This window comes from Vigna unguiculata, chromosome 2 (assembly GCF_004118075.2).
Source record: "Vigna unguiculata cultivar IT97K-499-35 chromosome 2, ASM411807v1, whole genome shotgun sequence".
NCBI classification, from domain to species: domain Eukaryota; kingdom Viridiplantae; phylum Streptophyta; class Magnoliopsida; order Fabales; family Fabaceae; genus Vigna; species Vigna unguiculata.
Window position 1 is genome coordinate 6,133,314 of NC_040280.1, and position 72,089 is coordinate 6,205,402.

General features: G+C 35.4%; 6 protein-coding genes across 6 annotated transcripts; 3 read left to right on the plus strand and 3 right to left on the minus strand.

The window, feature by feature from the left end:
• Positions 1–6,757: 6,757 nt before the first annotated feature.
• LOC114174409 lies at positions 6,758–7,429 on the plus strand. Its single transcript, XM_028059250.1, has one exon. It carries the CDS (start codon positions 6,758–6,760, stop codon positions 7,427–7,429), a length of 672 nt encoding a protein of 223 aa, XP_027915051.1.
• A 5,508-nt stretch (positions 7,430–12,937) lies between these two features.
• LOC114173352 (G-type lectin S-receptor-like serine/threonine-protein kinase At1g34300) lies at positions 12,938–15,768 on the plus strand. Its single transcript, XM_028057677.1, has one exon. It carries the CDS (start codon positions 13,151–13,153, stop codon positions 15,527–15,529), a length of 2,379 nt encoding a protein of 792 aa, XP_027913478.1. The 5' UTR covers positions 12,938–13,150; the 3' UTR covers positions 15,530–15,768.
• A 16,161-nt stretch (positions 15,769–31,929) lies between these two features.
• Positions 31,930–32,628, minus strand: LOC114174410. The gene has a single exon (XM_028059251.1). The coding sequence runs from the start codon at positions 32,626–32,628 to the stop codon at positions 31,930–31,932; it is 699 nt and encodes a 232-aa protein (XP_027915052.1).
• An 8,146-nt stretch (positions 32,629–40,774) lies between these two features.
• Positions 40,775–44,240, plus strand: LOC114170250 (binding partner of ACD11 1-like). Its single transcript, XM_028055739.1, has 6 exons — positions 40,775–40,878; positions 41,914–41,997; positions 42,098–42,201; positions 42,305–42,380; positions 42,574–42,657; positions 43,458–44,240. Exons 1-6 carry the CDS (start codon positions 40,873–40,875, stop codon positions 44,031–44,033), a joined length of 930 nt encoding a protein of 309 aa, XP_027911540.1. The 5' UTR covers positions 40,775–40,872; the 3' UTR covers positions 44,034–44,240.
• A 681-nt stretch (positions 44,241–44,921) lies between these two features.
• LOC114174656 (cyclin-SDS) lies at positions 44,922–50,376 on the minus strand. Its single transcript, XM_028059483.1, has 7 exons — positions 49,052–50,376; positions 48,738–48,905; positions 47,512–47,678; positions 46,863–46,991; positions 45,959–46,136; positions 45,520–45,564; positions 44,922–45,238 (listed from the first exon to the last, which is right to left on the minus strand). The coding sequence occupies exons 1-7, from the start codon at positions 50,180–50,182 to the stop codon at positions 45,206–45,208; spliced, it is 1,851 nt and encodes a 616-aa protein (XP_027915284.1). The 5' UTR covers positions 50,183–50,376; the 3' UTR covers positions 44,922–45,205.
• A 17,428-nt stretch (positions 50,377–67,804) lies between these two features.
• On the minus strand, positions 67,805–69,134 carry LOC114174411. Its single transcript, XM_028059252.1, has 2 exons — positions 68,985–69,134; positions 67,805–67,930 (listed from the first exon to the last, which is right to left on the minus strand). The coding sequence occupies exons 1-2, from the start codon at positions 69,132–69,134 to the stop codon at positions 67,805–67,807; spliced, it is 276 nt and encodes a 91-aa protein (XP_027915053.1).
• Between the last annotated feature and the right edge of the window lie 2,955 nt (positions 69,135–72,089).

A 72,089-nucleotide genomic window follows, 5' to 3' on the forward strand; every position in this document is an offset into this window, starting at 1 on the left:
TATAATGCAAATGAGAATGACATGTTATTGTATAATGTGTAACTTGAATTTGAAATCGTGCAATTTGAATCGAAAAATATGAATATTGAGTATTTTTTGAAAAAAAAAAGTCCGGAAATAAATAATTCGTTTTTAGGAACATAAGTTTAAGAAGTTATGTTTTCTTAAAGTAATGCTTTTAAATACAATTTTATTTATTTTTAATTTAAATATCAAAATTGTATTTAGTATTATAACTTTTTTTTAATGTGTAAAAGTTACATACTTTTACTGAAAATTATGAATTTATGTTTTATCAATATATTTTCTTAAAATTTAGGTAAAGTCTTGTAAACACAACTTTTACGTAATTTAATTTGCATTAAATATTAAAGTAATGTTTTCAGGATAACTTCAGCAATATAGAAGAACAGATGCTATACATCCTCTAAAAGATGAGAATGAATTAAAGAATGGTGCACCACTAACAGTTTTTCTAATAAATTAATATTTTGCATGACATAAGCACAAACACAAATTTAGAAGACTCTGTAAGTTTTTTAATAGTTGATAAGATAAAGTGGAATTATATTTTTTATTAAAATATTTTATACGATTTATCTGTTATACTTCCAAAATATATTGAAAATATATTGATGTAAATTGATTTTAGTATTTTAAAAAAATTAAATTTTCTATATATAGTTAGTGTATTTTTAAAGTATTGTAACATCCCAAAATTTTAGCCTCAAATTAATAAGACATTGCACACATAAATATTCAGAGAGTACAAGTTGGTGATATGGAGGTATATAGAACACCAAACATATTCGAAACAAATAAAAAGCTAAAACAAGATACAAAGTTTCGTCCAGAGCGAGAGAAACTTAAACTACTAAGACTCCATCAGCTGTGGGCTCCATAATGAGCCTGATACTCGTCCATAATCATCAAGCTGTGACATCCCTATTATCGTTACCACTACTAGGGGTTCTCACATCTGCTCACATCAATAGGATTGATGATCATCGCAATGGAGGAAACCACACACACAATCATACAAACAAGCGAAAGGGTAAGTTAGTGTAAAAGATTCTTATATCATAACACTCAACATACAAGTTCATAGTCAAGCATAAATAACAAACACCACACAAGAGGTACCAAACCATATGAGACACCAAGACTTGACTATCCGAATACGCATCCTGAGGCACCACCACGAGATCTGTGGAATTATGTTCTAGCAGTGAGGCACCACCACGAGGCCTTTGTGGAATTACGTCCGTTCATGAGGCCCCACCACAAGGCCTTCGTGGAATTACCTCCTAGCCTTGAGGCACCACCACGATACCCTCGTAGAATTACGTCCTTACATTGAGGCACCACCACGAACTCTCACTAGGAGGGTCCATGAAATTACGTCCATGTGATAAGGCACCACCATGAGTTCCCATTATAGGGGTCATGGGATTACGTCCTACCCAAACCTTATTCACGCCTTACCAACAAATCATAAGTTTCCCATGCACACTAATAACATGTCATTTCATATACACAACCAATCATCAAACATATATCATGCCAAGTTCACTACCAACTCATTAATTCCAACCCATAACATACGTAGTACATGCATATCCACCCTCTCTATGTTTAAAACCAAGCAAACCAGCTAATCAAACAATCAACAATGTTCATGTAAGGAAAAGAGCAAGAACCCGAGCTAGGTCTTGCTCAAGCTCGGAGCCTTCGCTCAGGCAAGAGGAGTGCTCTCGCTCAAGCTGCAGACTCTCGCTTAGGCGAGACTGCAACAGTTCCCCTGGAATTTCACGGACTCTCACTTAGGCGAGGCTGTCTCGCTGAGCGAGACAGTTCGTCGCTCAAAAATACAGCCCCTCGCGAGCACTCGAGCAGAAAACTGGGTGAGTTCCTGCTATTCTCGCCTAGGCGAGATGAGCTCGCTTAGGTGAGAATAACAGTTCCCCCCACTGTTCCACGCATGTTCAACCAGGAACTCATTCACAACAACACCCAAAGCATTTTCACACTATCATGAGCAACATACTATCACCAGAAACACGAAACAGAACCAGGGCATGCAAAAAGTGAATTAAAAACATGAATCCTAGATTCCCTACCTCGAGTGGGGTTAAAATGCTAGCACAGAAGTCCACTGAGAAGAGGGGGAGTACGACAACTCAAATCAGTGCAGTAAAACTGGAAAACAGACGCACACTACTAAAGCATAATGTTTTAGATTCGACTCAAAACAGAGACTAAAGCACTGGAGTGGAATGGAAAGGGAAGGGTAAAGTCTACGTCCAACTTACCCGGAGGAGACTTTAGAGTGAAACAATGATTTCTCTGATTGCCATAGCAGAGCTCCACGTTTTCACCTGCAAGTGAGTAGGAACAATTTTCTCTAAAAATTGACAGAAGGAGGGTGTTAGGGTTGGTTTAGGTGGTTTTGGACACCTCATGAACCGGCCTTAGACCCAACAGATTGGAGCAGCCCCTTAATTATTAGGACAGAAAATAAATAGGCTTTACAAATATCAACAACTAAAAAAATCATAAAAAACCTAAACTTAATAAAGTAGCACTTTTTTTTTTTTTTAAGGTCACAAATACAATTTTACTTTAAACAATAAAAAATATAAAATATTAAGAATCGTGTTTTTAATACTACTTTTACACTAAAATTAAAAGAAAACTAATATAACTTTCTTTATAAAGTCATACTACTACATACAACTTATTCATTTACATACACTTTCTTTTAAAATATCTAGATTTGTGATTAAGAATTTATTTTGTATTATTTTAGTATTTTGAAAAACTATTTCCTTATAAGTTTGTGACTCTTTCACAATGAAATTCAACTAGAATGTCGAAGACCAAATAGAAATTTATACATAAAAGACTCGTTTTTTTTTTGACGAAGAAGAAATGGAAATTCATATGTAAAACATTTTTTGACGTTTAAGTTAATGTAAGAGCTTTAGAATAATATAAATAATTTATATAAAGAATCGAGTGAAAATAATGAAATTTTCTTTCAAAATTCTTGAACTCTTTAATGATAAGATTTTACCAGGCAGACATACGTACAAAATACTCTTCCAATTACGTGAGTACACGTTTTAGAATGTTATTAATATATTGATGAATAAAAAATAGTTGTATAAATATTCTCTATTAATAGGAAAATGGAATCTCATAATTTGGTTGTTATATTCATGTTTAAAGTTTTTCAAATAAAAAAAAAATTATTTGTATGCTTATTCGTTTTTCAGTTTATTCAAACAATAAAATTGGTTTACAAAATAAAATATATCCAATATTCAATAATTTCTCATGCTAGTTCGCGGAATCATTTATAACCTTTAAATGCATTCTTTTTATAAAAAATGGGTCCAAGTTATGAATACAATGATCATTTTTATTTTTATTTATAATGACTAATTAGTCAACATTTTTAAAATATTCGATTAATTGATGATAATAAAATCTATCTTAACATTTTTCTTTTCTTTTTCTATCGATAAATACTAATGTTATGTGATAGAAAAGTCAAATTCACCGCCAGCCATTCTCTATCATCACTTCTTCCACAAAATTAATTGGATCTTGTGAGATCCAGGAAATTCATAAAAATTAATAATTAATAAAGTATAAGAAATGAGGGGTTGAGACTACCATAAGAGAGTTCTTTGATAAATCCTAAACAAGAAACAATGTTAACCTAAGTGGTTTAGAGCACTTGATTATGTTGAGGGGACTTGGGTTCAAGTCCTGAGTATGTCATTAGTAGATTTATTTAATTCTGTTTTGTTTTGCAATTATATCGTGAACGTGAAAACATGATTTAGGTTCATACGAACCTGTGAATTAACAGGTTTGCTGGAAATCAAAAAGGTAGCAGTTTAGGTGTAGTAATGGCTATTAAACTTTAAATTTAAATTAATTTCGTTTTTATAATTTTTTTTATTTATTTTGGGCTGAATTGGTGAGAGGGGGAGGAGTGAGTGAGAAAACAAAGAGTCATATTGTGTGGCTAGGGAGTTCTGAGAAATTGCAATCCAGAGAGGGAATTAGAGTGGAAGCAAGAAGGGGAGCTTTGGGAAACAAGGAAGAATTCATTTGGAATTTGTTGAAGCTAAAACACCAGGTAAGGGGAGCTGATTTGCTTGTCTTTGAAATTGCTGTGTGATTATTCATCTCTGTGATTATTTATCTGCGTGACGATGCTTCCATGTTAACGTCACATATGCGTGCTGTGGTTGTTGGATAGAAATCGCATGCCATGATGTGTTGGACTCATCTTCTGTCTCTATCTGTCAAACATGAACCAATTTACCAGAAATATATGTTTTCTTTTAATTTTGGGTATTTGATTGCACATACTATTTTATTCGGCAACAATTGATATGCTTCTGAATATATACGATTTTCCTAAATTCAAATGCTGACTTATTTTTCCTCTCACTCACAAAAGTAATGTTCATTCCTTTTTTTTTCTCTTTCTTTCTTGTTACGTTCCCTCAATCTGGATAAGGATTTTGTTAAACACAAAAATCAATCATGAATTTCATGTGAAGGACGGGAAAAATACTTTTCTATGCTATAAGAATTTGGAGTTTTGGGGGATTGTTCATTTGATCAAAGTTTGCGGCATTATTATATTAAGTATATAAAAGTTAAAACTTCATGAATTCGTATAGGGTTTTGATTGCAATGATTTCTCATGGATTTTAAATTGTATAACCTATTAGTTTCTGGAAATGGTGAAAAGTTGGGGTTGTCAGGTTTGGGAGTGAAAAGAAAATTTAGTTATATTTTTTTAGTATCAGGTGTGGATAATGAAAATTATATATATATTAATTAATTATTGGATGTAAATCTTAGGTGGGATAATAGGTAGTGAATATGCTATCATGCGGCAGGTAAACTTTCTATGTATATGAAAGTGCAAGGCAATGGGTACAATTATATAAATATTATTTTAGTATATTAGTAGTCAGGGTTGCCTAGTTATCAATAATTAATAGGATGTATATATAATTCATAGGCTTTTAGTATACTGAGTGTTGTTAATTCACGTCAATTAAGTAGACTTAATTTTGAAACAATATATAAAGTATATAAAAGTTAAAGTTTATCTTTAATTTATACGTATGGCTTGTTTTGGATTTGTAATAAAAGTGCAGATTTTTATTTCGTGATGCTTGATAGTTTAATTACGTGTAGAGGGCAAAGAAAAATTCGGGTTCAGTAGTTTTATAGATCAAGACAGTGCATAAGAAATATGTCCTTATAGTCTTTTTTATTACTATTTATTTGGAGTGAGGTATAAGATTTTAATAATTATAAAAGTAACCAAGGTATATAATGTATATGCAGTGGTGGAAATTTAAAGTATTTAAATACTATTATGCGGACTGCATCGGGTCAGATGCAGTGAGTATTAAAATGTGTAATCCCTAAAAGTCAAAGATTATGCCTTATTGGACGATGATTGCGACTTTATTTAAACTATCGAGTATGATTAACTCTTGAATAAATTCAAGTGTTAGCATAGTCTCAATTGTGAATGTATACCTCTATGTATGAATAATTGATTTATGAGATATGTGCTATGATTTTTGGAAGTACCTGGCGCCTGACGGCGAGAGGTTTTTGCCAAGCGGTCTACAACGCAACTTTGTATGGCGGTGCCTAGGCAACGCCAGGCAATAGCGTGCGGAATATATATTATTTTGTAGCGTTTTACATCGATGGTCTTGAGGGTTTGGTCAGGGACATGCTGGATTAGTTACGAGCGGGGAGGTTCGTAACGGAGATTTGAGATGCGTGATTGATGCGGGCGGGGAGGTCCGTATCTGTTGTACTCTTGTGTGGGGATACGAGCGGGGAGGTTCGTATGTTCCATGCTCACACTTGAGGCTGCTATGAGTGGGGAGGTTCATAGTAGGTGTTCACGCATGTTGGACTACGAGCGGGCAGGTTCGTAGAGTTGAACTACGGGCGGGGAGGTCCGTAGAGTTGGACCACGAGCGGGTAGGTTCGTGGGAGCATGATAATCCCTAAGGACCAAGGTTGTGAATGGATCTTTCTTATATAGATTATGAGATTGGGGTATAATGTTATAGAAAGGTCAATAATCTAAAATTGATTAAGTTGGACTGGGTGAGGGTCAATTCTTATTATTTTATTGTTTGTATTATTTTTCTTTTCAGCTCACCCTTGCTTGTTTGTGTGTTTGTGTTTGGCGATGATCACGTGACTTGTTACGTGGGAGCAGACGTGAATTCAGGTGATTATGCTGATGCTTAGCAACAGAGCGGGGCTACCGATGGGGGATTTTCTTTATGTTATGTTTACCTACCTTTTGTAATAGACATTATGATGTTTTATCCATTATGAAATTGTAATAAAGATGAGACAGTACGAATGGATTATAGCGAGACAAGTTTGAAATTTCCTGCGCTTGGGAATTTATTGTAATGTCTGATTTTCTTAAAGTATATTTTGTGAAAAATCAGTTTTATCTAGTAATATCCATATGGGGTGTTACATTTGGTATCAGAGCATATGATTTCAAAATGATTTTTGGGCCTTGGGGAAGTGAGCTTATTGCGATTGTGAGATTAGTGTAAATTGACTGAATTGTAAGAGTTGTTGAGATATGTGTTATTGCATGATGTGTATTGCTAATGCATTTTCAGAGATAACTTATAATGGTGTATGATACCTATGTACCAGAAACTAGGAAATGGCTGGTGGAAGAGGTAGAAGAATTGGTGCCAATAACTCAGCTGATGAAATTGCCCATGCTATTCACCGATTGGTTGACGCTATGCAGCCGCAACAGGTGGTGCTACCACAGCCTGCACCACGACCTGTTAGCATGGACGATTTCATGAGGCACAAACCAGCCAAATTCAATGGCAAGGCCACTCCTGATGACGCAGATGCGTGGATCAGGGAGTGCGAGAAGATATTCCGTGTACTAGGCTGCTCAGATGAACAGAAGCTGGCCTGTGCCACCTTTCTCTTGGTGAGTGATGCAGAATACTGGTGGGTTGGCATGCAGCAACAGATGGGAACTAGGGAGGAGGAAGTGAGCTGGGAGAATTTCAAAAAGAGATTCCTGGAAAAGTATTTTCCAGATAGTGCTAAACATGAGAGGGAGGCTGAGTTCTTGACCTTACAGCAGGGCAATATGACTGTACAGGCTTACGTTAACCGATTTGAATATCTGGCGCGGTTTTACACACAAAATATCACAGAGGAATGGCGTTGTCAAAAATTTGAGAGGGGTCTACGACATGAACTGCTTAGGGTTCTGGTGCCACTCAGGATCCGAGAGTTTCCCCTCTTAGTGGAACAAGCGAAAAGTGTGGAACAATTAGAGATGGGGCCTAGTCGAGTAGCCAGACCGTAGAGAAATGTTGTAGAGGCTAGACAACAGAAGAAGCCTTATAATCGACCTCAGATGTCGTCACAAGGGTTGAAGTGTTTCCAGTGTGGGGGAGCACATTTAAAAAGAGACTGCCCCAGACTTGCTCGTAATGCAGGGAGTAGTGGAGGATGGCGGAAATGTTTTGTGTGTGACCAACCTGGCCACTTTGCAGACAGGTGTCCTAATAAGAAGACGGTCGCAGAGTCACGACCACAATTGCCTTCTACAGAGAGGCCAAGAGCAGCAGGGAGAGTGTTTGCGCTGACTAGCGCCGAGGCAAATCGATCAGGTAATCTTATACAAGATACGTGTGTAATGATGGGTCAGAATGTATGGGTGCTTTTTGATTCGGGAGCTTCACATTCTTTTATTTCCAATGCATGTGTGGGGAGGTTGGGATTAGAGGTTCATGACTTGGGGTGCGAGCTAGTAGTCTTGACACCGACGTCTGGGCAAGTTATAACAAGTACTAGTTGTGATGGATGCTCGATCGAAGTGGCGGGCCGTAGGTTCAAGGTGAACCTAATCTACTTGCCGTTGGAGGATTTAGATGTGATATTGGGGATGGACTGGCTGTCCAATCACCATGTGGTAATGGATTGTGGACGGCGCAGATTGATATTCCCAAAAACTGAAGGGGTAAAATTGATTTCATCTCAAGAAGCTATGAAAGAATTGAGAGAGGGAGCTACCTGTTTCATGATGATAGCTCAGTCAGAGAAAAAGAGTAGTGAAGAGCAGATCCGTAACATATCTGTGGTGGCTGATTTTGCGGATGTGTTTCCTGACGAAGTTCCTGGATTACCCCCAAGCAGGGATGTGGATTTCACTATCGACCTCATCCCTTGGGCAGGTCCGGTGTCTGTCGCTCCTTATAGAATGGCACCAGCTGAATTAACAGAACTCAAAAAGCAGATAGAAGATCTGTTAGGGAAGAAATTCATCAGGCCAAGTGCATCACCATGGGGAGCCCCAGTACTACTGGTTAAGAAGAAAGACGGGAGTTCCAGACTATGCGTCGACTATCGTCAGTTAAACAAACTCACAATTAAGAACAAGTACCCGTTACTGCGGATAGATGATCTATTGGATCAGCTGCGAGGGGCTGGGGTGTTCTCAAAGATTGACTTGAGATCTGGGTATCATCAGATTTTGGTCAAGCCTGAGGACGTACAAAAGACGGCATTTCGGTCTCGTTATGGACATTATGAATATGTCGTGATGCCGTTTGGGGTGACAAATGCTCCAGCGGTATTCATGGATTATATGAATCGGATATTCCGACAGTGTCTGGATAAGTTTGTTGTCGTGTTTATCGATGACATCCTCATTTACTCCAGAGATCGGGATGAACACACTGAGCATCTGAGGGTGGTGTTGGAAATACTCAGGGAACATCAATTATATGGGAAATTATCAAAATGTGAGTTCTGGCTGAGCGAGGTCCAATTTCTTGGACATGTAATCTCGGCTCATGGTATCGCAGTCGACCCTGCAAAAATAGAAGCCGTGTTGAAATGGGAATGGCCGCAGACGGTGACAGAGGTAAGAAGTTTTCTGGGATTGGCCGGGTACTACCGGCGATTTATAGAAGGGTTCTCCAGAATGGTAAGTCCTTTAACGCAACTCACGAGAAAGGACAAACCTTTCTTATGGACGGACCAGTGCGAGGCATGTTTTGAAGATATGAAGAAGAGACTGACCACGGCTCCAGTATTGGCTATTCCCGATACAACTCAAGCATTTGAAGTGTATTGCGATGCATCATACCAGGGGTTGGGATGTGTGTTAATGCAAGAGAAAAGGGCGGTAGCGTATGCTTCTCGACAGTTGAAGATCCACGAGAAGAATTATCCCACCCATGATCTGGAACTGGCTGCGGTAGTTTTTGCTCTTAAGACTTGGAGACATTACTTATATGGCTCCCAATTCCGAGTCTTTAGCGATCATAAGAGCTTAAGGTATTTATTTGATCAGAAAGAACTTAATATGAGGCAAAGGAGATGGATGGAGTACCTTAAAGATTACGATTTTGAACTCCTCTACCATCCAGGCAAGGCTAATGTGGTAGCCGATGCCTTGAGCAGGAAACGGGTGCATATGTCTTCACTGATGATGAAAGAATTGGAACTAATAGAGAAATTGCGCGATATGAATTTGGGTTTACAACTGGATTCTGATCATATCTGGTGCAGTATGTTAACAGTTACAAACACCTTCCTTGAGGAGATCCGAGAGGGGCAGGTGCATGATGCTAAATTACAACGGATTGTTGGATGGTTGGGTACAGAGAAAGGAAAGGAATTCAAGATGGGGGCTGATGGCATCTTAAGATTTCGAGATCGGGTTTGTGTGCCAGGGAATTGGAGGATGAGAAGGAGAGTTCTAGATGAGGGACATAAGAGCCGCCTCAGTATCCATCCGGGTATGACGAAAATGTACAAGGATCTTAAGGAGTCATTCTGGTGGCCTGGGATGAAAACCGATGTGGCGGATTTTGTGGCAGCCTGTTTAGTGTGTCAGAAGGCTAAAATTGAGCACCAAAGGCCAGGAGGTACCCTAGAACCACTGGAGATACCCCAGTGGAAGTGGGATGGTATCTCTATGGATTTTGTGACTCACCTGCCTCGATCTGTAAAAGGGCATGATGCCATTTGGGTAATAGTTGATAGACTTACCAAATGTGCGCACTTTTTACCAATCAATCTGAGGATGTCAATGGATAAACTCGCAGAGTTATACATCCGGGAGATTGTAAGATTACATGGGGTTCCAGCAAGTATAGTGTCAGATCGTGACCCGAGATTCACCTCGCGGTTCTGGCAATGTTTACAGGCAGCGCTGGGAACTCAATTGAGAATGAGTTCTGCATATCATCCCCAAACGGATGGTCAATCAGAAAGAACGATTCAGTCGCTAGAAGATCTGCTTCGGGCATGTGTATTGGATCATTTGGGTAGTTGGAATGAAGTACTTCCCTTGGTGGAATTTACTTACAATAACAGTTACCACTCAAGCATTGGAATGGCGCCCTACGAGGCATTATATGGGAGGAGATGTAGAACCCCACTATGTTGGTATAAGGATGGAGAGTCAGTGACCGTTGGGCCGGAGTTGTTGCAACGGACGACAGAAAAGGTCAAATTGATTCAGGACAGGATGCGTGCGACTCAGAGTAGACAGAAGTCGTATGCAGATAAAAGGAGGAGGCCGCTAGAATTCCAAGCGGGGGATCATGTGTTCCTACGAGTCACACCGACTACAGGCATTGGGAGAGCAATCAAATCCAGAAAGTTAACGCCGAAGTTCATAGGGCCATATCAGATTAACAGGAGGATTGGACTGGTAGCCTATGAAATTGCGTTGCCACCACATCTAGCCAACTTACACAATGTGTTTCACGTGTCTCAGTTGCGTAAATACATTGCGGATCCCAGCCATGTGTTAGAGACCGATGATGTCCAGTTCAGGGATGATCTGACCCTGGATGTGAGACCGGTAAGCATAGTGGACTCTCAGGTCAAGAAGCTGAGAGGGAAGGAGATCCGGACAGTAAAGGTTCTTTGGGATGAGGCAACACAAGAAGCAACGTGGGAAATGGAGGACCTCATGAAGGAATCATATCCACAATTATTTCCTGGTAAGTGAAATTTTCGAGGACGAAAATTCTTTTGAGTTGGGAGTAATGTGAGATCCAGGAAATTCATAAAAATTAATAATTAATAAAGTATAAGAAATGAGGGGTTGAGACTACCATAAGAGAGTTCTTTGATAAATCCTAAACAAGAAACAATGTTAACCTAAGTGGTTTAGAGCACTTGATTATGTTGAGGGGACTTGGGTTCAAGTCCTGAGTATGTCATTAGTAGATTTATTTAATTCTGTTTTATTTTGCAATTATATCGTGAACGTGAAAACATGATTTAGGTTCATACGAATGTGTGAATTAACAGGAATCATATGATAGTTTGTTGGTGTGCATGTGTTTGATGGGTAGGAAGGATATGGGTTCGAATCTCGGCTAGAATGAATATTACTCTTATGTTTTACTATTTTGCCAGGTGGTTAAATGATCTAGAAACTGTAGAAATTCTCTGGAAATCAGTTTTATTGAAGTTAATCATTCCATGTGTTCCTAAAAGAGTTGAGACATATCTAGAATTATTGTGGGGATTTCATCTTATTGATCTTTACTTGATGTGTCTTTGACATCATGTGACTTGGGATGTTTTGAACTAGAAAAATTCCTTTATCTTAATGTTAAACCTTGTTAAACTATATCAACAATAATAATTATTTTAACTTTTTAATTAAAAATATTTTTAGTGTACTTCATATATATATATATATATATATTAAAAATACAAAATTAAAAAATTGGAAAAAAAGTTGACAACTAATTTACCGAACTCATCCTTTTAACGAGGTGATTAGGATTTTCAATCCACTTTTCAAAGACAATAGAAGAAGACAATCTTATTAAATAGAAATAGAAGAAGACAAGATGGAATGACAACCTTATTAAATTTCCATTATTAATAGATGCTAATTTATGTATAATTATCCTTCTAACCATTGTACAAAGAATACTAGGTGCTTATATACTTTGTTTAAATCCATATATTTAACAATTTTAATTGAGCTAATTAAATTAGTTAGGTTTTTAGATTAATCTAATTGAATTCAAGTCAAACTAATTATACTCAAGATGATTAATTCATATTTAATTTTTAATTTATAAATTTATGTATAATAATATATAAAGAGAATTTTTTCTTTTATGTCGACATTTTATAATACAAATTATATCCTTTATAATATAACTATTTATTAATTTTTTTTATTCATCAATAATTATTCTCTTTATTCATTTTATTTTATTTTTAATAAAATATAAATTTATTTTATATATTAACCTAATAATATTAGATAACATTAGTGATATAATATTATTCATATTTAAAAGAATCATAGAATTCCACGCACCTGTACGTTAGTCTACTATAAATTAAATTCACGATATAAAGTTTTCTGTTATTGATAGTATTTTGTAAAGAATTACAGATTTTGGTTTTCTTTTGTCATTTTTATTATTATTTATTTCGTATAAGTAAATTGTAACGAAATATATTAGTTTATATTATTTGTTGATTCCATATATGAACGGAGTCTCGTTTTTTGTTATTTTGTGACACATTGTGTTGTTTATTGAAGACGACTTTCCTCTTATAAGCAATAGATTAGACCACATTTTATATAAACTCATTGGATGTGAAAGTGCAGCGTGGACTCAAAGATCAGTCAAATTTACCCGCAGATAATAAAATTATGCAACTGGTGGCAGAAATATGTATAGTTAATGTTTTTCTAAATGGTGGTGGAAGAAGAGATATGCAAGTGGTAGCAGAAATAGGAATAATTGAAGATGTTCAAATCAAGAGGTTGCAGAAAACAAGATAAGCTATTGTAAAACATCACAAGTCAGTCAATTTACCCCACAAACGACGATAAAGCAATGACACAATCACAAAAAGACCTTAGAACAGATCAGAGTCAAGTCAATCTTCCACATCTACACGCTCAAATTTCATAGCCGCCATCTATTAACACTCACCCCTTTTCTCTGATATAACCAAACCAACCACAAGTGTTTGCGTTTCATTCATGGCACCATAGTTGACCAAACCAACTCTCATCGAAACCATGTCTCTCTCCACTCCTTCCTTCTTCTTCCTCACCTTCTTCTTCTTCCTCTTCAATCTTCAACCATCTTTCTCCCAACACCAATTCTCATCCTTCAACATCTCAAATTCTCCATGGCAACCATCTCAGAACAGAACTCTTCTCTCTCCCAACAAAAACTTCACTGCCGGTTTCTCTCCCGTGCCAAACTCCAACAATCTCTTCATCTTTTCCATTTGGTATTCCAAAGTCCCTAAAACTGCCAACAATATTGTGTGGAGTGACACCACCCAAGTGAACAGTTCTGGCTCTCTTGTTATCACCTCAAAATCAGAACTTCTCCTCGATGGTTCACCCTTTCAAGGAACTGCCGACACTAATGCTTCCCGACTTGAACTGAAGGACAATGGAGAGTTGGCTTTTGGGAACTGGAGTAGCTTCAAGAACCCCACCAACACCGTTTTGCCCAACCAGAGCTTCACAGGGATTGAGCTTCTCTCCAACAATGGGAAATTCAGGTTCACCAAGTCTCAGTTTCTGGTCCTCAACTCCACCTCTGATCAGTACTATAGCACCCCAAATCCCTTGCTGAGCATGGACGATGCAGGGAAAATGAGCATGCAAGGTAACTCTTTTCTCACTTCTGATTACGGAGACCCCAGATTCAGGAAAGTGGTCCTTGATGATGATGGGAATCTCAGGATCTATAGCTTCTACCCTGAGCAGAATAACCAGTGGCTTGAGGTTTGGAAAGGGATATGGGAGATGTGCACGATCAAAGGCAAATGTGGGTCTAATGCAATCTGTGTGCCTGGAGAGGATTTGAACTCTTCCACTCATTGTGATTGCCCATCTGGGTTCACCCCAAACCAAGGTGGGTCTGAAGAGGGTTGCACAAGGAAAATCTCTCTCTCCCAAAGCACCCAATTTCTGAGGCTGGACTATGTGAACTTCACCAGTGATGGTAATCTGAACAAGATTAAAGCTGACAACTTCACAATCTGTGAGTCCGGTTGCTCAAGAGATAAAACTTGTCTTGGATTTGGGTTCAAATATGATGGATCTGGCTACTGTGTGTGGGTGACTGGAACAAATCTTCGATTTGGATACTGGTCACCAGGCACTGAGGCTGCCTTTTTTCTCAAAGTTGATAAATCTGAGTCAACACCATCCAACTTCATTGGCCTGACTGAGGTGATGCAAACCACATGCCCAGTGAACTTAAGCCTGCCACTGCCCCCAAAGGACTCAAACACAACAGCCAGAAACATAGCCATAATATGCACACTTTTTGCTGCAGAACTCATAGCTGGGGTGGCCTTCTTCTGGTCCTTCCTCAAGAGGTACATCAAGTATAGGGACATGGCCACCACACTAGGCCTGGAGCTTCTCCCTGCTGGGGGTCCCAAGAGGTTCACCTACTCAGAAATCAAGGCTGCCACCAATGACTTCTCCAATCTCATAGGCAAAGGAGGCTTTGGAGATGTCTACAAAGGTGAGTTGCCAGACCACAGGGTAGTGGCGGTGAAGTGCCTCAAGAATGTCACAGGTGGTGATGCTGAGTTCTGGGCAGAAGTCACAATCATTGCCAGAATGCACCACCTCAACTTGGTGAGGCTGTGGGGGTTCTGTGCTGAGAAGGGTCAAAGAATACTAGTCTATGAACACATTCCCTGTGGCTCATTGGACAAGTACCTCTTCAGGGTCAACAAGTCTCACAGTAATAACAACAACCATCTCAAGGACCAAACAAATCCAAACACACCACAGCAGAAGCCAGTTTTGGATTGGAGCATGAGGTACAGAATAGCCCTTGGTGTGGCAAGGGCTATTGCCTACTTGCACGAGGAGTGTTTGGAGTGGGTTTTGCACTGTGACATCAAGCCTGAGAACATCTTGCTAGGTGATGATTTTTGCCCCAAAATCTCAGATTTTGGGCTGGCCAAGTTGAGGAAAAAGGAGGACATGGTGACCATGTCAAGGAGGAGAGGCACACCAGGGTACATGGCACCTGAATGGATCACAGCCGACCCAATCACTTCAAAAGCTGATGTGTATAGTTTTGGCATGGTGCTTTTGGAGCTTGTGAGTGGAATTAGGAACTTTGAGATTCAAGATTCTGTGCTTAGGAGTGAGGAGTGGTACTTTCCTGGTTGGGCCTTTGATAAAATGTTTAAGGAGATGAGAGTGGAGGAGATTTTGGATGCACAGATTAGGAATGCTTATGATAGCAGAACCCACTTTGACATGGTTAATAGGATGGTGAAGACTGCCATGTGGTGTCTACAAGATAGGCCTGAGTTGAGGCCCACTATGGGTAAGGTGGCCAAGATGTTGGAAGGGACTGTGGAGATCCTTGAGCCCAAGAAGCCCACTGTTTTCTTCCTTGGAGAAGAGTAGCTTCATTTTTTTTTTTCTTATGAAAAAAAATACATACATTTAGTTTTCAAAGAAAGAGAGTACTAACTCTTTTTTGTGTAATGTAGTGTGATGAGATGTCTCTCCTTTTGTTTGATTCTTTCTTCTCAAGGCTTTCTTGTGTATCTCCCTACCCTTTTGCTTCATGGTATCCTTCATAAGAGCTAAAAATGATGGCATTGAAAAAGAATCAAAATGTATTGTATACCTTTAATTTACTATATCAATTGTGTGTTCTACATATCATATTAAGAATCTCAAAGTTTTTGAATTTCAACTTTATAATATATATATATATATATATATATATATATATATATATATATATATATATATATATATATATAACTGAAAATTACTGAGATTTAGGATTTAGGGTTTTAAAAATTATTTTAAAAACTTAGAAAAGAAGATTTCATTAAGGGAATATAGCTGACTTATTTCTTTCGTTTTGATATTATGTTGAAAAGTGTCATCCTTTATAATTTTTTGTACACTACACTTTCTCTTTGTAAAACATGGTTTTCTTAAATTAGATAGCTTGAAAGTTGAGTAAAGAGCAAATCTAACATTAAACTTTGTCGAAGAATATTACTTAATATCTTTTTTATTTAAATTAATTTTTAGAAAATATTTCAGTTTTAGATATATGTTTCAGTTTTAAAAATTAGTTATTATTTTAGATTAGGAGTGAAATATTGTAAGTATTTTATACTTGATAGTTTGTTACATTTTACCCTATATATAGGGTATATCAATAAAATACAACAACATGTTCCTCCATATAACATATCACATATATGTCTCATATATCTCATATCTCTCACATTTTCAAAAGACCTCAAAATTCCAACAAGTGGTATCAAAGCCATTGTTTTTACTACCGATAGAATGGAAGGAAATATGTCACACGTCGTTATTCCACTCTTTGATGGTGAAAGCTATGATTTATGTAAGGATGCAAACATATCTAAAGGGGCTAGATCTATGGGAAGTCATAGAGGAAAATGATGTTCCCTTGTCTGAAAATCCCACCGTGGCTCAAATAAAAGTGCATAAAGACAAGAAAACAGGCAAAATCATGCTTGTTTGCAAGTGTCTCACAAATGATTATGACCAGGATCATGACTCTAAAGTCTCCCAAAGAAATTTGGGAATATTTGAAAGCAGAATATGAAAGGAACGAGAAGATTCGAGGCATGAAAGTTTTGAACTTGATAAGGGAGTTCGAGATGCAAAGGATGAAAGAATCGGAGACAATTAAAGAATACTCAAACAAATTGTTGGGTATTGCTAATAAGATAAAATTGTTGCGAAAGGAGTTTCCAGATTGTAGACTCGTTGAGAAAATTATGGTGACAGTACCAGAAAGATGTGAGGCATTTATTGCTTCCTTAGAAAACACAAAAGATTTGTCTACAATTATCTTTACATAGGTGATACATGCCTTGCAAGTACAAGAACAATGAAGATTGATGAGAGAAGATCATGAGGCAGTTGAAGGTAATTTAAATTACACTGAAGAGAATGCTTTCATAGTTAAGAAAAATAGAAGGAGCAAAGACAACAACACACATGTTTTTCCATCTTGTCCCCTTTGCAAGAGGAAAGGTCATCAACCCAACTGGTGTTGGTGGAGCCAAATGTCAAATGTCACAAACGCAGTCAATTAGGACATGTGGAAAATGTATACAAATCTAAAGATTCTCAAGAAGATATTCAAATTGTGGAGGATAAATCAAAGGAGGTACTACTTCTTACAACATCATGTGTCACAACCAACGAATCTACAAAAGAGTGGATTATAGATAGTAGTTGCACAAACCACATGACTCATGATAGAGAAATTTTCAAGGAGCTCAATAAATCAAATATTTCCAAGGTAAGAATTGAGAATTGAGAACAACTTGCTGTGAAAGGTACATGAAATTTTTCAATTAAAACTCATTCAGGTATCAAATTAATTTTTGATATCTTATATGTTCTTGAGATTACCCAGAATTTGTTAAGTGTTGCTCAAATGTTAGAGAAAGGTTACAAGGTCTCCTTTGAAAATAAAGTTTGTATGATAAAAAATGCTAACAACATAGAAGTATTCAAAGTCTACATGAAAGATAAAAGTTTTGCGTTGGATTTCATGAAGGAGGAATGTGCTACAAATAAAGTGAGTATGAAAGAAGGATCAAAATCATAAGATAAATATCTCTGAAAGAAAGTAGATGTCCAAGTGAAGAAAGTAGATGGAGATTCACATTCTAATATTCACAAAAGGTCCAATGCCACTACAATGAAATCCACACCAAACAAAGAAAAAGATGATGTTGCTATAAGAAGAAATATGAAGGATGATGCCAAATTGAAGAAAGAGAAAAAAAAAATTACAAGCACAAAAATAGGAGAAAATCAAGCATCAAAAGATGAAGAATCAAATATGAAGATATAAAATTTAAATAAACAAATATTAAGCAAGGAGGAATGTTGAAGAATATTACTTAATATCTTTTTTATTTAAATTAGTTTTTAGAAAATATTTCAGTTTTAGATATATGTTTCAGTTTTAAAAATTAGTTATTATGTTAGATTAGGAGTGAGATATTGTAAGTATTTTATACTTGATATTATGTTACATTTTACCCTATATATAAGGTATATTAATAAAATACAACAACATGTTCCTCCTTATAACATATCACATATATCTCTCATATATCTCATATCTCTCATATTTTCAAAAGCCCTCAAAACATATGACAGAATATACAACCCAACAGTGGTATCAGAGATTATGGTTCAAAGTGACTGACCACATAACCATAACACAAAAAAGGGGTCACTGAAGTGACTGACCACATAACCACAACCAAAAAGGGGTCACCATATACCATATGAAAAAATAAAGAAAAAAAGGGACTCACCCTTGAGGGGAGATTGTTGGGAATAGTCCAAGTGTGAGTCAAAAAGTCCCATATTGGATAGAAAAGACAAAGTTAAACACTATATAAGAATAAAGACCCATAACACTATTGTCTTAAGATTTTGGTGTAAAACTGGTGTCAAATGTTTTATATGTGCAAGACTAATGTTATATATACATAACCCCACAATCTCTCAAATAACCATAACCCAAAATATAACCCAACAAACCTGAGTGTGTTGTTACCTTGCATGTAGTGGAACAAAATCTATTATGTTTATCAACCTTAGGACTTTTAACTTGCTTAAACTCTTTAGATGAAGTATGAGGTTTGAGATCCACAATCTTTTCATTTTTTGGCATATAAGTATGTAAAGTCATGTCACTAATGTAAGGACATTTGCATATTATTAGTTATTTTAAGCCTCCTATTTAGGTTGAGGCTAAAGGGTTTCTTATCCTTTGTGTGGTTGCTGTTAGAATTCATGACCCATCATGGTTGAAGCCTGCAAAGAGATGAAACATCACAAAGAGAAGAGAACACGAAACACAAGGCAAGGAGGAGAACTAAATAAGGAAGCTCTTATTGATTGAAACACTAAAGGAAGAATTTGTTACAATTGTGTTATAACGAGAGGGGTAAGCCTCCTTATATACAAGGAAAAGGAAAACATAGAAAAAGAGAAAAAGCCAGACGAAGGAGGGAAACCGTGCGTACATAAGCCTGGACCTGATATGGATTCTAAGAGTTGCTTTCCACAAACATAACAATATTGTATAAAAACGAGATGGTGAGAAGATAGATGGGCATAAGGGTTGCAAAAGGTTTTGATAATAATGTTGTTGATACTAGTTAAGGTAAAACTAACCCAAGTCACCTCCAACCAAAAGCAATTCTTATAAAACCTACACTTAAGGCTTAGGAGTATGAAACAAATAAAATAAAATAAAAAAATATATTGATGCAAACAAGAATAAATAAAATAAACAACCTAAAACAATTAAAAATAAAATGAAACAAGCAATTAAATAAATTTACTGAAGAAAAAAAACTCCTAAATACCTACAGGGTAACACACACGAAATAGAATAAAATAAAAGAAATAACATCAAATGTTTAGATGCTATGCACAAATTAAATGAAAATAAAATAAAAAAACTAAATAATAAACTACCTAAATCTACAATAATGATGATGATAATAATAATAATAAAGAAATAAGCTTTATAGGTATTTTGGTGTTTGAAAGCAAAATAAGTAGCTATTATGCAATTAAATATGAACAATTAAATAAAAAATACGAGATTGATTAAAATATTTTATTCAATGATATAAAATTAGGTTGATTTTCAAATTAGGACTTTTCATTGGTTTTCAAAATATTGTTATTCAACTTAATTTAAAATAATTTAAAAGTTATAGAACTCAAATTAATTAAAGTAATCAATTAATTAATTTGTTTAGAACTTTACTCATTCAACACTATATGATTAAGATTCAATTTGTACGTATTCATTTTATCCTATCTGATTAAAGCACTAATCTTTTTATTAATTAAATAGTATTAAAATTTGCATTAATTGCGCCAGCTTATAATCAACTCAATTTTATCTTCTCACATATTTCAATGTATATGAATGAAAAAAAAAATTAATTAACACCCATTTTGTTTCATCATATACAAATTAAGTGTTTACTATTTACTCATATAGATTAAAAATTAATATAAGTTATATACTGTATGGCCTATCGACATCCTAGTCAGACCATCGATTAGACGGCCTAAAAATAAGCAACTGAAGGCCGCCCGCTACAGGCGGACGATCCCTTGGATTGTTGATGTGGCAATTAATCCGAAATGATTTAAGGGAGCTCGCGACCGAACGGCCCCACCGATCATTCCAATTAAACTTGTTTACCATAACAGAGCCACCTTTACAAGGACGCATGACCCTCTGGTCGGGTGGCTGTACCAAAACTAAATCAGTAAGTTAAAAGTAAATTAAAGTAATACAAGTTAGTAATCAATTTTAAAAAAGCAATTGGGCCATGATTAAGAAAATCCTAATCACAGGCCCATGTCAAAAACTATAAATTGGAGTCCAAGGTAGGTTGGTGATGACTTTTACTTTGCATTTATTATGGCATCAATTGCACTTACCCGAACTGACTTGAACTGACTTAAGCATCAGAGTCTCATAGACAGGTACCCTAATTGTTATTTTTTGGCCCAATTTTTGTGTTTTAAGGATATTTAGACCAGACAGACAATTGGTTATGGTGTTAAACAAGGGAGATTATACTACTTGGACTTGTTGCCATAAGATATTGGGAAGTTAAAAGGTGATTTGACAATGAAGAGTTCTACCAAACAAAAAGAGGAAACTAAAATGTGGCTATGGCATCGTCGTTTGGGATATGATTCATTTAGTTACTTCAAAAAAATATTTCCTTTATTATTATCAAAGGTTGATGTTTCTGTTTTTCTTTGTGATGTGTGTGAACCAAAAAAAAAACCATTGTGTTCCTTTTTCACTCAGTTTGAATAAAAGTCTTGTTCCTTTTATGCTTATACACTCAAACTTATAAGATTTCTACTTTAAAAGGGTCATGTTAGTTTGTTACTTTCTAGATGATTGCATAAGGATGACTTGGTTATGGTTAATGAAGTCTCCATTAGAAGTGAACTTGATATTTCAAAAGTTTCATAAAATGATTAAAACCCAATAAAATGAAAAAAGTTCAAGTTCTTTGTATTGACAATGGTAATTAATACCAAAGTCTAGAACTCAGGAGATACTTGGACGTACATGGGATTATTCATCAATCCACTTCTCCTAATAACCCAACACAAAAATGGTGCTGCCAAGCGAAAAATTGACACTTGTTGGAGGTTGTATGCTCTTTATTGTTAGAGGCTCATATACAATTGTCTTATTGGGGAGAGACTCTTACTATGGCAAAATATGTCATAAATCAGATCCATTCTAGCGCTAATGATTTTCAAACGCCATTGTAGACTCTCACTAAAAAAGTAGTTACCCTTGATACTTGGACGTACATGGGATTATTCATCAATCCACTTCTCCTAATAACCCAACACAAAAATGGTGCTGCCAAGCAAAAAAATTGACACTTGTTGGAGGTTGTATGCTCTTTATTGTTAGAGGCTCATATACAATTGTCTTATTGGGGAGAGACTCTTACTATGGCAAAATATGTCATAAATCAGATCCATTCTAGCGCTAATGATTTTCAAACGCCATTGTAGACTCTCACTAAAAAAGTGGTTACCCTTGAAAGTATGGATTTGCCTCCTTGTGTTTTTAGTTGTGTGCCATTCGTCCATATTCAAAAAGAACCCAAACAAACAAGCACCTCAAACTAAGAAGCAAATTACAGTAGTTGTAATTCTTATTCTTATGTAGATAACTTGCAATCAAGTTATGACGATGAGGTGGGAAATAAAATAAATGGGATTTCACATGATAAAGTGGTTACTGAACTTGGTATGAATTCCCTTATATCATTGAATGAGCCTTTTGATGACACACCAAAACCATCATTTGTAGTCATAGATGCTCGTAATCTTAAGCCAACAAAAAAAATAACTCCTTGAATGTCACACTAAAGGTATTCCTAAACCCATTTATGAACGCACACTTTCTAGTATGGTTAAATATTCCATAAATAATTTAGTTTCCTATCACCGTTTGCCAGAATCAAATAAGTCATTTGTAAATCAATTATCTATTGTAGTTATTCTTAACAATGTATTGGAAACCTTAACTGATCCATGATGGAAAAATGCGATGAATGAGGAAATGAAATCCTTGCAATAAAATGAGACATAGGAACTTGTTGACTACACATTGAAAAAAAATAGTTGGATGTCGATAGATTTACACCGTAAATTACAAAGCGGATGGCACAATTGAAAGATTTAAATTGAGACTAGTGGCAAAGGGCTATACTCATACTTATGCGGTAAACTACACAGAGACATTTGTTGTAACATCCCTAAGGAATATTACTAATATTTAATATATAAAATAAGAAATAAAAATAAATGCCTCATTTATTGAATACCATTTCCCAAAAACATAGGAAATTTAAAACTTTAATACAATGTAATAAAACGAGAGTCCATAATTACAAAACTGAAGTAATATTCAAATGGCTCCCAAAAAGGTTAAAAAACTATCTCAAAACCAAAATAATAAATATATACAAAATCCCATGCTATCCCTCGTGTAAGACCCGTAGAATTTAATTAATTAAATAAATAAATAATTAATAAATACGGGAGGGGAAATCCTTGCAATAAAATAAGAGTTGCATTAATTATGGTTGGTATGACGTGGAAAAGTACTAGCTCAAATGGTCGAGAGTACTTGGTTGTGTGAAAGGACTTGGGTTTGAGTCCTATGCATGATACTTTTTATGTTATTATTATTATTTCAATCTATGAAAGCATGTTCTGTTATGATATGATGCTTGAATTGTGATGGTTAGCATGAAACATGATTGGTTGAAGTGGTTATGCACTTGAGTGGTAACAAAGGGGTCATGGGTTCAAACCTTGGAAATTCTAAATGGAACTTATGCTTATTTTTATTCTGCTAATGGTGACTTTAGAGGGAATTGGAAAGGTCAACAGAAACCATGGGAATCAGTACGGCCAAGGGGGGGGGGCTGCATTCACCATTCATGATGAGAGATGGATGGTTATTAAAAAGTAAATGAGCTTAAATTCGTTTCAATGCTTTGGGTAACCTAAAGTACTAGTTTAAAAGGCAAAAGTTAGGATTTAGGCAAGGTTTTGGCAAGGCTGAACTTAGACTTAGAAAAAAACAGAGACAAGGGTGAGTGAGAGGGGTCTGACGTGAGGGAGTTTGGAGGCAGAATTGAGAGAATCCGAGGTTGGCTATTGGTGATCAAGGGAGAGCTTCATCAATTGTTCAAATTTAAGCTAAAGGATCCAGGTTAGGGGAGCTGGACTTCATTTTCTTTGTTAATCTTATTAAATTCCATGAATTGTATGATGATATGAATGTATGATTTCCTGTTCTGATTGTGAAATTCGTATATCTGGAAATTTTCCAGAAACCGCCTGGCGGGCTATGCATAGCCGCCAGGCGGCTCATGCCAACTGCGTCTGTTTGGGAGGTTTCTGGGGGCAGCGCCTAGCGGTGGAACCCTGTACCGCCAGGCGACGCAAATGAGTGAGGGAATTCTGGGTTAACTTTATGAGCTGCCTGGCGGTAATGAATTTTCGCCAGGCGACGCGAGTCTGTTGACTCGATTTTTTGGTTCTATGCTTGTTGGAAGATTTCTGATCGGTGAGAAAGATGGGGGAAGGTAGTTATGAGATTATGGGAGTGGTATTTGTTGATTTTCGGCTTGAATAATCTGTATAAGTAATGAAACAGTGTAGCTAGGTATCAAGATGGAAAACAAATTTGGGAAATCTGGTAATATAAAGTACAATTGTGGGAATATTTTGAGAGGAAAACCTATGGAATAGGTAAGGTCATCTAAGGGACGTTCGGATTGTGAAATTGCGAGAAGTGGACGAGATTGGGAGTCTGGTTGGTGCAGTGCAGGAATCTGGGAAGTCCCAGAATTGATGCACCGCCTGGCGGCGCGAAGCTGACCGCCAGGCGATGTTGGTGACAGTGCAGAGAGAGTGCTTTTCGTGATTGAGCGGGTGTTGAGGGTCAGTGGGAGCTTGGTGTAAAAATGAGTGCATTCGGTTAAAGTTCGGAGTCATAGGGATGGGAGTCGATGGAATGAAATTACATAGATGGTGGATAGAGTATGCGAGGATGAGTATATTAGAGTAACGAGGGATAATTGTAATTGAGGTTTTGGTATGAGTCATAGAACTGTGTGAGTGCAATATTGGACCTTGAGAGGTCTGGTTGGACGGTGGTACTGTAATCTGAGGATAGTGGAAATAAGTATAAAATATAGTGAGATAAACCTGTATAATTAAATAGGCTATAAAAGGGGAAAGAAATGAGGACAAGTATTGTAGGAGCATGGGTACTGTTTAGAGAAAAGGGTGAGTTATACTAAATTATAACAAGAGTACGTGAATCTAGACTAGGAAATGGTTTCAAGTGAGGTACACCAGTGATGCAGGGGCATTGTGACTAGTCAAGTCTAAGAGACTTGTTATGATTCAGTTAGGGAGAAGAGCATTAGGAGCTAGAAACTGTGAACCATGAAAACTCGTGACAGGGAACTCAATTGGAGTGTTGTTGTACTGATACAGCGCCTGGCGGCGTGATTGGGTCCGCTAGGCGATAGTTTGGGTAACAGAGGGCAACTGAGTGGCCGGCGCCTGGCGGTGAGCATAATACCGCCAGGCAGTACCTGCTGCGAGATGGATTTTGAGGCGATGTGCGCCTGGTGTTACGCGACACCCGTCAGGCGGTCTGGGAGCTGACAGCGCCTGGCGGCACGTGTCCCCCGCCAGGCGATTTATACTGCTGCAGCTATGAGTTTTATTTATGAATTTGTGATCTACAGTGCGTCTAGTGGTGCTTTAAGGGTGAGGTTGCTGGTGTTCCTTGAGTTGTGGCTCGGAACGTATCCCTTGAGTTGTGGCTCGGGATAGGGGTTAAGCACGTGGTATTCCTTGAGTTGTGGCTCAGAATAGCATCTCTTGAGTTGTGGCTCGGGATGGCGGATGGACACGAGGAACCCTTGAGTTGTGGCTCGAGTTGGCGAGTGTTACCGGTGTGAGTGTGCTGGTTGTGGCCAGTACGGATGGATCTAGATGGATTGCCCTCCTCAGTTGTTGGCTGACGAGTTCGGTAGTCTTGGGACGATACGGGCTATGTTCGTATATGGGAACTCTACTTGGCGTTGCGGTGTATGATCCGTAGCATGTTTTCCCGCACGTGCTCTATCGGTTGTGGCCGATAGGTATGGCAGCAAGTCACCTTGAAGTAATCCTTAGACGTTGTAGAACATGAATAATCTTATTGGGGGTCAGATGGTAGGAATCAAAGAATAGGGCAATGTGAGATGTTTATGTTATGTACGATCTCTTGTGTTATATGCTTATGTTTCTGTAACTTTATATATGTGATTTAATTGTTAAGCTCACCCTATCTGCGTGTGTGTGGCGATGATCGTGTATGCGGTACATGGGAGCAGATGTTGGTGATGCAGGTGGCTCTAGTGCAGCCTAGTCGCGGAGAGGGGATTGACTTGGGGAAGATCGTGTATGCGGTACATTTATCTACTTGTTTTTGAAAACATTTGTAAACCTTGATGGGTGACTTGATAATATTGTGGTTTTGGTTTTGTAATGGATGTTGTAGACTTTATCCGCTCATTTAATAAAGTTTAAAATTTTCCCGTGTTTTGGGAAAATGAGGTATTAATAAATGCACTGTTTTACTTATTTCATTTATTTATTTATAAATCAGTAATATCCTGACGGGATGTTACACCTCGCTCTGAGTCTATGCATCTCCTGGCCCACCTGTCACATCATCTGCTCCCGGATAACGAGTTATCCGATCATCACCACACACACACAAAAATGGTGAGCTATGCACAATATATAAAACCGTTACATGAAAAAAATAGGTCACCCATCCCAAAATAACATAACTAAAATTTCATGCTTTTCAAATTACCCAACCATGACCTCATAGTCCTTCATGAGTAATATACATGAACTAGGTCTTGGGACTTCATTGTGCTCCCACAAAACTAACTCATTCGTGGTCCAACCCTATGAGCCTATCTCGCTCATAGTCCTGGCCTACAGACTCCTCGTCTGTAAAAAATCATCCAAGCCTCATAACTTGGACCCTGGCACGTACGCAATCACCATACTATGGACTCCTCGCCCAATAGTAGCCGACGGGAACATAACCATTCCTTGCCCATCGTGCGCCCGACACATGTAATCACCATACCAAGGACTCCTCGCCCATTAGTAGTCGACGGGAACTCAACCAGTTTCATGCCCATCATGTGTCCAACCATCAAGCACATCCCAGACCCCTATTGGACTTAGTCCTTCAAGCCCAAACACACACCACATGCATATAATTCCTACACTTAGGTAAAGTATCCAAATCACACACACAAGCACACACAAACATGGACAATTCACATAAACTCGCTTAAGCCAGGGACGCTCGCCCAAGCTAAGCCCTCTGCCTCGCTTAGGCTAGTTCGCCTCACCTAAACAAGCTCAAAATAGTGGCCGCATCACGTTATCTCGCTCAGGCGAGATCATCTCGCCTGGGCGAGCCATACCATCGCTTAAAATAACACACACCTCTCCTAAACGAGTATTCAAGCAAACCAACGTGAATTCTGATCGCGACCTCGCTTAGGCGAGCCATTCTCGCCTAAGCGAGCATTCTGTCGCTCAGAACTCCAAAACCTCTCGCCTGAGCGAGATGTCGCGCTCAAAACTCCCAGATTTCCTCGCGACCTTGCTTAGGCGAGTGCCTCTCGCCTGAGCGAGAGACCATGTCGCTCAACCCCTTTTCCTGGTCGCCTAGGCGAGAACCACAAATCAGAACTCAATGTAAGACTCTACAACTCTCGCTTAGGCGAGGTGGACCCGGTTGGGCGAGACTTGCAGGGTTCCAACTCTGATCACACACTCAATTCACCCAACTTTGCCCAATTCGCACAACAAACATACCAAAACAAGATTAACACATTACCAAGCACAAATAATGACCACAATCATTATAACAGGTCCTAAATCAGCCATTTAAAATATCCCAACTCGAGATTGAATCATATCTAACCATTCCATACCCCAAAACCCTCATTCTCAACCCAATAACACATGAAAGGATTTGCAATCAACACAACGCATCCAATTCTTTACCACAGTGCACATAATCCAGAATTCATACCTTACAGATTGCAATCAAGATTATAAAGATACAAAATCATATACAATTCATGCAAGTTACACACGCAAAATAGACAACCCCCTAACTTGGAATTTTGGATTAAAATTGAGTAGGATGAAGGACCCTCAGTTCACCAATGCTTTTGCTTCAGCCCCTTACACACCCAAAACCTCACCTCACAACCTCAATTTCGTGCTCCTCTCTATAGGTGAACTAACCAAACTGCAGAAACCCTATTCCCCCTTAAATTCTTCCTTTTAGTGTGGGTTTAATGGCTATTCAAGTCCCTTAGTTGGTGATTTTTTCAGCACCTAATGGTTACCTAGGTTTTCTTTGCCTCTTCACATTCAAACCACAACTAATAGTTAGCAAAAAATAAAGCTTACTCTATGTCCATCAAGGTTTGAACTCGTAACCCTCAACTCATGAGGCCAAAACACAACCACTATACCAATTCACATTTTGTGATAACCATTATAACCTTATGATTATACTATCACTCACCATTCAACATTACATTACCAAAACAAAATAATAATAAAGCATACAACACATAATTGGCATACATAGGACTCAAACCCAAGTCCTTTCAATCCAACCAAGTACTCTCAACCATTTGAGCTAGTACTTTTCCACGTTACATCAAACAATAATTAATGCCATAAAGGCGTTTTCTACCCGCATTAATTAATTAATTATTTAATTAATTAATTTTCACGGATCTTACAATTTCCCCACCTTTAAAAGTTTTCGTCCTCGAAAATAGGACTTACCAGCAAAGAGGTGAGGATAAGACTTCCTCATGAGATCCTCCATCTCCCAAGTCATCTCCTGGGTTGTCTCGTCCCAAAGAACCTTCACAGTCTGAATCTCCTTCCCTTTGAGTTGTTTGACTTGAGAATCTAGAATTCTCACCGGTCCAACTCCCAAAGTCAAATTCTCACGCACCTGAACATCATCCTGCTCCAGCACATGAGTAGGATCCGCCACATACTTTTTCAACTATGATACGTGGAAGACATTGTGCAGATTTTCCAAGTGAGGTGGCAATGCAATCTCGTACGCCACCGGTCCAATTCGCCTCTTAATCTAATACGGCCCAATGAATCGAGGAGTCAACTTCCTCGACTTCAATGCTCTCCCAATACCTGTTGTAGGTGTAACTTGGAGGAACACGTGGTCCCCAGCCTCAAACTCAAGTGGCATTCTCCTCTTATCTGCGTAGGATTTCTGCCGACTCTGAGTTGCACGCATCTGATCTTGTATTACCCTTACTTTCTCAATAGTCTGTTGTAAGAATTCTGGACCAAGTACCACAGACTCCCTATCCTGCTGCCAATACAAAGGTGTTCGACATCTCCTGCCATACAAGGTCTCGTAAGGTGTCATCCCAATGCTGGAGTGGTAGTTGTTATTATAAGTGAACTCCACCAGTGGTAGTACATCACTCCACGTCCCGAGGTGATCCAAAACACATGTTCTCAATAGGTCCCCCAGAGACTGTATGGTCCTCTCAGACTGGCCATCAGTTTGGGGATGATATGCCGAACTCATTCTCAACTGAGTGCCCAAGGTGTTCTGCAGGGACTGTCACAATCTCGAGGTGAACCTCGGATCCCTATCTGAGATGATACTCCTAGACACATCGTGCAACCTAACTATCTCCCTTACATACAACTCTGCCAATTTATCTAGGGACATCTTCTGATTGATTGGCAAGAAGTGAGCACACTTTGTGAATCTATCCACTATTACCCAAATAGAATCATGGCCCCTCACCGACCTTGGCAGGTGTGTAACAAAATCCATGGAAATGATGTCCCATTTCCACTGAGGAATCTCAAGAAGCTCCAACGTACCACCTGGCCTCTAATGCTCGATCTTCGCCTTTTGGCATACTAAGCAAGATGCTACATAATCTGCCACATCAATTTTCATGCCAGTCCACCAAAAAGTCGCCTTCAAGTCCTTGTACATCTTAGTCATACTTGGATGTATGCTAAGACGACTCTTATGCCCTTCATCCAAGAGCATCTTCCTCAATACCTGACTGTTGGGTACACACACCCTCTCTCTGAAACGCAGGATACCATCTCTACCCATCCTGAAGTCCTTTCTCTTCTCTGTGCCCAACTCACTAATAATATGTTGCGGTTCTTGATCCTTACCCTGTTCCACCCGAACCTCATCCAGGAACTCATTAGTGATCCTCAACATGTTGCACCGTATGTGACCTGCCTCCATATCTAATCCCAGATTCATATCTCGCAGCTTCTCGATCAGCTCCAACTCCTTAATCATCATGGCCGACACATGAGCTTTCTTTCTGCTTAGAGCGTCTGCTATGACATTAGCCTTACCAGGGTGGTATAACAGCTCAAAGTCGTAATCCTTCAGGTATTCCATCCAACGCCTCTGCCTCATATTCAACTCCTTCTGATCAAATAAGTACTTTAAACTCTTATGATTGCTGAATACCTGAAACTAAGCCCCATACAAATAGTGCCTCCATGTTTTGAGAGCAAAAACCACCGCTGCTAATTCCAACTCATGTGTAGGATAGTTTTTCTCGTGTACCTTCAGCTGACGAGATGCATAAGCAATAGGCCGTTTCTCCTGCATCAACACACAACCTAGACCCTGGTATGAAGCATCACAGTACACCTCAAACGTCTTGGTTGTGTTAGGAATAGCTAGTATAGGTGCAGTGGTTAATCTCCTCTTCATGTCCTCAAAACAGACTTCACACTCGTCTGTCCAAGAGAAAGGCTGGTCCTTCCTGGTGAGTTGAGTCAATGGACTCACTATCTTGGAAAACCCTTCCACAAACTGCCTGTAATAACCCGCCAGACCCAAGAAGCTTCTCACCTTAGTAACTGTCTGCGGTCTCTCCCACTTCACAACTGTCTCGATCTTCGCTGGGTCCACCGCTATGCCTTGGGCTGTGATTACATGGCCCAAGAACTGTACCTCATCCAGCCAAAACTCACACTTCGACAGCTTCCCATACAATTTATGCTCTCGGAGAATTCCCAGCACCACTCTTAGATGATCTACGTGTACATCCCGACTTTCAGAGTATATCAGTATGTCATCAATAAACACGACAACAAACTAATCCAAGTACGACCGAAATATTTTGTTCATGTAGTCCATGAAAATGGCAGAAGCATTTATCACCCCGAACGGCATCACTACATACTCGTAATGACCGTATCGTGACCTGAACGCCGTCTTCTGCACATCCTCCGGTTTGACTAAGATTTGATGATATCCAGACCTCAAGCCAATCTTAGAGAACACTACGACTCCCCTCAGCTGATCCGGCAGATTGTCTATCCTCGGCAGCGGATACTTATTCTTTATAGTCAGCTTATTCAACTGACGGTAATCAACACACAACCTCGAACTGCCGTCCTTTTTCTTTACTAATAGTACCGATGCTCTCCAAGGTGATGCACTCGGCCGGATGAACTTCTTCTTAAGCAAGTCTTCTATTTGCTTCTTCAACTCAGCCAATTCTATGGGTGCCATTCTATAAGGCGCCATGGATACTGGGCCAGCTCCAGGGATAAGATCGATGGTGAAATCTACATCCCTGCTAGGTGGCAACTCTGGTATTTCATCTGGAAACACATCTGCATACTCCTCCACTACAGGAATCACACTGATCTTCTTGGCGGTGCTATTCTTCTCTGCATGAGCCACTATCATAAAACAGGTGGCTCCGGCTTCCACTTCATTAATCGCCTTCTAAGCTGAGATTAGCTCCAATCCCTTATGCTTTGGGAATACCAAACTACGCCGTCCAATATCAATTATAATGTGATTGTTAGACAGCCAGTCCATCCCCAAGATTACATCCAGTCCCTCCAAAGGCAAGCACACCAAGTTCACCTTGAATATGCGACCTGCCACTTCCATTGAACACCCAACGCAAACTGAACTGGTAGCCACTTGATTTGAGGAGGGAGTTGAAACAAGCAACTCACACCCCAAATCGCGTTTTGTAACATCCCTGGCTACCCCTCCTCGGGCCCCAGAGGCTGTCAGGTTACTACAGTCCAATGCACCCCAACCCCTCACCCTTCTTCGTCCATTCATACTGGGTGGGTTGTTGCCAGTGGGAATCGAACCCCCAACCTGACCTTTAACACCTCTGGCTCACCAAATTCAATCTCCTCACACATGCATTAGCAATGAAAGAATGTGTTGCTCCAGAATCGAACAACACCAAGACTATCTGACCCAATAGTAAGCATGGTTCGAGAATGAGATTACCTGATTTAGTAGCCTTTGTGGAGGTCAATGTAAAGACCCGGCCAGCCGCTCTAGCTCTCTCTGCTGGTGATGCTGCTGGCTTCTTCACATCCACATTCTTTTTTTCTGGGCAATATTTAGCGAAGTGTCCCGGTTTGTCGCATATAAAGCACTTGCGACGATCACCTGACCCTCCTACTCCGCCTGCCAGTTAAGGACAATTCCTCTTCAGGTGGGGTCTGCCACACTGATAGAAGGTGGGACCCTTCGATGTCTGTGGTCGGTTGTAAGGTTTTTTCATCTACCTAGCCTCAGCGACATTCTTCTGATGTCGGCTCACAACTGGACCAGAGCCCTTCTCCAAATGCTCAGCATTATTGGCCTGTTCCACTAAGATGGGAAATCTCCTCTCTCGTAAGGAAGTCACCACCTTCTTAAGCTCATGTTTGAGTCCTCGCTCAAACTTCTGACATCTCCATTCTTCAGTAATGTTCTGCGAGTAATATCTCGCCAGATGCTCAAACCTGTTTACATACTCTTGCACGGTTATATCTCCCTGCTGCAGTGCAAGAAACTTTGCCTCCCTGTCCTGCCTGGCCGTGTCAGGAAAATATTTCTCTAGGAACCGAGTCCTGAAGCTAGTCCACTCCACCTGTTCATCTCGGGTCTGCATCTGTTGTTGCATTCCCGCCCACAAATACTCTGCATCATCATTCAACAGGTACGTGGCAAATAGTAGCTTCTGCTCGTCAGTGTAGTTCATCACCGTAAAGATATTCTCGCATTTACGGAGCCATGCATCCGCTTCATCCGAAGAGGCTTTGCTAGTGAACTCCGCTGGCTTGTGGCGCAAGAAGTCCTCCACAGTTGGCACCCTGATTGGTGCAATCGCCGTCCTAGACTGCGCTGCTACGGGTGGCTGCACCGCATCCACCATCCGGTGAATAGCCTCAGCGATGTCATCAGCACCACTACTTCTCCTCATCTTGTTAGCAGCCATATGCTAGATACGCCACATTACAACTGTTAAAAATCAGTCGCTTAATCAAACAAAACCACACACATCTTTTCAACATTCAACACAAACATGCAACAAACAATCACATCGATAAGCTCACTCCCCACTAGCCCCAAAATATTTAAAAAAATATTTTCAAAACTTTTGCTCTGATACCAATTGTAACATCCCTAAGGAATATTACTAATATTTAATATATAAAATAAGAAATAAAAATAAATGCCTCCTTTATTGAATATCATTTTCCAAAAACATGGGAAATTTAAAACTTTAATACAATGTAATAAAACGAGAGTCCATAATTATAAAACTAAAGTAATATTCAAATGGCTCCCAAAAAGGTTACAAAACTATCTCAAAACCAAAATAATAAATATATACAAAATCCCATGTTATCCCTCGCTCCGAGTCTATTCATCTCCTGACCCACCTGTCACATCATCTGCTCCCGGATATCGAGTTATCCGATCATCGCCACACACACAAAAAGGGTGAGCTATGCACAATATATAAAACCGATACATGAAATAAATAGGTCACCCATCCCAAAATAACAAACTAAATTTTCATGCTTTTCAAATTACCCAACCATGACCTCATAGTCCTTCATGAGTCATATACATGAACTAGGTCTTGGGACTTCACTGTACTCCCACGAAACTAACTCATTCGTGGTCCAACCCTATGAGCCTATCCCGCTCATAGTCCTGTTCTACAGACTCCTCGTCTGTAGAAAATCATCCAAGCCTCATAAATTGGATCTTGGCACGCACGCAATCACCATACTATGGACTCCTCGCCCAATAGTAGTCGACGGGAACATAACCGTTCCTTGCCCATCGTGCGCCCGACACATGTAATCACCATACCAAGGACTCCTCGCCCATTAGTAGTCGACGGGAACTCAACCAGTTTCATGCCCATCATGTGTCCAACCATCAAGCACATCCCAGACCCCTATTGGACTTAGTCCTTCAAGCCCAAACACACACCACATGCATATAATTCCTACACTTAGGTAAAGTATCCAAATCACACACACAAGCACACACAAACATGGACAATTCACATAAACTCGCTTAAGCCAGGGACGCTCGCCCAAGCTAAGCCCTCTGCCTCGCTTAGGCTAGTTCGCCTCACCTAAACAAGCTCAAAATAGTGGCCGCATCACGTTATCTCGCTCAGGCGAGATCATCTCGCCTGGGCGAGCCATACCATCGCTTAAAATAACACACACCTCTCCTAAACGAGTATTCAAGCAAACCAACGTGAATTCTGATCGCGACCTCGCTTAGGCGAGCCATTCTCGCCTAAGCGAGCATTCTGTCGCTCAGAACTCCAAAACCTCTCACCTGAGCGAGATGTCGCGCTCAAAACTCCCAGGTTTCCTCGTGACCTCGTTTAAGCGAGTGCCTCTCGCCTAAGCGAGAGACCATGTCGCTCAACCCCTTTTCTTGGTCGCCTAGGCGAGAACCACGAATCAGAACTCAATGTAAGACCCTGCAACTCTCGCTTAGGCGAGGTGGACCCGCTTGGGCGAGACTTGTAGGGTTCCAACTCTGATCACACACTCAATTCACCCAACTTTGCCCAATTCGCACAACAAACATACCAAAACACGATTAACACATTACCAAGCACAATTAATGACCACGATCATTATAACAGGTCCTATATCATCCATTTAAAATATCCCAACTCAAGATTGAATCATCTCTAACCATTCCATACCCCAAAACCCTCATTCTCAACCCAATAACGCATGAATGGATTTGCAATCAACACAACTCATCCAATTCTTAACCACAGTACACATAATCCATAATTCATACCTTACAGATTGCAATCGAGATTATAAAGATACAAAATCATATACAATTCATGCAAGTTACACACGTAAAACAGACAACTCCCCTAACTTGGAATTTTGGATTGAAAATGAGAAGGATGAAGGACCCTCAGTTCACCAATACTTTTGCTTCAGCCCCTTACACACCCAAAACCTCACCTCACAGCCTCAATTTCGTGCTCCTCTCTATAGGTGAACTAACCAAACTGCAGAAACCCTATTGTAACACTCCAGATGGATATTACTAGATAAAACTTATTTTCACAAAATAAACTTTAAGAAATCCAGACATTATAATAAGTTCCCAAGTGCGGGAAATTTAAAACTTGTCTCGCTATAATCCATTCATATTGTCTCATCTTTATTACAAGTTCATAATGGATAAAACATCATAATGTCTATTACAAAATGTAGGAAAGCATAGCATAAAGAAAATTCCCCATCGGTAGCCCCGCCCTGTCGCTAAGCATCAGCATGATCACCTGAATTCACGTATGCTCCCACGTAACAAGTCACATGATCATCGCCAAACACAAACACACAAACAAGCAAGGGTGAGCTGACAAGAACACAATACAATCATAAGATAAAATAAACTGTCCCTTACCCAATCTAATTTAATTAATTTTAGTTTGGTACACTTGTTATCACAATATACTTCCAATCTCATAACCTATATGAGAAAGATTCAACTACAACCTTGGTCATTAGGGATTATCATGCTCCCGCGAACCTACTCGCTCGTGGTCCAACTCTACGGACCTTCCCGCTCGTAGTCCAACATGCGTGAACACCTACTATGAACCTCCCCGCCCATAGTAGCCTCAGGTGTGAGCTCGGAACATACGAACCTACCCGCTCGTATCCCCACACAAGAGTACAATCGATACAGACCTCCTCGCCTGCATCAATCACGCATCTCACAACTCCGTTACGAACCTCCCCGCTCGTAACCAATCCAGCATATCCCTGACCAAGCTACCAAGAAAAAGAAAGAACACGTCCATGCAAATCCATCTACAAAGGACCCTTGCTACTGCACTCCCGCCTGGCGCCTCTCCAGAGATCGCTAGGCGAAACATGCTCCAGGCCGCCTGGCGGTGTCTTTCTACCGCTGGGCGCCTGTCCTCATCATCATCTCTGTTACGTGGCTTACCACCTGGCGGGGCTTCTCCCACCATCGGGCGCCACACCAGTAAAGACACTTCCCTACTGGTCTAAGCACTTCCAAGGATTTTCTAACACATCCAATCACTTAATCTTACATCCAGATCACAAATTTCAAGCATTTACAACACTACAAATATCAAATCATCAAATTAACAAGCATCAACCAAGGTAACCAATTCATTCATGATCATTGGAAGTTAAACATACACAACTCAGTCCCCGACTTGCACATGCAGTACTATGACCCGAATACCATTATCAGTACTACCCCATTTCTTTACAAGGACACTACTTTCATATCATACATTCCCAACATATAGTTTATAACGATACTCACCACCCAATTCATTCACATGCTCTATATCAACTCAATATGACACTTTAACCATTATCAATATATCATATATTTCATAAGAGCACAACTTCATACTAGCATTCTGAACACGCATACAATGGTACCAAAACAGTCCTGCCAGAACACTCATTCAATTATCTCAAGTCCACATAATATAGTTCATACATCAACCCATCCCACTAGGTGACTCTTACACCGCACAAGTACCCCCATTTTATATTAAAAATCATTCCCCAACACCTATACTAAAATTTGTGATTCTCCACCGCACACCCGAACCCACTGAGCGCGCCAATCACCACTGGCCACTCAATACCGCCTGGCGGCACATAGGATACCGCCGGGCGGCACATCAGAAACCTAAAAATTTCAGATTTCCCGCATCTGCAGAAAAAACCCTATTACCCCTAAATTTCCAATTCAATTTCTCATCGCAGATTTAACCACATGCATTAGTTTAAGTAGCACACCCAGATCGTTTTATGCACTCTAATTGGGACTTTCAATAACACATTGCTACTTCCTCTACAATCCAAATAGCAATCAACATACACCATAGTATTCATACAACCACTATACACTGATCGGATTTCCATACACCCGTTAAGTCAACATTCAATCACGTCAATGAAAGCATCATCAGTATTATATAAATACAGCAGTTCGACCATATCACAGAAGCATCAAAAATAGGTCAAAATATGCAGTTCCAGTGCGCGCCGCCTGGCGGGTCCTCCAAGGCCGCCAGGCGGTTCATCACAGAACCCAGAAAACGCTAAGAAACGTTGCGTCGCCTGGCGGAGCACCCTTAGCCGCCAGGCGGTTATAGAAATTTTTGCCCAGAACTTACGAATTTGAACACGAAAATGGTAAACACATTATTAAGCCACAGAATCATACCAGAACAGAGAAAAAAATATAATTAACAGACATGAACAACTCCCCTTACCTCGGATCCTCGCTCCAATTGCAATTTAACGATTGGTGCTTGTTGTCCAATTCCATCACCTGGCAAAAACAAAAATATAGATAGAGTCCATTTCCTTTAACCCAAGGTTCGAACCCATGACCTCCCAACTACCAAGTTCATGCACAACCACCAAACTAATTCATGTTTCTTGTCAATTTACCCATTCGTATGAACTTAAATCATGCTTTCACATTCACAATATAGTAGCAAAGTAAAACAAAATTAAATAAATCTACTAATGACATGCTCAGAACTTGAACCCAAGTCCCTTCAACCTAATTAAGTGCTCTAAACCACTTAGGTTCACATTGTTTCTTATCTAGGATTTATCAAAGAACTCTCCTAAGGTAGTCTCAACCCTTCATATCTTATATTCCTAGGTTTTCTTTGCCTCTTCACATTCAAACCACAACTAATAGTTAGCAAAAAATAAAGCTTACTCTATGTCCATCAAGGTTTGAACCTGTGACCCTTAACTCATGAGGCCAAAGCACAACCATTATACCAATTCACATTTTGTGATAACCATTATAACCTTATGATTATACTATCACTCACCATTCACAATTACATTACCAAAACAAAATAATAATAAACCATACAACACATAATTGGCATACATAGGACTCGAACCCAAGTCCTCTCAATCCAACCAAGTACTCTCAACCATTTGAGCTAGTACTTTTCCACATCACATTAAACAATAATTAATGCCATAAAGGCACTTTCTACCCGCATTTATTAATTAATTAATTAATTAATTAATTAATTTTCACTGGTCTTACATTTGCTCCTGTGGCTAAACTTAGCATTGTTCGAGTGTTGTTATCTCTTGCGATAAACTTAGATTTGCCATTACAATAGTTTGATACAAAAAACACTTTCTACATGGAGAATTATTTGAAGAAGTTTATATGGAACTTCCATCGGAATGTATGGTTCCAAAGGAGCATAGTCAAAAGGTGTTCAAATTCAAGAAGTCATTCAATGGGTTGAAGCAATCCCCAAGGGCGTGGTTTAGAAGATTTTTAGAGGAAATAATTGTTTTTGGCTATCATCAAAGCAATTCAGATCATAGTCTATTTCCAAATAAATAACAGGGTAAGATCATTACTCTTATGATATATATTGATGATTACTAGAAATGATCTTGAGGAAAAGAAAGCTCTACAAAGCTATTTATCTGGAAAATTTGAAATGAAAGGTCTTAGTCCTCTAAAATATTTTCTTGGGATAGAAATTTCCAAATAAAAGATAGGATTATTTCTCTCGGAAAAAAAAAAACTCTAATCTTTTACGAGAAATAAGCATGGAAGGATGTCATCCAGCTACTACTCCTATTGAAAAAGGATTGACAAAGGGGGATCATAGGCTTATAGGAAGGTTAATGTACTTGGCTCATACCAGACTAGATCTTACTTATGCATTAAGTGTTGTGAGTCAGTACATGCATAACACAAGAGAAATACATATGGATGTTGTCATGCAAATCTTAAGGTATTTGAAATCTGTACCTGGAAGTGGTACCCTATTCCCTAAACACATTGATTATCAAGACATTAAAGTATATATAGACGCAAATTAGGCTGGATCCATAGAGGATAAAAGGTCTACCTCAAGTTATTTCACATTGTAACTAGAAATCTTGCTACTTAGAGGAGTAAAAAACAAAGTGTGGTTGCTCGTTCAAGAGTAAATGCTAAATTTAGAGGCATGGCACTTGGCCTATGTGAAGCATTATGGTTGAAACTACTCTTGGAAGATTTAGGATACCCACCTAAACAACTAATTCAATTTATTATGACAACAAAATTGTTTGTGATATTGCAAATAATCCAGTACAACATGATCACATAAAGCATATTGAAGTAGACAAGTTTTTTATCAAAAAAAAGTTGGATAAGAAGATTTTAGACTTGCCCAATAAGATTATTTGGTTGATATTCTCATTAAAGCAATCTTAAAACTAGTGTTGTCTAAATTTCTAAGCAAATTGGACTTGATTGACTTTTATGCATAAATTTCAAGACGAATGTTGAGATTTTTTATATTGTAAATAACTAAATATAGATTAATTTGATGCATTAGCTAATTTTCAGAATTAATTATAAGGATTCGTTTAATTATAGAGATCATACCATTTTTTTTCAGAGATATATTCACTCTTCTATTATTGTATATATACTAGTATTTGTAATCATATACATAAATACATAAGGTTAAAAGACATTTTTTCTTCAATATAGACGTCATCGAAATCATCATGAAATCAATTTTTCATGATTTGCCAACGATCTCCATTTTTTTTTATGTCAACCAAAACTAGTCTTGTTATTTCATAACATTGGGTTCCGAAACATTTAACTTAGCATCTTTTTGGACCTTTGTTAATTCATGGCTTTGGTTCATGAAATATTGTTGTACAAGTTCTAATTATTAAGATATATTCAACTGATGAATTTGTATCGTATCTTATGAAGTTGTAAAATTTTATCCATACAAACAACCACAATATCGCATTAAAGATATTTGAATTGTTCAACATTAATATGTTAGTGATAAATTTATAAGATGTATTATGAGTATATTGGAGTTGGTGGATAAATATTTATAAATATATATTATTAACTCAATTATTTATATTATCTATATTATTATATGAAAGGGATTAATTTTTTCGTGTTTATATTTGTTTTTTCAATTTTATACTTTAATAAGTAACCATTTATTCAAAATTAAAATAATCACTTTTCCAATTTTACCTTAAACTGATTTTTTTTTAAATTTAACCATTTTTTTTAATTCAACTGTTTTTTAAAATTTAACTATTTTTAAAAAATTAATATAACTATTTATAATAAGAAAAAATTATTTACGAAATACATAACAAATATTTATAATAAAACTATAAAAATTATTCATGTTTATTTTTATAATTATAATTTTGCCGGTTTTTGTTATCATAAAAAAATGTTAATACACGTATACACAGCACATGCATTTATACTCGTGTATCTAAAATAAATTTGAAAATCATTTATAATCAATGACATAATAAAATTTTATCTACTTGAAGATGAGATAATACAATTAGATATGTAATAATATAAATAACTCAATTATTATGTTTTATTTTTAAATGATTTATCCCGGTTGAATTGATAACAGTCTATTTATTTTTAATTAATATTTGACATATAAAATATATTAAGTTTACCCTGAAATAAATTAAGTTTAATCTAAATTTATTGGTGCAAATATTATTTAATTAAGTAATATATACTATAAATATAAATAAATTAAACATAACTTAGTTTAGTTTAATTAAATCTATTTGCATTAGTTTGAAAGTACCCAAGTAAATTGAATGAAACTAAATTAAGTTCGACTGAATTTATTTATTTTAATTATTTCACATCTAAACGCTACCTTATCCAATTATAATCATTTTAGGTTGAATCGTTCATATGTGATAGAGTAATATAATTTTTTTTATCACATATTATTCAATATAAATATAAATATATGTTTCTTAGTATCTATAAGTTAACATAAATTTGAATAGATTAACAAATAATATTTATATGAGGAATAAATGATGAAGTTTGTTTTTAGATTAATATATTTTTGTTAATGAGTTGGAATGAACTAAAAATATAATAATTGAATTTAGTTTGACTAGTAGAATTTTACATTTGGCATGAGTTGCAAAATTACACAGCAGCCACTCACAATCAATCATATGAAACCGAATAACAGTCACATGATGACTCATTCATTACATTACATAACAAAACCAACGAACCAACAACCAAATTTTTCATTTAAAAGTTGCCTCTTTCCGACGCTGCTTCTGACAAACACAACATTCTACCATCCCAAATGTCGGTGAGTCCCTAAACCTTTCTACAATTCCCTTTTTCCACAGATCCACTTCGTTTCAGATCCTATCTGGGTTTCTTCTTTCTTCATGCCTTCTTCTGCATTTCATTGTCTTTCTTTGATGCCAACTGGGGACTATGCAGTTGCTTTGATTCACATTTACATATTCAGTGATTCAATGCAACCTTTAGTTGTGGTTTAGATGTTGTAGTTATCATTAATACAAGAACTACTAGTTTGGAATTTTGGATCTGCAATGTTTCCTAATGACCCTTTTGGATCTAGTGGAAATGGCTTTGGTATTTTTTTGCCCTCCAGAAAAAGAGCAAACCTTGAATTGATTTCTTCATGATTTGTTGTCTGGGCAATGACAGATTAGTGTGAGAATAGCATATATATATAAATCCCGACTATACCACTATACCTGGATTGTTAGAATCAGTGGTTAGTTAGGCAGTGATCATAGTTATGTCTACCTAAGCAAATGTGGATTTGTCTTTAAATCTTGACCTTCTAGATATGATAGTATGTTCCAGATTATATTTCTTACAATTTTAAGAATTTTCAGTTTATATGCTTCTGTGACTAAGATTGGTGGTTGTTGTTTTTGATGTCAAGTCATCAAGCTCCATTGCTTGGACTTGTGATGATTAATCTTCATAGAATTCGAATTGCTTCTTTTCAAGTGGACACTGTCACATTGATGTTGTCTCTTGGTATAACCTTTCCTCTTGGCTTGCTTATTGAATTGACTCTGTTTTTTCTTTTGCCTTCTAAGCTATGAGGGTGGTACTCATTAGGAATTGTACCTTTCTGTTCATGGTTTCACTTAATTCCATCGTTGCTTTAGGGGTTAAAATAAGACTCTTTTTTTCATTGGATATTCTTAGTTCTTTGGAACGAAATTGAAAAAGAATCACTTTTTTCTGTTTGACTTTCTGGTTTTAGATTTTCTCCTTCTGCACATGTCATTGTTTCTTCCACTGCATACTCTTGAGAATGTCATCATAAAACTACCTTAAATTAACAATTTGTGTGCAGGTCACTTTGGACTATGCTGGTCAAAGAGCTGAAGCTATTCCCCAATCTACACCAATACCAAATTGGACTATTCATGTGTCAGACGTGAGGAAAAAATCTTTACATAGTAACATTGGTTAACATTATGATTGTAGGATTATGATTGGTGAAATTTTCAAGTTCACTCTGTTTTTCTTTCTCACAGATAAGAACAGTGAAGGTTAGCAACATATCACTGGTTACTTCCAAGGTGGAGATTCGAGAATTCTTTTCATTCTCAGGTGATATTCAGTATATTGAGATGCAAAGGTCAGAGAACTTGCAATGTTTTACTCATTTTTCATGATTGTTAATGTTGAAACTTTTACCCTCAATGCCTGTCTCCCTAATCTTTGGTTTTTTAATACTACAGGGAAAGTGACCGCACTCAGGTTGCTTATGTTACATTTAAGGATACACAGGGAGCAGACACAGCAGTTCTCTTAACAGTATGTTTCTGTGCAAATGATTTTTACCTTTTTGAAAATGTCACATTCCATTTCTTAATAGTGAGATGGGTTGCACCAATGTATATCATTAACCCTTTCATTCAATCCATGAAACTGATAGAAATTGCATAAAACCAGATACTTTAGTTGATTTTGTTTAAATCATGTGCTTAATCTTCATTTTATTACATAGGGTTCAAAGATAGGTGATCTATATGTCACAATCACACCTGTGGAGAAGTATCAGCTGCCCCCTGATGCTGTTCCAGTAAGTCCGGTAAGTATTATCTTTTCCAAGAGTTTAATGAGCTAATTTTAGTTTATAGAGAAACTTATTTTATTTTCTCTTTATATTTGTTTATCGTACAAGTTCTTATAAAGAAGTTAATCTAAATAGGTTGTTAGTTTAAATGTTGTGTAATTTATTTTGCATGCAATTGTGGCTGTGTGTGCTGCTAGCCTGCTTCTAGCACATGTATGTGATAAAATGTGCGAAATACATGAAGTTTTGCTCAACATGGTGGTTTTACGTGTGCCAAATATGATTGTCTATGCTAGTATGTTTTATTTATCTGACTCATTTTGTTATTACTCTTGATAGAATCCTTCTAGTTTTGGGCTTTGAAATTTATATAGTGCCTAAGATCTTTGTCAGGATATGATAGCTAAAGATTTTTAGATTTATTATCTCATCTGCGGATGATGTCTGCAACTTATCTGGCACAATAAAAACAATTCTGGGCTGAATATTACGGTGAAAAATCAAATTAGCAATTGATTCTTAGCATATCAAACTATGCTCTGCTGAAACATTTTCTTATGAGGTTAGACAATAACTGAATTTGAAGGGCTATATTGTGGATGCTATATGTGGTCCTAAAGTCAAATATGCTGTAAAATTTAGTTTGCACAGAGCTATAGGGTAGTTTTAGCTCGTGAGTTAGGTATACATGCAAAATGTCTTCAAGTGTATTAAAATTGTTCCCTCTTCCCTCACTAGAGGGTTGAAAATTCTAATTTCTTTCACTGTGAAATTGTAAGTATCTAATATCTGTAGTACAATGTTGTTATAAATAGAGAAACCAAAGTGGTGATGCAGTACAAAAGGCTGAAGATGTAATGAGCAGCATGCTTGCGAAGGGTTTCATTTTAGGAAAGGATGCTATCAACAAGGCAAAAGCCTTTGATGAGCGTCACCAGTTGACCTCAAATGCTTCTTCCAGAGTTGCTTCCTTTGATCGTAGAATGGGTTTCAGTGACAAAATAAGTATTGGAACAGCTATTGTGAATGGAAAGGTGAGAGAGATGGATGAAAGATATCAGCTTTCTGAAATTACAAAGTCTGCTCTTGCTGCTGCAGAGCAAAAGGCAAGCAGTGCTGGATCTGCTATCATGAGCAATTCTTATGTGTCAACTGGAGCTTCATGGGTGTCTAGTGCCTTCAATGCCATAGCAAAGGCAGCAGGGGATGTCAGCACCATGACAAGGGAGAAGGTTGAACAGGCAGAGGTGGAAAGGAATGAGATCATTTATAGTGAAAGGAAAGGGACTGTTGATGAATTTGGAAAGAAACACTTTCAGGATGCTTCAGACATGGGCCCTGCAATAGTTCCTGTTAATTCACATGATGACCATAAGCTAGAAATTATATAACCACCAACAATTCTTTACATCCTCACATGCACAGTTGGATTTATTTAGTTAGAATAGTTCTTGTCTGCGCCTTTATTTTAGAATGATAAGTTTTATTTATTGATTGTTACACCAATGTAGAAGTTTGTCTGGCAGACGTGTGGTTCCTAAATACGCTCAACATTTATGTCATAAAATCATTCGTTATTTTTTACTCTTCTTCATTCAGTTCTCCCTTTATGACATGTTTCTGGAAGGGTTTTAATACAAATAGTGCCGTCAGTATAATTTAAATTTGCAGGAGACTGTATCAACGAGAGTATGGTAAAATGTCTTAAATGTTTTGCTGAATTGCCCTTAAAATGAAAAGAAAGAATAGGTATATTGGATTTGCTTTTCACATATATATTTGACTCTGTCGAATGTCTTTCTTTGGATGGTTTTCCATTTGCTAGTTCCAGAGTTGAGTTTTGGTGCAATGAAATTCTCCTTAATGGGATCCCTACTTCATTTTCAGTCTACAGTATTCAGTTCAGTTTTCACTTTTTAATTTGGTAACAGTCCGAACTGTAGTAACCTGAAGTGCTGGTTACTTCCTGTGAAACATATATTTGTCATTCTGTAGTTGGGCTAAAGTCGGTCATTTTCTGTATTGATGTGGTCGTTAGCAAACATATTTCCCCATGAACCAATAATCCCTATGCTTATCTCTAGAAATTCCTTCAATAGAAAATCTAGACATTTGTACAATGGTGCTTTAATGCATGTAATTAAACTCCAAGTGACCAAGCATGGTAGAAGCTTGCGAGGAGGCCAGAAAAGACGATGTCTGAAGAGGAAAGAAAGAATCAAATATGACGTAAGATAAACTTTTTGTATAAGCCTGTAATATCTTTGTAGGTCATTAACAGTTAACAGCTGAATTTCCTGTCCTTTGAAAGGTTCTCAGGGTTTCCGAAAAAATGTGTACATTTTTTCCTTCTATACCGATATACAGAACAATCAATATAGTTACATGTGGAAAAAATAACACTCCCTTGCTCTCAGGGAGGGAGACGAATGGAATTTATTTTGTATTAATGAAGAATAAACCAAGAATAAGAAAGTCATTTGTCTTCTGTTGGTTAGGAACAATTGCCACCATACTGAATTGTATATAGCCAATGCCTTACGCCTCCACTCTAACTACTGCGTTATCCTATATAGCGTAACAGCGTTTCCAGGCTCTGTTGAAATGAGTATAAGTTTCATGTTAAACACGTGAACAAAACCGAAGATAATAGGGGAAAGTGAATGATAAAGGAAACAATTTGTTTCATTCTAATCGTCGTGTGAGGCTTTTCTCAGTTCAAGAAATAAAAGGATTCTTTATTTTCACAAATCTTGTTGTATTCTGGCACTTTTTCATCACGACATTTTAAGTTTTTCCTTCATTCTTTTTTCTGGTTCAAACCTCAAACCGAAGAGAAAGTACTCTGACAAACTACAATAAATTGGAGTATCTTACCCCTATGCACTCGTACAAATTCTCATCTTTTGATCTAACGTGGATCTGCAAAATCATAAGATTAATTATATACATGAAATTCAACTCTCAATCTTATAAGTTTATGGTGTCTAAAAAAAAAAGAAAGCTAGGAAGGAGAAATAAAAGACTCATATTCATATACCGACTCAGAAACAAAAAGGCACGCACAACTCTGCAGATTTAAATAAGAACAATGATACACTGTATAATTAGTGTTTTCACAACCTAAGTGCAAACCTAGACCATACAAATACTACTGTATTCCAATTTCGTTGATTTTATGAGCTAAAATTACAATGATGTACTAAAATATTAAGAAGCAGATCTGGCATTGCCTAACCGTGTCATATATTTAACCCCGACTTTGTTGACTTTAGTATCTGAAAAAAAGGAAGTTCTATAATGCAATAGTAGTTACCCCGATTACTTTGAGCGGTGAACTTTGATTGAATTCAAGACCAGCAAGGACTACAAGTGCTGCAGCAACTGTTGAAGGCCAGTAGCACAGTTGTTCATGAGATGACAGTGTCAGCACTGCCAGATACTTGACCCTCTTCTCAACGACTGCATCAGCATTCGCTGCTTTTAGGTAATACCTGTAAAATTAAAGGGTGGAGTGTAATTTAGCTGAATCGTAAAGAAATGGGTGAGAATGACTTTACTTTCTTGCACGCTCGAGTTTCTGAAAGGTTAAATTGCAACTTTGTTTCTCTTTGATTTTTAATGTGCTACCTTATTTTTATTTTCTCTTATTTTACCATCATTTTTGTCCACAGATATTCAAAGTTTACTATTTTTTATTTAATTTATAATTTTTATATGTTTTATTTTTTATATTTTGGTTCAATTGAATTCTAAACTTTAACATATTTGTTAAGTATTATAAAAAATATTTTAATTAATTAAATATTAAAAATAAAATAAACTATATAATAGTTAGAATTGCACAAAAATTATGGATTTTTTTAAAATTTGATGACTTGAATAAAAGAATGAGAATAAAAACATAACTAAAAATAAACTAAAAAAATACAAAATTTAACTTATCCTAAACTACGCAAAGCCTTTTCTAATTGGGGTTAAGTAGCAAGTACAAAAGTTTCTTTTCATTTTTAAATAACGCACGGTATTTAAGGCAAAAAGACATTCCTTGTTAGAGACATGAAAGCAAGTTTTTGCTTGAACCCTTCATTTTAAAATTGAAATGGTTTCCCAAAAAGAAACAAAAGTCTGATTGAATACCTAAACATCAGCTAACATTTAATTTATGCAGAATTTCAGGTAATTTTCGAGCTATAAAATTAAAAAGTTACTAGGTATACCACAAGAAATTGTAGATGGTAGGCAGAAAGCACTGAAACTTGAGCACCTCCTGCACCATCCATTCCATGGCTACCACCTCGCCTCTACTGTACCTATTGCTTCCTACGTTGAAACTGCTTTGCCCCACTCTGTAATACCCACAAAGGAGTTCAGTTATTCATTGGGCATAATTACTTTCATGAATTTAATTCGAATAAAGAACTGTTAAATTCTGTTAGTTATCACTTGCCCGGGTAATTGGAGAAGGAAGTGTATGTAAAAAAAAGAAGAAAATTAAAATATTACAAGCGGCATTTTAACTCTACTGATGGGATAGTAAAACTTAAAAAAAAAATACTTATATATTCTAAATTTCAACGTAAACATCAAGGGAGCTAATACTTTACAAAATAGAATTTATGTAAAATTGGATATTGTTGGGAACTTTAGGGACAATCGTTATTCTTTAAATTACGAATGCATGATTAATGAGCACAAATAAACTGAAGCTCTGAAAAATGAAGTCCTAATCTATTTTCATTTTCCTTATTCTCGAGGACGTCACCAGACGTAGACCAGCGATACACATGATTGAAAACAACATCTTTGTCCAAATATAATTACATGACTAGGAGGATGGGGGAGAAATGTAAAGATTTAATGTTGAACCTGTTTTGTTGCTGATTTTCTTCGATCCTGGTTGCTAACGTGAGGCAAGCTATTCCAACAATTTGAAGGCGTTTTTTGGCTTTGAAGTATCCTTTGCTTAGGAAACGGTCAAGTAGGTTGACGCCAAGAAATATCGTCTCTTGCCGAAGCTGTTTTCGACAAGATTGCTGCCAAATTTCAAGAAATAAGGCCTTTTAAACAAATTCGACACTCCATTCAAAGTCCAACAACTTCCACAGAAGCAACATTTAGAAATACTTGAAGCTAAGAACGTTGTTATCCAAATCTAAAGAGGTTCGCATATATAATTGTTATCATACATTAAGAATAAATAATAATCCTTACCAAAAACAATTAATAATGAGAGAAATTAACTGCGTGGTGATGGATATATATATATATATATATATATATATATATATATATATATATATATATATATAAGGTTTATTGGGGTTTGGTCCCTAATTTTTTTAATTTTAGTATATTGTATGTATTTGACATCCCAAATATAAAATAATTTTAAAAAATTAAAAAATTATATAAAAAAATATTATATTTTATTAGATGTATTAGAAAAACATTTTGGTGTTCAACTAAAATTTTCCAAAGCAAAATGTATACTAAGTAACTACCCACATGTGCGAATCCGAGAAAAATGCGTTGCATGATTGCGTGAGCACCATGCATGACAATTGTGGATTTACAAAGTACGCCGCGTCACTCGCCGAGGCATTCTTCTTCCTATTGAATCTCGCGTGTCGTGAGGCAATTGGATGCCACTCACACTACTCCAACAATTTGTTGTACGGAAGGATTACGTTTTAACCGAATCAAGTTTGGTTCTCACCCTCTCTTCGAACGTGTTGTCTCTCTCACCCAATCCAAAACACGATTACTTATACCATTTAATAAATGAAATCAAATATTTATGGCATAATTTATATAATATTTGTATAGTTTTTATTAGATAGGATTTAGTACTAGAGTGATGATTATTTTTTCAATTATCAATTTGTTGGAGAGATATCACTATCTGTACGATTTTTTGTCCTCTTTCACTGTCAAGAAATCATGGGTGTTTATCATACAAGAATATGCGATAGTTGTATAATTACAGTAAAATTCTTCATAACATAAATATTATTTTCTATAAAGATACATAAAATAAATTAATCAAACCACAAGTGTGAAAGCATAATGACTTGGAATGGGATAAAACCTACCTCAACGATCCAGTGAACCATTTGCGCACGTTGCTCAAGCACGGTCTCTCCGAATTCAGTGGTAGAGAAATATCTTTCAGCATAATTCGACACAAAACCTTGCTTCCTCTCCCTCTTCCTCAGCATCTGGTAGCTGTCTTCGTCATCAGAATCTTCGAATCTCACAAACTAAAATCCACAAAAAGCATACGTACACCAAATAAGAACTCTTAATTACGTAATAACAGATAGAAAGAGCTAGGCTAAACAGATTCCTGACAGAACTAGTAATATAAGTAACATAGAATTCTGTAGTCGAAGCTAGCGAAACCTACATCGGCTTCATCTTCGTCACTTGAAGAAGAGTTCACCACTGGAGAAGCAGAAGTTAGAGTCGTGAACTCCTTGCGATACTGAAGGAACAACAAATACGTCGGTGAAGGAGTTTCTCCGACGGATCCCTCGGAAAACTGGCTTCCAGAATCCACGAACAGCGACGGAGTGTAATCCGAAAGCTCCTGCTCCGAGCATTCACCGAAAATCTCAGAATGAAATTCAGAGAACATAGTTCCCTGACTGGAACAATATTCCGATTCGTCATCGTCGTCACAGTTTGATAAACGCAGTTCCTCAGAGCAAGTGAGGTCCACAACGACGTCGTCATTTTCCGATTCCTGCCTCGTCATCGATTGAGCTACTAAATCCGCGCAATTCTCATCCGCGTGGAGGTTTTTAGAGCCTACAGAGTATTCACATTCCAACGCTCTGTTTTCCTTGCTGCTATCCTTTTCCTCCTCTAACGACGCGCGAACAAAGGAACTAAACGACACGACGTCGTTTCCGTTTGACTCCGAAGAGATTTTCATGTTTCCGTTGCCTTCACTGGAGGACTTCGAATTGACCTGTTCCTCGCAAGTAATCTCTGATTTCCCGCACGAAACGTCATCATTTTTCTTTATATTCTTACTCTCGCTTCCACTTTTGAACTTCAGAATACCAGTAATATCCGATTTCATGAACACTTCCGAAACGTCATCTTCTCCTCTCTGATTATTACATTCTCTTCCGCTTTTAAACTTCAGAATTGACCTCCTGCTTCGATCTCGAGCGAACGAATTGGAGTCGGCGCACGAAGACTCCGACACCTCCACTTCGTTCTCGTTTCGCTTCTCGAACCTCTGGTTTCTCGTTGAATCGATCGATGATTCATTTCTCGAGTTCGTGTTTCCCTTGCCGGCGATGGAAGCTCTGCTGGAGTTGCAAGAAGCATCGCCAGCAGCGTAGTCGGAGCCGGAACTGGAATCCACGGAGAAACGAGGATTCTGGCAAGAGTCGCTGACGAGAAGTACCGGCGAGAAGTTTTGCCTTCGCCGGCGAGGCAGCTTCTGCCGATGCTTCTTGGTGACGATGACCGGAGGTGGCTCCAGCTCGAGCTTGCGCTTCAATTTCCTCGATCTGGTTATCATTGCTGTACGGTTAACCAAAAGAAGGCAGAGAAAATTCCAGTGTTGAATCGTTGTTATTGTTGTTGTGATGATTGATGAAGAGAGTGTGGGAAGTGTGTTTGAACGGTTACGGGAGTTGTGGAAAGAAAGGAAAACGAGGGAGAAGGGTATATATATGGTAGGGTCCCACGTAATGCGTTTTCCCTGCACCACATCCACGCATAATGTTCATTTCCTGGAAGTAGAACTATTAAGAGCATTAATAGGTATACCTAAGTATTAAAATAATTATCTCAATTTATAAAATGTTATTATTATTATTTTAGTAATATTTTAACCATTCATAATTAAATTATTATTATTATTATATTGTTAACATATTTTTATTTTCTTAAACTTTTCAGATACTTGAACCTCAAACGTCACTGTGTCCCCATAAAAAGGTTCTAATGAAATGTTTAAATGAAAACTTTTGATAAAAAAAAAAAAAAAACTTTAGTAAGGTACGAGAAGAAAGAGTGAAAGTGTGAAAGCACACATCGATTCATTATGATTCAGTTCCCAACACATGTGCATCTATATGTCCATTTATTGAATTTTTTGCTAAGCTCTTCACCAATCTGTACAACACCAAAGTACAGGCATACTATTATTGTTCACTCTCCAATTTTTACAAGCTCAAAGTCTGGTTCAAATTTGTTTTACCTAAATAACATTATGAATTTGACTTCCAAAAAAATAAATTCTGGAATATATTTTCGTCCATCATTCTTACAAAATAAGTTAGAATTTTGGAGTTGAATTTTAACGTAAGTCTTCTTTTTAAACTGAATATTTTTTAAAAATAAAATGTAAAAATTAAAATAGTTAATACTTCACAACATTCGTGACAATTGAAATCTAATTTTGTTAAAATTAAAATAAATATTTAAAATAATAAATGGTATGTTAAGAAAACTGAAAAGAAAAGAATAATTTTAAATGAAAAAAAAATAATACATTAATTAAAATTACTAATATTTTAATTATTCAAATAAATTTGTTAAACAAATTTTCTTGCTTGTCATATTGGACCTTTAAAAAAAGTTGTCACATATATAAAGTAAGTTACACGGGTGAAAATAGATAAAATACATAAAGGAGAGAGGGTTTAAATTTGTATTTAATTTTTTTTTCAAATTTTGCAAATTAACATAAAAAATATTTTGTAAATTTTGTTTTGGTAAAACTATCCTTCTTAGTTGTAGATCAATAAAATGTGATCCATAGATAAAGGTAGAAAGAGATTTTATATTAGATGTTTTTATGAAATCCAATTTTGCAATATACAAGGTAAGTAATTTTCATTTTTTTAATCCCAATCACTCCTCTCCTAAACATTAATTATTCTATGGCCAGACCATCACTATTCACTATACATCTAAGGAGTATATTTGAGAAAGTGGAAAATATAAGAAAAGAGAAAGAGAGTGACAAAATGAAGTAGTTTGAATTAAGGAAAAGGGAGAGAAAATGTTGTAATAGATTTGATTCTACATTAATATAATTAGAAAATAATTTATAAAATCAATTTGAAAATAAAATAAAAAATTATATTTCATAATAAAAATACATTGAAATAAATTATCAAACTTTAAATAAAAAAAACTATTTTATTTATTATTTTATTATTTACTTGTTTTAACATAAAAATTATGTTAATGTGTCAATTATATGTTTTTTAACTCTTCTTCGATAATTGATTATGTGTTTGACGATAAGTGGTTTTCAAAACTTTTCTTGTAGATTTGTAGACAAAATTAAAAATAAAATAAAAATTGTGTCGGTTTATTATGCATTAAAGTTTTGATATTTGAGTTTTCTTTTTCTTTTTTCGGTTGCTCATATATGTCGAGAACAAATAAAGCACAATTTTTTTTTTTTTAAATACAACCATTTTTGTCTGAACAATTATGGTGATACCAAGAATGTGACCTAAACGGTCAAAGGCTTCACTCACTAAAATAGAGATAACATTTTAAAACTAATAAAAAAGAAGTTCACTATTAAATACAATTAATGTTTTTACTCACAAACTTATGACTTAAGGATTGCTTAAGATTATAAAAACATGATTATCGTTTTAGTTCTAATTGTTAACCTTTCTTTTTTAAAAGAAAGATCTTCTATACATAGAGATTGGAACCAAAACCAAATCTTTTGGACCTATAATGAGGTATGGAGAAGTTCTTCTTCCTGCATATGTTCAAACTTGAAGATGTATTAAATATTTCATATAACATTAAATGAGTATGTTTACTTTACACAATTTTTTAATACGTTACAGGTACTTATCAGACTTCGATCAATTTTTTTTTTTGTTTCAAATTGAAGTAAAGTGCAGGACCTAAGTAGGTTGATGGGTCTTCAAACAAACATTCCCTCCTTTTCAAAAATGCTTTTGTGTTGTATAGCTTTAAATATGTTCTTTATAAGATATCTAATGATGATAATTCTTTTCACCATCATCTTTTACAAGAAGAAGAGACAAACATTCTATGCATACATCAAATGAATATTTATAAGCATGTGTGTACCTATCAAGATATTACACGTGTATTTGAGCATACGCAAGATATTACGTGTACAGCTCATGCAAATATTTTTCAAGTCTCTCATTTATAAATTATATGAAAATTCAAAGGATCACTCGTAAAATGCATGTGAGAAAAATTTGAAGACTCACTTATAAAATGCAAGTGAGAAGAAATATGAAGATTCACTTATAAGTAGGTGAGAAAAAATCTGACAACTGACTTATAAAACACAGGTGAGAAAAAATTTGATACACACTTATAAAACGTAGGTGAGAAAAAATATGAAGACTTGCTTGTAAAATTTAGATGAGAAAAAATTTGAAGATTCACTTATAAAATGTAAGTGATAAGAAATCTAAAGATTCACATGTAAAACGTAGGTGAGAAGAAATCAGAAGACTCATATGTAAAATGTCAGTGAGATCTAAAAGCTCACTAACATAAAATAGACATTTTATGTCTGCAATTATACGTCTGACCCACTAGAATCAGACATAAAAAATGATCAGTGGCAAACTTGTAAATAAGTTTTCAATTGTTTACGTCTAGCGCCCTAGGGTCAAACGTAAATCTCGTTTTTTATGTCTGATTGTACATGCCACACGTAAATTTACATATGACACATAGAGTCAGACGTAAATTTATGTTTGATTTGTCCCAGCCAGACGTAAATTTACGTCTGGCTATAGCGCGTCAGATGTAAATGTTAAAACATAAATTCGTAATATTCCTCCCCACAATGCCACGACTGTGCGAGAAAGCGAATTTGTGGTATCGCGACTGCACAATATTTCATTGCATGATTGATTGTTGAAAAGTTTGTTTCTCTCTTGATTCCGTTTTGGTGTACCTCCATTACGTTGAAACCCCCAATTTTTCACAGACGCAACAATGGCGGTTTGATGGAAATGCAACGGCGGAGGACTGTGGTTCGCGACGTCGTAGAGGGTGCTTGCTCCTGGTGCAGTGCCTCTTATGTCCTTCTTCAACGGCTGTTTGGAGATGGATCTGCAGTGTGATTTGTATCTTCATTTCTGGCAAGATGGGGTGTTGCAGGAAGTCGATCGACTTCAGCAAGTACTCGTTGTGACTGGTGGTTGATCTACGCGGTGAAGGTAATTTGTTCCTGTGGAGGTGGTGGTGCTCCGACGATTGCCTCGTGATTGCATGGTGACTTCGTGGAGGACCTGCGGTGATTGGTGCAGATCTGACGTGCGAATGGACTGTAGTTGTTTTTATGTTTCGCGTGGTGGATTGACAATGCAAAAGCATGGAAATTTGTCAAAAAAATCATGTGTAAAAATTTACATATGACATTGTGTACCAGACTTAAATTTACGTATGACATTGTGTACCAGACGTAAATTTACGTCTGTTAATCCATAGTCAGACATAAATTTACGACTATGTTATTATGTCTGACCTCAGACGAGAAAAGCAAAAAATGTCAGACGTAAAAGACCTTTTTTTGTATTAGTGGCTATAAAATAGTTTTAGCTAGGTTAGGAATAGGTTGTATCTTGCTTTAAAAAAAACTACATTGAACACGCATTATCTTTCTTTACGAAATTTATATAGAGCAAGTTGTATCTTGCTTTACAAAAACTACACCGAGCAGACAGTACCCTGCATTATAAAAACTACGTACCAAGCACGTAGTATCCTATGTTACAAAAATTACATCGAGTATGTTGTATTCTATTTTACAAAAACTACACTGAGCAAGTAGTATCATGCTTTACAAAAACCTACATGGAGCAGGAAATATCCTACTTTACAAAAATTACATCGAACATGAAGTACCCTACTTTACAAAAACTACATTGAGCAAGTTGTATTCTAATTTCCAAAACTGCACTGAGCAAGCATTTCATGCTTTACAAAAATTACATGTAGTAGGTAGTATCCTACTTTACAAAAACTACATGGAGCAAGCAGTATCCTGCCTTACAAAAACAGATGGAGTAGGTTGTATCTTGCTTTACAAAAAATACACCAAGCAAGTTGTATCCTGCTTTACAAAAACTACATCGAGCATGAAGTATCTTGCTTTACAAAACCTACATGGAGTAAGCAGTATCCTGCTTTACAAAAACTACATCGAGAAGGTAAAATCATACTTTAAAAAAACTACATGGAGTAGGTTGTATCTTGCTTTACAAAAACTACAATAAGGAGGCAGTATCTTGTTTTACAAAAACTACATAGAGCATGAAGTATCATGCTTTACAAAAACTACATTGAGCAGATTGTATCTTGCTTTACAAAAAATACACCAAGCAAGTTGTATCCTACTTTACAAAAACTACATTGAGTAGGCAATATCTTACTTTACAAAACTACATGGAGTAGGTTGTATCCTGCATTACAAAATAACTACACTGATTAATGGGAGCACCCAATCTCCTAAGGAATAATGAAGATCTCCTAAAACCTTATGGGAATAGTTGAACTCTTGAGTTTAGTTTATTGAAAGAACTTTAAAATATTTGGTGAATTCTAATAAGGTATTCACTTGTAGAGTTTTATGGTGTATTTTGAACTATCTCATGGAAGATGTTGCATACATTGAATCATTTTAAGATAAGGAACATTTCAATACTTTTGTCACTTCATATTCTTAAACATTATAAAAATGTGATGAATCTCCATGTACACTAGCAGTTTATTTAGGCCCAATGTTGTTTGGGCTCATAATAGGGGTCTTTCATTTGAATCAATGAGTAGAAATTTTTCATCCTTATGCATTATATTGCTAAGGCTAAGGGTTTGTGTGGTGATAAACATAATGTTATTGGGGTTATGATTAGTAAAAGGGTGACTTGATGAGTATTTATGGGGGTTACACAGTGAATAATAAAGATTTGAACGGTTAAAGAAGGACAATAAATATAGATGGCAATGTTGGGAGATTAACTATAGGGAAATTTCAGATGGCAGAGATGAGATAGGATAAAAGGAGAATAGAGACTAAGAAAGAGGGACAAACTATTGTGAATGTCCTAGTTGATTGTATTCACCTTTTGATTAGAAGAAAAATACAATAAAATTGAAAGTTAAAATTTATAATCATTGTGAATTATATTCTAGAAATAAAAGCAATTATTTTATTTACTAATTAAGATATTTATCATTCAAGTACTCTTCAACTATCTAGGAGATTGTTTTAGCACATGTAATGGCCTTTTTAGTTTACACACATACTCTTTCTTACCTACCACATCAAATTTTCTAGGGATAATTATGTTTTTCGTCCCCTAACTACTAGTGTATTTTGGCTTTAGTCCCCCATCTAAAGGTTTATCCATTTCAGTCCCTGACCTTTTAAATTGCATGGAATTGGTCCCCGATTTTAAACTCCGTTAGCATGAATTAACACCTGGCTAACAGATGGCCACACAAGGATCCCGTTTAAAGCTTTCTTTTGATGACACTATTTTGCACGTTTTGGTTACACATTAGTAATGCTTTCAGATCACGTGTTAATTAAAGAATTGCTTACACATTACTAATGCTTTCAACTCACGTGTTAATTAAAGAATGGGAAAGTAAGCATTAGATGCAGGGTTCTGTTCCATTAGAAAGGGGTTTTTGCTAAAAACCGTATAGTTTAAACTTGCGTTGGTGAATGACGACAGAAGTGGTGATTTCAGTCCGTATTCCAAAGGCAGAAACTTCATTCACAAAGAGAACTTGAAGTGGGTTTTGTGGTTATATTTGCACGACGAAATCAGCATTCGTGAAGTGAGCTTAATTGTATTGTTTACAAATTTTGTTTCGTTGAATGTTTGATTTACTATGGTTTGATTGTTATTAAAGTTCGATTGTGGTTATTTTTGTTGGGTTTGTGCTTTTATTTGAAATGTAGGGCTGCAAATGGGGTTTGCGGTGGCATTTCATCATATGGGTAGGTTTGAAAGGAATAGGGGATTGAAATACGTTGGCGGTAAAATCCACGTTGTTAAAGGGATCAATCCAGATTTTTTGTCATTCTTTGAAGCATTAGGCATCGTGAAGGATTTTAAATATGCTAGAGATGTTAAACTGTGGTGGAAGGGTTCCAAATAGAAGTTGTTAAACAATCTAAGATTGTTGAGTGATGATAAGGAGGCATTAGCTTTGGTTAAGTATGCAGAGGATAGGAACGAAAAGGTTGATATATATGTTCAACATATTCCTTGTCAGCCCGAAGTGGTGCATTTTATTGCTGGTGCTAAAATGGATGAAGATTTGGGTCAGCCAGAAGTGGGGGGTGAACAAGATGTGGTTCCTGATGCAGTTGTAGTGGGTAAGGCTGATGTGGTTCCTGAGGCAATGAAACGAAATCCAAGCACAGTGAGGACTAAAAAAGATGTTGGAAAAGGTTCATTTGTCACTAATGCTGAAATTGGAGTACAAGACATAATTGAGGAGTATGATACTGATGAGTTAGAGTCTGATGTTGATAGTGATGAGGGTGTGGTTCGTGATGGGCCTAAATTTTCCAAGTACAGAGCTGAAGATATGACAAAAGACTTCAAGTTCAAATTGGGAATGAAATTTTGTTCTTTGACGGACTTTAAATAGGAATTGATGGAGCATGGTGTTTTGAATGGGAAAGAAGTACAATTTTTCAAGAATGATCAGAGGAGAGTGAGGGTTGTATGTAAAAAAAAGTGTGGTTTTTTTAATTATGGTGAGTAAGGTTGGAGGTAGGCAAATATTTCAGGTTAAGACATTGGTTGGGCATTATAAGTGTGGCAGGGTGTTTGGGAATAAAAATGCTAATAAGGACTGGATTGCACAGGTGCTAATAGATAGATATATGAACGTAGGTGTCATGACAGTGAGTCAAATAATTGATGAAATCAAAAAGACATACAGTATAGGCATTACTCCATGGAGGGCTGGAAAGGCGAAACAAATTGCAATGGAATGTTTGGTGGGTGATGGACAACGTCAATATGGTCGATTACATGATTATGTTATTGAATTGCTCAGAGTTAAGGCTGGAACTTTCAAGATCAAGATAAATCAACCTCAACCTAGTCTGCCACCAAAATTTGGTTGTTTTTACATGTGCTTAGCGGGCTGTAAGACTGGTTTCTTGGCTAGGTGTAGGCCCTTCATAGGTTTTGATGGTTGCCACTTGAAAATAACTTATGGTGGTCAACTTTTGGTTGCAGTGGGCAGGGACCCCAATGACCAATACTATCCATTAGCGTTTGCTACAGTTGAGAATGAATGTAAAGAGACCTGGAGATGGTTCCTAACACTATTGCTAGAGGATATTGGAGATGTTGCAAATCATCGTTGGGTATTCATCTCAGATCAACAAAAGGTAATGTAATTACATAAACTTTTTCTTTAGACAATCACAATTAATTGATTTTTTTGCTTTTATTTATAACTATTCTCTTTTGCAGGGACTTATGTCTGTGTTTGATGAAATTTTGAATGGGGTGGAGCACCGTTTCTGTTTGAGGCACTTGTATAGCAATTTCAAGAAGAAATTTGGTGGTGGGGTAGTAATCAGAGACCTTATGATGGGGGCAGCAAAGGCTACTTTTTACGCTGCCTAGAAAAAATGGGTGAGTTAAGAAACCTGAACCCTGAAGCATATAATTGGTTAGTTGCCATTCCTAGAAGTTCATGGTGTAAACATGCATTCAACATTTACCCTAGATGTGATGTTTTAATGAATAACTTGTTTGAATCATTCAATAGTACTATTTTATTGGGTAGAGATAAACCAATCATTAGTATGATGGAATGGATTAGATCATACTCAATGAGTAGATTTGCTACACTCAGGGAAAAGTTGATTGCATATCCTGGTAATGTAATGCCTAAGCCTAAAAAAAGGCTTGATAGGAAAGTGGAAAAAAGTGGGAATTGGCTTCCCGTATGGGCAAGGGGTTCTAAGTTCGAGGTCACGCAAGGGTTCACTATGGAGAAGTTTGTAGTTGATTTAAGTAAGCATAGCTGCACTTGTTATTTTTGATATTTGGTGGGTATTCCTTGTAGACATGTTGTGGCTGCAATTAACTATAAGATAGAAAATCCTGAGGCATATGTGCATCCATGCTACAAAAGAGAAGCTTATCATGCTTGCTATAGCCTAGAAATCACCCCAATAAATGGACAACAACTTTGGCCCAAAAGCAATCAACTTGAACTACTCCCACCCATATACAAAACACCACTTGGCAAGCCCAAAAAACTTAGAAGAAGGGAAACAGATGAAAATGTTAGTCATTCAAAACTTTCAAAAAAGAATATGATCATGAAGTGTAGTAGATGCAAGCAAATATGACATAATATCAGAAGCTGTAAAAGGGGGATGAGATCCAGAAAGGTAAGACATCATGTTCTTTACTTCTTAATGATTTTCTTTTGCAAAATACAAATATGAAAGTTGAAAACATACTGAATTGACAAGGAAACACACAATGTACTCGAACTGCCACTACAACTACCAACACTGTTGGACCATCAAACCAAACCTGCAGTAGAACGAGATCCACACCCATGGTTGCAGCAAACGTGAACCAAAGAGAAAGAGCACCAACAACACAACCAAGGAGCATGGCAGCACAAGCATTGGGGTCTCAAGCTAGTAGTAGTACAACTTGTGCACAACCCACGTGAAAATGAATGAAGATTTCGATTTTTTCTTGCTTTATTAAAGACATCTATAATAGATTAAGACTTCTATAACATTGGGCATAGTGATAGTGGACCACTATTTTGTTTTGGAGCAGTGCTACTTCAATATTTTAGTTAAAGTTATGGACCACTATTTTGTTTTGGAGCAGTGCTACTTCAATATTTTAGTTAAAGTTATGGACCACTTGCCTGCTTTGGACCACTTTTTGCATTATTGTATTCAATTAAAGGAAACACTTTTGTTATTGCTTTGGACCACTTGTTTGCCATTATTGATCAATGAAACATGTATTTCTATTGCTTATTCATTCCAAATTTATTTCTTATACTATGAAATTGGTAAAACAGGAAGTTGGAGAAAATTAGGGACCCATATCGAATAACAGGAGACCAAATAAGAAATTCATTCCACTGTCATATTCTCATATTCTCTTAATCAGAAAATAACAGGACACCATATCGAATATCAAATAACATCACACATGGCAAATATCAAATTCGAATACTGTCATATTCTCATATATTTCATATTCTGATATTGTAACCACCAAGTTTAATACATTCCAAGTTTAATACACGAAACTGACCTTACATAACAGTAACCACCAACTTTAATACATTCCTAATCATTGCTACAACTAGCTAAAACATAACTAATTACAATTAACCTTCAACAACACCATAATAACCAAAACAATAGTTGCCACCAACGACAAAACAAATAAAACTTGCAGAAATTTTCCAATTTTTTTCTCTTGTTGCAATTTCCTCTTCAACTTCTCATTTTTCTTTATCAAGTCTATTATAACTTTGTCATTTTCCAAACAACAAACTTTGTCTTCTTCAACAGTTTTTCCCCCGTTGGATTCAAATTCAGAGTCTTTCCTTTCAAACGTAGATTTTAACTCATTAACCCATTCGAAATAATTACAATGGGAATTGGACTACACAAAGAAGGAAACGATTACAAAGAAAACCAAATGAAGCTCGAAAAAAAGTGAAGGAATTTTTCACTTACAGCCCAATTCCTACACCTCCAAAATAATCAGCCTTTGTTCTTCATAGTACTTGCCTTTAGAAGCAACAATTTTTTCCCACACCCACACACTTTCGATGTGATTTCTGAAGAGGACACACAACGTCACCATATTTTCGAACCACTACTCCTTTGTGTACAATCCAATCCTTTGGTTCCACTATTCATCACTGTAGCTAAATTTCTCCAATTTCTGAAGAGGACGCACAACACAGTCTACAATTTCTCCAATTTCCCCAATTTTATGGTTTCATAAATTACCCCCAAACAACCTTTATTGTAACTAAAGAGAAAGTTTTAAACGGGATTCTTACGTGGCCATCCATTAGCCAGGTGTCAATTCATGATAACAGAGTTTAAAATCGGGGACTAATTCCATGCAATTTAAAAGGTCAGGGACCGAAATGGATCAACTCTTAGAGAGGAGACTAAAACCAAAATACACTGATAGTTGGGGGACGAAAAACATAATTAACCCAATTTTCTAATTGGCACATCAAAATATCTTCCTCTAGATGGCCATGGAGGAAGGATATCATCATATGAAGTGTTTCAAGCTCCACATTTTGACTTAATACTAGAGCAATACCGAGCCTTGATGGGTCGTGCTTGACTATTAAAGAGAAAATATAATATTGTGCTTTCTTGCTTTCAATTCCAGACCAATCACACAATCAAACATAGACTAAATACCATTCAAGATTTAATCAATTTGTAATTTGATTTATAAAATTATAAAGTAACTTAATATCATAAAGTTAAAATCCATTATTAGAGAAAAAGAACAGACTTAAAGCGTTAAACAATTAATACAAAACTCAATTTGAATTGTGATCTTAATTCGGTGAATTGAACTTCAAGAATTAGTTATATATAAATAGAGTAAACAAGACAAAAAAGAGAAAAAATAAAGAGACAACTCAAAAATTAAGAAAAAAAAGAGAAATAGACAATTTTTAAGACTGAAAAACTAAATAAATGAATTTGATATGATCTCTAATTAGGTTTATAAGCCAAATTATAAACATTTAGGCTTAAACAAGAAAATCCATATCCGCATAAATTTTTATTCAAAAGTATAACAAATTTGTCTTAACTTTAAAAAATCATAAGTAAACATAAAATTTATAATCAAAACAATCGTATGTTATGTTCGTTTTAATGTTCTCAAAAATATAAAATCTAAATATAACTAAAATAAACTAAAAGTAATATCCAAAAAAACTATGATCAAGAAAATAAATAAAAATGAGATTAACTAAAAATACAAAAATTAAAACAATTATATACATTATTGAATTAATGGTAATAATATACTTCAAATCTTCCCTAATAACTCATTTTTATGTCAAATTTTATTAAAAATCTGACATCAATTCTCTCAGTTAACGGATGATGACAGCGGCAGAGTATGATGGTAGCGGGAGGGGCCATGTCCCCAAATGTTTTTTATTTTTTTTTAAATTATATATCTATATTTGAAATTTTGAAAAAATTTTAAATTTTTAAAATTATAGACCGTATATTTTAAAAACTAATAGAAATTAAATTGCCCCAAAGGTTTTTTATTTTTTTTAAATTATATATCTATATTTGAATTTTTGAATTTTTTTTTAAATTATAGATGGTATATTTTAAAAATTAATAGAAATTAAATTGTATCTTTTTATTTCTTTTATAAAATACAACGTTTAACGTTAATAAGTAATAAAAAATCAAATCAAATATAATAAAAAATAAAAATATTTAGGTTTAATTATTTTTTTTGTCTGTCTAAAAATATCAAATTGTGACTAAAAAAATTAAAACTAAATTGAGACTCATCTTTGAAAACAGTAACTAAAAGAGTAATTAAAATAAACATTTATTAAGATATTTTTTATTTTCTTCTGTCATTACCTTTTTAATTTTTCACAAAATTGTATTCATCTTTCACTCTCATTTTTTTTTTGAAGAAAAGAAAATGAAGTTAGACACATATTCATTGTTTTTGCTCTCATTTCTCATTTGTTTCCTTCGTTTCTCGAAGAAAAAAAAATGTAACTTTCTCTTGCCTTACTTGATGAAATATTAGTTTAATAGTTATTAAAATGATTTTTTATCTCATGAGCCTTTTGTATACTCATTATAGAAGCAAAAAACAATCTATTATGTGTTTTTTACTGCTGATTTGTAATTGTGAATTGATTATAATATATTTTTCTTCTAATAATTTTATCTCTCGATCTTTTATTAGATTATGATAAATTACTTTTTAATATATTTAAAAAAAGGGATATCGATGAATAATAACATAATAGATTTATTTTGTAAAAGTGATACAAGGGAAGTTATATGTAAAGATGATACATTATACTTTTTCTTATCCTTATTCACATCTTTCAAAGCATTTAAAAATTATACTAATAATCCAATCTAAGGATCCAATTATTTTATAGAAGAGTCATTTTTAAAGCGTTATACTAATGATCCAATCAAATTATCAAAGAATTATATTACTTTGAGCCCTCCAAAACTCTAGTCAAGATCTGCCATTGAATGATGATTTGTTAGGCACATCACCAATTGATGAAATTCGTAATCCATCTTTATTAGCATAACTTTTTTATATTTATGATGGTAATTTTTATATAACGCTGAACATTTTAGTATCTATTACAAATAATCTTAATGATATATATATATATATATATATATATATATATATATATATATATATATATATATATATATATATATATATATATATATATATATATATATATATATATATATTATCTAGTTGAATATGTGTATTGTGTGGAACAAATTTGTATGGATAATAATATTTTGACTCACTCTTAATTCATTACTCCATTACTTCAATTATTTTTAGATTATTTCATCACATTACTACTGTACTATATCTAGGCGGTTAGGACCACTATGACTAACTACCCGGTCCAAACCACCAACATATAGTCCTAGCATAAAAAGGAACAATTGGTTAACTACGCAAAATGATGACACATATAACGGCTAATGTGACGCCCCGACTACTATACTAAATAATTATTATTTGATAAAAAGATGTGGAATTAAATTTTTTTTTTCCATAAGATTATCCTTGAGAGAACATTAATAATAACATAACTTCATATTCATATATGTAGTTTGCATCTATGTAATTGTTCATAAAATATTACAAAAATATATATTTGTTAAATATTAAGAGTCCTACATCAGAATAGAAGACTTTCTATATTTTTAACATCTCCTAAAGATATTAATAGAAATTATCCATGAGTCAATCTTCAGAAGATCCACCAACAATATCCCGAATAACTCTCACTGAGCAGGTTCATCTTCTGTTCATGCAACAGGTACATATGAAAGAAAAATATGAAAGGAGTGAGGTCTTTATAAGCCTTAAATATCAATCTTAATAAACTCAACAAACAATGCAGACACCGGGGGCCTAGATTTAGACCTATAACCACCAAACTTGATCTTGTTTTACCAGACATATGGATCCATATTTCACTTCTGATGATCCAATCTGAACATCAAAAGTTACTTTGGGAAGTGATTAGGTAGTTGAGTATTTCTCATGGTACAATCATAATTATTTCTTTCTCGAGAATATTAGCCATTCATCGGCTCACAAAAGAGATATATACTCACTACCTAACCTTGGCGATGCCGAGCAGGTATCGGACAGTCCCAAGTTTGGCCTATGAATATCCTAGTCCAGTGCGCTATTCTGAACTATCCAGATATTCACCTACTTGGTAAAACTTCCTTAGACCCCACCATGGTCCCTGCCTTTCATCCCGCAGTGTACCAAACTGTGACTTCCCAAATACAACCACTTTGACACTGGTTTAATCCAGACTTAACTCTTACTCAACTGACATACTCTTGAATATTTTCAAAGGTCATTAAATGTGATGACTATCAATTCATGTCATTGTATAAACTATACACAAAGAACATCAAATAAAATAAAATGTACATGTAATTTTCTTATATTCAAGCTCACTGAATAAAATAATATTTACTTTCACTTCACACATTTTTTTTTATTATAAAATAATAATAAAATAAGAATCAAAGCAAGAACTTTAAATAAATAATTAGACAAGGATTAGAACGTCATAAATAAATATAATAACAAAATATAAATTAAACAGGACCAGTGCGTAACTGGAGATAAAAATAAAATAAAATAAATAAATAGGACCAGTGCGTAACTGGAGATAAATAAAATAAAATAAATAAATAGGACCAGTGCGTAACTGGAGATAAATAAAATAAAATAAATAAATAGGACCAGTGCGTAACTGGAGATAAATAAAATAAAATAAATAAATAGGACCAGTGCGTAACTGGAGATAAATAAAATAAAATAAATAAATAGGACCAGTGCGTAACTGGAGATAAAATAAAATAAAATAAATAAATAGGACCAGTGCGTAACTGGAGATAAAAATAAAATAAAATAAATAAATAGGATCAGTGCGTAACTAAAGATTAAATAAAATAAATAAACAGGATCAATACATATTTGGAGATTAAATAAAATAAATAAATAAACAGGATCAGTATATAATTGGAGATTAAATAAAATAAATATAAGAGGATAATAAATGAAAATAAGTTAAATGAAAGTAAAAAGAATAATATATGAGTCAAAATAAATAAAAGATTAATATAAAACCCATGAGTTTATGAAGATTAATATATAAGAGCTTAACCTCACTCCCCCCTTACCTTATTGATTGAAGAGCACAATAATAATATTTGAAGAGGACTAGGATCTCTTTGAATCGTTGCTCTAAACTTTTTTTTTTCTCTATTTTCTCTTTCCCTCTCTTCTTTCTCTTTCTCTTTCTCTCTCTTCTTTCTTTCTTTCTCTTTCTCTTTTCTTTCTCTCTCCTTTCTTTCTTTCTCACTTTTTCTCACTTCTCCCGTAACTTCTCATTTCATACATATATATAAGCTTATACATATGCTTATCTTTCTCATCATTACCTACATTAATGAATGTTTATCTCTTAGGTTTTTTTTTTTTTTCCTTCTTATCTTTTCTCATCTTATCTTCTTTTTTTTTTTTTTTCTTTTCTTCTTATCTTTTCTTCTTATCTTCTTATCTCTTCTTTTTTTTTGTATATATTTTTTTTATCTCTTTTAAAAGATTCTTCATATATATATATATATATATATATTATATTTGTTTAATATATATATTATATTTGTTTTGTTCTAATTGTTATTTTCAATAAGTAAAAATTACATCATAATCAAATATATTTTTAATGTTTAAACTACATAAAATATAAAACATTAGTAAACATAGAAGATTTTCTAAGTGTTTTATTTAAAATAAATAATACAGTTTATTAAAAAAAAGGGATGTTACAGCTAACGCCACCTACTTCAAGAATAATGCATGAGTGCATGAGTAAAAGCCGTCCACTCCAAACTTAGGAAATAACAGTTGGGCTTCTGGTATCAGATCACAAACGTGGAACTTAGGCCTGGTACAGGCCCCTAAGGGTCCAATCCGCCAACATTAAAAGAAGACGCATCTAAAAGAAGGAGCATCCATTCCGAGAAGTCAGTGATTGGGGTAAGATATGATCTGTGTTCCCTGATAGTGTGTTATTGTCTTTGCAAGAATAATTACAAAAGATCAAAATAGGTAATTGAAGAGTGATTGAAATAATGGATTAAAAATGAATTAAAAATAATGGGTTAAAATATCATTATTTTATTTATATATTCTTAATCATCTGTGAAACAAAATAAATTATATATACATGTGTAAAACATATATCAAATATGTCAATAATCCGTTAAATTAATGATGCATTAATAATTATATGTAAGTATTTATTTAATTTTAACCACTTATAAAATAAAAGTAATCATATGCATAAGTGACATCAAATATAAAAGAATGGCGATAATTAATGTTGATTTGCACTGCCATATCTACTTAATTAATCCCACCTAACTACCTCATTTGGTGCACAGATATTTTGTTTATTAATTTCTTCTCAATGACATTTGACGTACGAAAATCAAAATATTGGAAAATTAGAGGGCACAAATAAATAAATAAATTACTTTATCATTTTTTCTACAACTTTGTAAGATTTTTTTTAAAGATAATATGATAGTTAGATAAGCTATTTGGGTATTTCTGGCCAACGTAAATGAATTGAAAATTAGCCCATTATGAATTTAAGAAAACGACAAGAAGAAAAATGTTGAGTGTCACTCAATTTCCAGCCATTAATGGTTAAGAGTAATATTAGTTTGTTAAAAATAAACTCTATAAATATAAAATTATGTGTTCTAACATTCTTTTTTATCGTATTAATAAAATATAATTGTGGTATTTCTTAATTATTTTATTTTTGTAGTTTCTATGACGTGACTTCGATATCTTGAAATAACCCATGTCATTATTCGATTTTTTTATTAATGATTAATTATAATTTTAGTCTCCGTTTTGATTTTGTTCTTCCAAATTTTAAAAAGTATTTTTTTAGTCTCTAAAATAAATAAAAAAGTTTCTAAACACTAAATTCAAAAGGACTAAAAATGATTTTTTTATTGTGTATAATTGAAATTTTAAAATTTAAAAACTAAAATCATATTTTTCAATTGAAAGGTAAACAAAAAGTTATACTTAAAAGAAAAATAATGAAAATTCCTCTAAATTTTAAGGGTTAAAAATATAATTAAACCTTTTATCAATTACACAAAATTCAAATTCTCGATTAATAGAAGAGATAACTGCAATAAATAGTACTAGCAGCAACTCACAACCTTCAGAAATTATGTTTTCATTGTATTTCAATCATGTCTATTTTAAGTCCATATGAGTATTTAAGGAATTTACGGAAAAAAATTCACTAATAATGAAATTTAAGTTAAATTTACATAAAAAATTAACATTGATTTGAAATCTTAAAATAATAAATTTATATATATTTTTTTTCATATAATTTTTAATTTTCATACATATTTATATTCCCAACACACTGACATATTTTGAAACAAAACTATATAGGTTTATCCATTTATTAATCCAAATCTCATGTTAACTATAATTAAATTTAGAAAGAAAAATAAAAAGAAATTCTAGTATAAAAATGATGCTAAATTGTAATAGGAGTGTTTGATTGAAGTGATGTAAATATAAGCATCACTCTAATATACAGCATATAATTGTGGAGACCAATATCATACAGTGGTAAAGTTGTTTCTGACTACCTGAAAGTGATTGCTTGAGTGAATAACATTCTGAAAATAAGAGCTACAATAATAAGGAAATGGTACTTGCTAGAAAGGACCAAGTTCATCATCGAGATTCCAACTACTTATCAAAAGTTATGGGTGCTTCACTTCTTCCAGTTGCTTTAGTTCATGATACGTGGCTCTGATGAAAGCATTAGTTTCTTTTGTTGGTTCTTCTATTGCTTCTTTCAGCTTGCTCAGTGCCATGCAATAAGCTTCCTATCCAGTGTTATCAAATCAAACAAAATAGATTATTTATAAGGCTTTCATTTCTTAAAAACAATCTTATTTTTTATACTTTTTATGTTTTTAACCAAGATTTTCAGAAATTAACACTAGTGATACCATGAACTGATCTAACTCTGAAGTGTTTGCACCAGCTGTTGCTTTGGACTTTGAATTCACCAGCTTCTTCAGTGCATCATCATCAAACTCTTCAGCTTCACTTAACCCCACCTGAATTCAAACAAACTCAAATGATGAAGTAAAATAGATGCATACTATGCATGAGTTGTTGGAAACTCTTAATATCTCTGTGTTACATTTCTCTGAATAATGAAAAGAAAAACATGATAAAGCTTTTAACCTCTTACTTCCAACATTGTTCATCATATCATCTATCACTGACTTTACAAATACTTGACATTAATCTAAAACAAATTCTTATATGATATATGTAACTGTTTACCAAAAATGTCTGGTCTTGTTTCCATTGCAGAAACAGTTCTGTTATATTTATATAGATGTACTAGAAAATACGCTCCCAAATTAAGACAAATGACAAAAGCTGTTCCATTTTAATGAATTGTTTAGTTTAAGGAAAAGTGAGTAAAATCTACTTATTTATCTTCATTTGTCACCCACTTTCTGAGTTAAAATCATTCAGAAAATTAGAAGAAACAAACTTTTTTTCTTTCAAAAATATCATAAATTTTGCAGCTATAGCCAAAGTGAGAAATTGCTTTTTTCTGAACTGTTAGATACTCTACTCCACCGTTGTCTTGTTTACTATATTAAGGTTTCAAATTGTTCTAGCATCATTTTCGGATCCTATTCATCACTCATAAGCACTTTTGTATCAGCTAACTTAGACAAAAATATAGTCATGTAGGTCACCACAGTTATTATGGAAGCTTTCTTTTTCTGTTAATTGTTGACCCCGGATCATGATAATTCAACATCATTGCTTTAATCAATACAAAGTTTAGGAGTCAAAAACAGAAAGAAATGAGCAGAGAAGAAAAGAAAAAGAAAAATAGAGGAAATTACGTACCTTCAAGCAGTTGATGTGAGATTGAATCAAAACTTCATACAAAGGATGAGTTGCAATAATGTTCTTTAGAACTTCTTCATTTTGTTTCCCACCAGCAATGTGTTCACTTCCCTCAACAAGACCCTTTTCTCGAACGTGTGTAGCTTCCATCTCTGTAGCTAGGTAGGTAGGTTTATTACTATTAATGCTGATATTACTATTTTCTCTTGCACCAATCGAATCAGAAACAAAAAGAAGCACTATTATATATATAGCAACATGTTGTGGATAAAAGGGGTTTGTATTATGGTTATTGACCAATGTGAGTGGAAGCTAAAGTGATGAAACGTAGTTATCAAGAAGTACAAATGGGTTACCTGCCGTATGGGTATTTCTGTTCTTCATGTTGTTAACCATTGGAGGTAAAATAAATAGTATGAAAACAAGTGCATGCATGCATGGGAAAAAGATAAAGGGTTAAAACTCTGTGTTCTCTGTGTCCCTTTTTTGCCTTGAAAGGAACTTGTCAAGGTTTATTGCTATGATTAAAGCACCTTTCAGGTCTTCAACTTGGAACACCTCTTTTGGCTTTATTCTACAATTCCTCCCAAAGATATTTACTTCGTTTCACTATTTCTAAATGCTTCATAGACAAAATTATTTTACACCACTTCTTACAATATATATCTATATTTATATCTTTCACATTGTTTTTTTTTTTTTGGATTTTTCAAGTCTTTTTCAGATTAACGTTTTTCTTCTTAATTGGGTTTACTGTGTATCATCATCATCTTCATCCCTATAATTTCCAATATGAACTGTTTAATTACAAATTAATGGTTTAAATGAAATCTACTTAGTCCACCACTTTTGGGAATTGGGGAGGCGTAAATGAATCTCCATATATTTTGAAAAGTGAAACTATGTATGTTGTTATTTTTCTATGGTCTTTAACTTTTTTAAAGAGTAAGAATGAAAACTTTATAAAAGAAATTGAAATTTTTTATTTATATGATATCAATATGTTTTCTATAATTGAATATTGATTCCTAGAAGCACTCCAACAAATATCCTCGTATGCTGGATTTATGAAGAAGTTATTAAGAAAAAAAATTACGCAGAAGAAGAAACAATTAAAGTCCAACGAAATGGTAATGTCATTATCCAAAATTCCATATTCCAAAGTTCACAGACTCTCGTAGATTCACCATTCCTCGTATAATTACAAGTCTTGTCATAAGAAAAACATCAACTTAGGGGCAAATATAAACTTGATATCGTTCTTCATGTTACAAGATTTCCTTCTACAAAAGTAAAGTATCTAGAGATAGATCTTCTATCGTCTTTTGAACTTGCCCAATCTGCATCAGTGTACTCTTCTACTTTTAAGTTTTCATAATTTTAGAACAAAATTCCTTTTTCAGGAGTGAACTTTAAATATCTCAAAATCATCTCAACAACATCCATATGAAGCTTTCGTAGGTCATACATAAATTGAATAACAACATTCACTGCATAGGTAATATATGGACGTGTATGAGACAAATAAATTAATTTTCCTACAGCCTTTGATATCTGCATTTGTCTATGTTTGCTGAATTTGAACATCGAAAGAGTTTATGATTTTGTTCAATTAGTGTATCAACTGGTTTACTCCTAAGCAGTCCAATTTCTAATAGTAAGTCAATAGTATATTTTCTTTGGCATAGAAAAATATCATGTTTTGATCTAGCTACTTCAGTACCCAAAAAATATTTGAGGTTTCTAAGTTGTTTCATCTCAAATTCAGATGCAAGGTATTGTTGCAAACTGGAAATCTCATCTTGGTCATTTCCTGTAACAATCATGTCATCTACATGTATAATCAAAACTGTAATTCTTCCTTTTTCTCTCTTAAAAAATAAGGTGTGATCAGAGTTACTAGCTCTATAGCCAAAAGCCTTCATAGACTTGGTAAACCTTCCAAAATCACACTCTTAGGGATTGTTTTAATCCATATAGAGCCTTCTTTAATTTGCAAACCTTCATTCCAATTGAATCTGTCATGCCTGGTGGAGAATCCATATAAATTTCTTCTAAAATTTCTCCATGTAGGAAAGCATTTTTCACATCAAATTGTAGAAGAGGCCAATCTTGGTTTGCTGCTAGTGACAAAAGTATTCTCACAGTATTGAGCTTGGCTACCGGTGCAAACGTTTCTTGGTAATCTACACCATAATATTGAGTGTAACCTTTAGCCACAAGTCGGGCTTTATACCTCTTAATAGTTCCATCAGCTCTATGCTTAATTGTAAATACCCATTTACAGCCCACAATTTTCTTCCCTCTTGGTAAAGACACAAGATCCCAAGTGTTATTTTTATTTTCTAAAGTTGTCATCTCATAACCATTGCTTTGGTCCATCTAATCTACCAAAGATTCCTGTATATTACTAGGAATAGAAATTAAAGATAATTGAGATACAAATGATGCATATGATTGGGATAACCTGTGAGATGACACATATTTACTAATGGGATATTTAACTTTGGCTTGGAGGTCTAGTTCATATTTAGTTGGACGTTGACCACAGTTAGAACGGGGTGGAAGATTATACTAAACAGTAGTAGACTCAATGTTTGGTGTGTTGGTGGTTTCATGCACACAAGGATAAATTTCATGATCGGTTTCGTTTACATTAGTATTATCAAGGGTAGGATCAAAAGAAAAAATTTCATGATTAGTTTTAACTACATTAGTATTATAAGAGATAGGATCAGAAGGTACCTCTGAAGAGTTAAGCTGAACCTGTGAAGAAGATTGAGCCAATTGGTTAGGATCAGAAGACACTGTATTATCCAAAGGAGAAGTTTCCATATTTAGGATTGGCTCACTTCCTGAAGAATGATCCTCACATGATAATTTATCTTTATAGTATAATTTATATTTGTGATATCAAACATACTAACATCATGATTATGAACTTCACTTTCATTGCCGCCCTGAAGTGTAGAATCAACATAAAAAAAAACTATGCTCATTAAATGTCACATCCATAGAGATATAAAATTTCTTTGATGGTGGATGGTAAGCACAGTAGCCTTTTTTAGTTGATCCATACCCAACAAAAACGCATTTTAAAGCTCG

Excerpts from the sequence above, each read along its gene's own strand:
- LOC114174656 (XM_028059483.1), bottom strand. The coding sequence starts at position 50,182 with ATGATAACCAGATCGAGGAAATTGAAGCGCAAGCTCGAGCTGGAGCCA. Across the intron at positions 46,992-47,511 it reads GAAAATCAGCAACAAAACAG|AGTGGGGCAAAGCAGTTTCA; the intron begins GTTCAACATTAA and ends TGGGTATTACAG. Across the intron at positions 46,137-46,862 it reads ACCATCTACAATTTCTTGTG|GTATTACCTAAAAGCAGCGA; the intron begins GTATACCTAGTA and ends TTAATTTTACAG.
- LOC114174411 (XM_028059252.1), bottom strand. The coding sequence starts at position 69,134 with ATGGAAGCTACACACGTTCGAGAAAAGGGTCTTGTTGAGGGAAGTGAA. Across the intron at positions 67,931-68,984 it reads CTCACATCAACTGCTTGAAG|GAAGCTTATTGCATGGCACT; the intron begins GTACGTAATTTC and ends AACACTGGATAG.
- LOC114173352 (XM_028057677.1), top strand. The coding sequence starts at position 13,151 with ATGTCTCTCTCCACTCCTTCCTTCTTCTTCCTCACCTTCTTCTTCTTC.
- LOC114170250 (XM_028055739.1), top strand. Across the intron at positions 42,202-42,304 it reads CAGTATATTGAGATGCAAAG|GGAAAGTGACCGCACTCAGG; the intron begins GTCAGAGAACTT and ends TTAATACTACAG. Across the intron at positions 42,381-42,573 it reads ACACAGCAGTTCTCTTAACA|GGTTCAAAGATAGGTGATCT; the intron begins GTATGTTTCTGT and ends TTTATTACATAG.
- LOC114174410 (XM_028059251.1), bottom strand. The coding sequence starts at position 32,628 with ATGGCTGCTAACAAGATGAGGAGAAGTAGTGGTGCTGATGACATCGCT.
- LOC114174409 (XM_028059250.1), top strand. The coding sequence starts at position 6,758 with ATGGCTGGTGGAAGAGGTAGAAGAATTGGTGCCAATAACTCAGCTGAT.